Source organism: Lygodium microphyllum, chromosome 8, assembly GCF_053477565.2.
Source record: "Lygodium microphyllum isolate KBCC chromosome 8, Lygodium_microphyllum_v1.1.10, whole genome shotgun sequence".
Taxonomy (NCBI): domain Eukaryota; kingdom Viridiplantae; phylum Streptophyta; class Polypodiopsida; order Schizaeales; family Lygodiaceae; genus Lygodium; species Lygodium microphyllum.
In genome coordinates this window covers 86103567-86175655 of record NC_141142.1, presented here as the reverse complement: position 1 = coordinate 86175655, position 72089 = coordinate 86103567, and the positions used below count along the sequence as shown (strand labels likewise).

The window sequence follows — 72089 nt, the reverse complement described above, 5'->3', positions numbered from 1 at the left end:
GCAATACCACATCTCTGACATACCAAGCCAGATCTTCATCATCTGGAATCAGTAAATCACCCCTCAAATACATATAGGATAGAAGCATCGTATCTGGAGTGATAGAGTCTTCAAAAACTATCCTCACTACTTCTATCAGCAAATCAGATGACCAGGCCCCACTCCATCCATCCTCTGGAATAGGTAAATCCATCGTGGAAAGTTTTATATAGAAGGCCAACTTCTGTTGTTGATAATGGACAAAAAAGGAATGATCTGGTGGAACATATTCTTGATACTACTCAAAAGAAGACCATAACAAATCCATCCAAGATTGAAATCTTTTCACCTTGGCCTGAAATAAGGGACATAATGTAGCCTGTCTCTGAAGAGCTGCCAAGTCTGTAGGGGATAAAAGAGAAATTAGTTGCACAAGACTCTGTGTATTAGACCGAGACTGAGCCAACTGATCTTTGAGTTGCTGGATTTGAGCATTGCTCTGGTCTAAGATAGCTATGGTGGACTTAAACTTCTCTGCTTGGGCAGCTATCACCTCCTTCATCTCTTGACTCTCCTTCTGTAACTTATCCCTCTCCTCTGTTACAGCAACCACTTGAGACCTAGCTTCTGCCAACTCAGCTTTCAACTTAGAGATTGTAGCTTTCTGAGTATCCATGAGCTTACTCTGCTACTCCATTTGCATACAAAGGTCAGAGAATTTCTCCTGAGCAGAGGCTAACTCAATATTGGTATTATTCAGTTCCTCCTTAGACTGCTGAACTTCATCATAAAATGAAGAATATAATTGTTGGATACAGGCAGTCATCGAAAGTTCAATAGAACTCTGGATATCCTTGCACAGGAACGGAATAGCATCTCCTGTTACCAGGTGGTGAACAGAAGGAATAGTAAGTTCTAGCATCCCGTCTCTATGGGCTCTGAAAAGATTTGGCATCTGAAGGAATGCAGGCAAGGTGCTGCAAGACTGGGCAGGAACTGTCACTGGAACTGGAGGAGGAGGAATAGGCACTGACTCAACCACCCTCTTGAGGCATTCTCTGAATGACAAGGGGAGGAGGAGAATCATCATCCTCAATTATCACATCATCATCTTCATTATGAGGCGGAGGAGGAACTTCTGGAGGATCAATTGGAGGTAAAGGAACTTCCCTTGCAGGGGCAACATGTAGCAAGAAGACATAGAGGAAGGACCCAAATGTAACATTAGTCACATTTCCTCGAGTAGCTCGGATAAAGTGGTGATCCATCTTGGAGAGGAGGTAGGTACTCCAATCAATAGTTATGCCTTTCAAAATCATTCGTGAAGCTGTAAACAACTCCTTGGAAAGATAATGAGATGGGGATTTTGCAGGCATGAACCTGTCCTGAAGGAATTGGCATAGCTGTTTCCATAGGGGATTGGAAATCACGGAGACACCGGTAATGACCTTCTTTGGATCAAGAACATCTTGAGTCTGCTTCTGCAACAGCTTCAAAATATCGTCATTGGCGAACAACTGTCTGGCAGCAGGGACAGACTCCCCACGATATGGCAGACCAAGATCTTGCCTAGACTCTTCGGTGTCAGAAGAACAGTAGTGCCACGGACTGGACCAAACCTCTTACTGTAAGAGGTTAAAAACTCGTCACAAATGGTAGGATCATCTGGAACCAGTGGGAAAGAAAGGCTCACGAAGCAACAGTTGGAGTTGCGAGCACAGGAGTCACCAATGGACTCACAGGCAAGGATAACAACCCTTTACCAATCGCGATACCACAGGTTTTTCTAAACAAATTCTATCCAAATTCAATAGAAATAAGATAAGTCTCTTGAGAAATACTGACTTAAGGCCAAGAAACTTGGTTACAAGAACTGGGAAGTTAGAGACCCCAAAATCTAGATGCCCCTGGTTAAATTCCAAGGGGAAGATTTCATTATGTGAAACTCAAGTGTCAATTGCTACTAGAATTAAGCATCACTTGAAAGTTGCATGTCTGAATTAAGAATTGGAAGAGATAAGAATTGAGGAGCCCTATACCTCCCCCAAGGATAGGTGATGAATCCCCATACCAAGAGGGATGTTTTTACCGCCACGGAAGCATGGACCTCCAATGGTAAGAGGTCTCCCATCAGGGATCATATTAAGTAGGAGGTGGATAGGGTGCTAGGGGGGACTCTGGCTAGTAAATTCCTTTGGCACCTAGGAGTTACTTGGTCCCCTTTATGGCCTGAGTTCTACTTGGGACACCTATGAACACTCACTATAGGTGGATTTGATCTTGGTGATGTGTAGATGCACCGGGTGAGGTAGCACGTGAGGTGCAGATGCACCCAATGAGGTAGTATGTGAAATTGTAATTTCTCCTGTATGGGTGGGAGAACACACATTATGGAATATAATCAATGAACTTGTTTTATTTTTATTGTATGTTTGTGAGTAGATTACGTAAACAAACAACTGTGCATAAAGGGATTTTAATTAATGAAGCTATTTTTATATATTTCACGTAATGTGGTAGGTAATTAGATAACTAAGAACTTCCATAAAGGGAAGCGAGTGGATGGACTCCTGACGAATCTAGTGCTATGGCAGGGTGGTCTCTGTTAGCTGAGAGGTTTTCCCAAAAACAAACACTAGGAAGAAACTCTAGGAAGGGTCGATTCGCTAACTTACTTAGGGTTTGGTCTCAAAACCCGAATTGTAAATTATCTTAGGGAAAAGGTATGGTGGCTGTGCTAGAGCAGTGCAAGGGATTTTATAAATCGTTAGCGTGCTACTGGAAAAAAGAATTGTACTCCATGAACCAAGGGTAATGGCAGTTGCTCCTTCCAGACAAGAAGCCTCTCAAAGGACACCTCTGGATGTGAGTTAGTGTTGATAGGTGATTGTTAGGTCAATTAGGAACCTTCAGGTCGGTCCTCTGTGGGTAATGGTGTTGCGCGAGCAGTGATCGAGAGCAAGCCTCACTCACAACCCAATAACGAGACGTTAAGGAGTGCCAATTGGGGTAATTGACTTTGTCAAATGCACAACACAACTTGAAAAATTCAAATATTCGATACTACACCACAAGCCACATATAAAAACAAGACGAAACACAATGCCTCTTGAAGCTCAAAATAACTGAAAACCCAAATGTGGGTAGAGCATCACATAACCACAATACAACAAAAATACCAACAATTCGAAAACAAACCAAGTGAGATATATTTTCATACCTTAACAACCTTGAGCCAATGCTCGGCGCTTTGACACCCAAAAGCTCCAACTTCCAAATTGGCATGATAAGAGCTAACTCTAGCATGCAACCCTCCACTCTCCTCTCTCACAAAATAGAATTGTAATCAAGGGGGAAGGCCCTTAACTCTCCATTCTCATCTCTTTATATAGTTTTCTATCCACACTCACACACATTAGGCTTTTTGCTTTTAGCTTTTGGCTTTTGCTTTTCTACTGCTTTTCACTAATTTCGTTTTCTCTGCTCTATGCTTGTTTGCAACTTGTTTGGATCATAACTTCGTCATTTAAACTCTGAATATAGTTGATTGGAACGCATCTGGTCGACAAGCCAACGTAAGCAGAATTATGAAAATCCATCAAAATTGAGCAAAAATATTGATATTCGTAAATCACATCATTTTTCTCCATCTTTTATCTTAGACGACTTATTCCCTTCCTTGGCCTATTGTTCCTGTAATTGCACACACTTTCAACACACATGTCCTCTTTTTCTTCAAGAAATACTCGCTGACGATGTAAAATGTACGATCTTTTCCTTTGATCCTTGAGTCTTCAAAATAAACATTCTCTGGATATAAACTTGTTTTTTATGTAGTGTGCCCTAGCAGGAATATGGTTTTTTGAAATGAACTCCGTGCCCAATCATTCATGATTTGGAAAAATATGCAATGTTGGATCCACGATATGCAACCAATCAATCGATGCTACACACAAAAATAATGTATGCATTGAAGAAATTGTGCCTAGTCTATCTACATGTAATCGTGCGTCATGCAAAATGCAAACAAAATTTCTTGATTAATTTAAAATTCCTTATCCTCACCTCTCAATTCTCATAAAAAAGATATGATATACTCCACTCCACCCATCCAAAATCTCACAATCACTCTAGAAAATGATGGTCCTCAAGATGTTGACCAAATAAGCACAACCCATCTCACAATTGATGGCGTCCTTCATGACCCTCTAAACTCACCCAACCTCCTTACACACTCAACTAGAGGTTCCTAACTTTGTGATGAGTATCCCAAATATCGTGCATGCAAGAAATGTGCATGCTCAATGATAGGTGCTCTCTCATGTGCACGTGCATCTAAAACTTACTACATATAGCTGCAGCAGACCTCATGCCATGCTAGTGCTCAATGATGGTGCAAAACGTGCATAATCCCAACCCATGGCATGGAAGTATTTGATAAGAACAGGAGACAACCCTCGAGTGTAGTGCATCAACAAGTGCAACGTGAAGTGCTCGTGACCCCATTATCCCCGTGATGTGAAAGAGACTCGACAAGAAAACATACCTAGCTCCTCAATGTTCAGTAGCTATTGACAAACACAAGCTTCATCCTGTCCAAAAAAATACCAAGCTTGACCAAGGCTATCAAGTTTTACACTCAACAAATCAAAGAAAATGACATAAGCAAATCCTAAGCTAAACAAACACAAGAAATCCAACTACGAAATAACAAAACAAATTGTAATGCAAATACAAGCTAGCAAAAATCAAACCTAACTACAGTTTGACTAGGGCTTTTCAGTTTTCACAAAAACACTTGACATATTTAGCCCTCCCCCTAGTCTGCAAACATTCATGTGCAATAGTTGTTTTCATAAAAAGATGCAACATTTATGAGCCAATCAAAAATAAAATCCAACTATCTATCCACGATCTTCTCAACAAACACAAATGGCACATTTCTCTCAAACAACTCCTTTACAGGTGGACAAAACTCATCCATGAAATTCTCATTAAAATCCTTGAGACAATCCTCTCCATCTAAGGAAAATAGATCATCCTCCAAATTCTTCAAATCCCAAATCCAACAACTTCAAACCCCTCAAATCGAAACCACACTCAAAAAATGTTCAAATCCAACATCTTCAAACCCCTCAAATTGCAACCACACTAAAAAATGTTTATATCCCACAAATCCCAACCATAATCCAAAATCTTCATATCCCACCCATCCTCCCTAGGAAAAACCATGCTACTTTTAGAGTATCTAAATAAAGTTTTGACCCTTTCTTTGTTGACAATCTCAAATTTATCCATTGATTCAACTAAAACTTCTCCTAAAGATACTATGTAAGGATCTCCCAACTCAATATCCAAATCAAACACAACATCAAAAGGAGTCAACTTCGGACTCATAACACCACAGGAATCAACATCTACAAATGGGGTCACTTCATCATCAACAATACAAGACTCCATTGAGTCTTTCACACACAAAGAGTGGTAAACACCTTCCATAGTATCCTTACAAGCAACCTCACAAGAAACATCATCATTACAAATAACATCTTCACAATGCAACAACTTCGGGTCAATAACCTCAACCAAAGACTCCTCAACTACCAAATCCTTAACCTCCTCCTCACAAATACCTTCCAACTCTATTTCCTTGGTTTTAAATCTCTCTTCCCTCAAATTTTCAATTGTTTTCAAAGCCTTATTCAAATTCTCTCTTACATCCTCATCAACGTCACTCTCAAGATCCTCAAAACCCCAATTAGAATCATCAAAAATCCTAGGAGAACTCAAAGAAACTGAAAGAATATCAGATGAAGTTTTCTCTTCGATTTTGTTGCCTAAACCAACCAAACAATCATCCACACAACTATCAAAAAACACGAGGTTAGATCTACTCAAAACAACATCATCAACACCACAAACAAAAACCTCTCTAAGGCTACTCAAACCATCACCAACCAACTCACAAGACTCATCAGAGTCAACAACACCAACCCCAAAATCACAACATGAGTCAGAACCTAAAACATCTATACTCTCTTGATCATCAAACTCACAACAAATCTCAACAAACTCATTAGGCAATAAATTCGAATTCTCAACTTCATCTTGAAACCTTTTAGTTTTTAAGCCCTCCCCCTCATGGTCTTCTAATAAACTCAAAAATTCATCTTCTATTCTCTCTTCATCTTATCAGATCCATCTATACTATCACCAAGGAAAACAAGCTCACTCTCTAAATTGTCTTTACTCTTTGCAACACTGCCATGACTATCAAAACTTTCATCACACCTTCCCTCATCAGAAATATCAAAACTTTCTTGACTCATCCTCTCCCAAGGAACATGAGAACTCTTGGTCCTTAAAACAATATGGTCTCTCCTTTTTGTTCCTTACAACTCATATCCATCTGTGGCTCATCTCTATAATCCTCAAGCTCCAAAGTATCATCAGTTGTTGGTCCATCTTCTTTAGTTAGATCACTAATCACTGAACTGGAAGTATCCGTGGTCAATGGGTATGAATTCACACTCCTAGACTCTTCACTCCAATCAATCAAACAAGTATTTTTCTCCTCAACCACCCTAGAGAGTTTCTCCTCACGTACTTCAATTGATTTCTTACAAGTCAACTCATCTCTCCTAAATAGAAAATATAGTATACCTCTCTCAGGATAGGCATAACTAACTCTCTTCTCCTCAAAAACTTTTCTCTCAACTTGCCTTGAACTCAACCTTTCCCTTGGTTCATCAAACCCTAACTCTTTTTTTATTTTGGTCTTCCTCTCTTGATATTGAGCTATCTTCACTGCTTCCTCAAAAGTCTTAGGATTTTTTACCTCTAATTTTACTCTCCAATCTTCTAATTTCAACCCATTTACAAAATACATTATCTTTAACATAACTGGGGCTATCTCACCTTCTAACAATGTTAAACTCCATCGATTCCACAATCTTTCAAACTTCCTAGCAAAGTCCTCAACACACTGATCATCTTTTTGAACACAAGTTTCTATTTTTGCCCAAATCTCACTTTGACTTTCTCTTTTTTTAAACCTAGATAGAAATGCATTTTTAATGGTCTCATGGTCCAAATTTTGTCTTCTAAATTTGAAGCTTCTCTCAAAGTTAAGCAACTAACTTCGTGCTTCTCCCTACAATTGATACCTAAGAACCTGGAGTTTATCCTCAAGATTAGTCAATCTCTCTACCAAACAACACAACTCTATTTTTTCTAAAAATCTTTTGGGATCTTCAGTATGATTACCATGAAAATCAAGAAAATTATCAACCATTTTCAACAATCACAAGAAATCAAAACAAACTCACATTCAAAATAACAACAATGTCAATTTTGGCACTCCTCAGCGGGGGCACCAAAAAAGAGATGTTACAAGAGCGGTGATCGAGAGCAAGCCTCACTCACAATCCGATAACGAGACGTTAAGGAGTGCCGGTTGGGGTAATTGACTTTGTTGAATGCACAACACAACTTGAAAAATTCAAATATTCGATAATACACCACAAGCCACATATATAAACAAGACAAAACACAATGCCTCTTGAAGCTCAAAACAACTAAAAACCCGAATGTGGGTAGAGCATCACACAACCACAATACAACAAAAATACCAACAATTCAAAAACAAACCAAGTGAGATATATTTTCGTACCTTAACAACCTTGAGCCGATGCTCGATGCTTTGACACCCAAAAGCTCCAACTTCCAAAGTGGCATGACAAGAGCTCACTCTAGCATGCGACCCTCCACTCTCCTCTCTCACAGAATACAATTGTAATCAAGGGGGAAGGCCCTTAACTCTCCATTCTCATCTCCTTAAATAGTTTTCTATCCACACTCACACACATTAGGCTTTTTGCTTTTAGCTTTTGGCTTTTGCTTTTCTACTGCTTTTCACTATTTTCATTTTTTCTGCTCTATGCCTATTTGCAACTTGTTTGGATCATAACTTAATCATTTGAACTTTGAATATAGTTTTTTGGATATCTTAAACAATCGAAACACATCTGGTTGACAAGCCAACGTAAGCAAAATTACGAAAATCCATGACACAATGTGAAAAAGTATGGAATGCATCATCATCCGACTTCTTTATTGATCTAGAGAGTCAATGTGATCTGAGCCATTAGTACTAGTGTGAGTTGCATGGATTATCCAAGAATACTAGATTTTTGGATAATTTTAGTCTTTATTATTATTATTTATTGTATTAAAAAAAGCTTCTAGATTAGGATAGCATGCAAAAATCTAGTTGCTTTTTCAGCCAATTAGGGGATTTTCACAAGAAGGACAGATTGACAAAATCGTGCGCGTCACGATCGCTGTAAATAGACTGAAAACTGCAGATTGAACAGAAAGAAGAAGACGGAGTGATCTGGGAGATCCGTGAGTAGGTGTCCTAAGGTTTTACCCCCCTTTTGGAGCCAACGGAGCCATCAGATTTAGGTTCCAAGTAGCAGTGAAGGAGCTATAATTTTTATGCACGTTTTGTTCTACGAAGAAGATCCAGGAGATCTAATGCCTGGAGATTGCTTTTGAGTAGTGCGAAGATTCCAGGTTCTTTCAATACATATTGATTCAATTCATTGCAATTTATCTTTGTAGTGTTTACCACTTTGGTATTCTCTATCTTCTCTTCCACCTCCTACCTCTACTTCCTTCTACTTCTCATCCTCGGTGAATTCGACCTTTCGACAAAAACCCCTCCGACAACGGATATAACCAAGTCCAAATTGCAGAAGAGGACCAATCCAAAAAAACCTTCACCACAGAGTGGGGGACATATACCTATAGAGTGATGCCATTTGGGCTCTGTAATGCTCTTGCCACCTTCCAATGAGTAATGATGGCTACTTTCCAGAATCATTTGCATGATTTCATTGAGGTGTATCTTGATGACGTCTGTGTCTATAGTTTGATCCGTGAATACTGGGGACACCTGGAGCAATGTTTGACAGATGCCAAGAGTATGGGATTTCTCTCAACCCTGAAAAATGTGTCTTTGGCATCTCCTTAGGAGTTATTTTGGGCCATATTGTCTCTGCACAAGGGATTGTAACAGACCCGGCGAAGATTGCCGCTTTAACAGCACCAACAAATCTCAAGCAACTGAGAGGATTTCTTGGCCATGTGGGCTACTACAAAAGATTTATTGCACATTTTGCAACCAAGGCAGCCCCTCTGCACAAGCTCCTAAGGAAAGATGCTGATTTCCTTTGGATTGATGACTATGAAGAAGCATTTAATACCCTAAAACAGTGCCTTATCAAAGGACCTATCTTACAGCCTTGTGAATGGACGAAGGAGTTCCACGTGCACACAAATGCATCAGTTGAAGGGCTAGGTGATGTTGTATGTCAAAAGGGCCCCTCTAAATTAGATCAACCAATATATTATGCAAGTCAGAAGGTCACTGATAGGGAATGGAACTATATAGTGAGATAGAGCTTGAGTGCTTGGCAATGGTGTTTGCACTGGAGAAGTTTCGACACTATCTATTGCCAACACATTTCAAGTTCTATGTGGATCATGAAGCCTTGTCCTTCCTAATGAACAAAGTAGATGTTAAAGGAGGACTGATGAGATGGTTGCTCCTCTTCCAAGAATTCGACTTTGAAGTAGTCACTAAGCCTAGTCATTCCCATGTCCTAACCGATCATCTATCATGGATTCCTTAAAGAGAAGAAGAGGAACAGGATGATCCAGACCTTCCTGATGCTTCCTTGTTTCTAGTTGAAACAGTTACTCCCTGGTATCCAGACATAGCCAACCTCCTGGAAACTCAATAGTATCCTCCTGGCATCTCAAGCCATGAGAAGAAGAAGCTTCTATTAGAATCAATCCCCTACACCTTGCTGCGGTCCACTATACAAGAGAGGCAAAGATGAAGTGCCGTGAATATGTGTTGCAGGGGATGAAATTGGTATAGTGTTGAAAGCATGCCATGACGAACCATGTGGTAGACACTTCGCAGGAGAAGCGACAGCCAGGAAGGCTTTGTTATAGCAAGATACTGGTGGTCGACCCTCCACAAGGATGCATATGACTACTGCAAGAGATGTGATGCTTGTCAGCGAATGGAAAAACCCACCAAAACAAGTGCCATGCCACTGCAACTAATTCTTTTCCTAAAGCCATTCGAGAACTTGGGGATTGATTTTGTGGGTCCCATTGATCCACCTACCAGACGGAAGCAAAACATATACATCTTAGTATGTACAGATTATGTCACAAAGTGGTGTGAAGCTAAAGCTATGAAGCGGGATGATGGTAACATCATAGGCCTGTTCATGTACAAGAATATTATAACCCGTTTTGGCAGTCCCCTTGAGCTGGTAAGTGACAGAGGTACTCATTTCCTTAACAAAATCATGGAGGAGCTGATAGAGCTGTATAAGATCTGCCATCATAAGTCCACTCCCTATTACCCTAGAGCCAATGGCCAAGTTGAAGTCACGAATTGCATCCTCTACTTGATCCTAACAAGAACGATTGCCACACATCATCACGACTGGGAAGATCGACTGACAGAGGCCCTTTGGGCATATAGAACCTCCCATAAGGCAGCTACAGAACAAACCCCTTTCCAGCTAGTGTATGGTACAAAGCCATCTTCCTTGTTGAGCTGAAATTGCCTCTATGTGAGTGGCAGTTAAAGAACACTTGGGAGATGATGAGTCACTGCAATGCCACCTCTTGCACTTGGAATGTTTGGATGAGATACGGCGAATGGCCCTACAGTGTATGGAAAGTACTCAAGCATGAGACAAGGCCTATCATGACAGTTTCATCAAGCACAAGGAGTTCAAAGAAGGTGATCTTGTCCTAGCCTATGATTCGAGATTTGGAAAGTTTCCTTGCAAGCTTCAACAATGGTGGATGGGTCCATACAAGGTACTTGCTATCAATCCTCATGGCTCTGTTCAGGTGTAGACCATTGATGCCTCTGATGATCCTTTCCTGATCAATGACTATCATTTGAAGAAGTACTTCCCTCCCCGGGGATTTTGACAATCACAGTGGACCTACCCTCTCCCTTTTGGGCATCACACTGTCCTTCTCGTCATACTTCTGATAGCCCTTATGATTCTCCTCATGAGGCAGTCTCATTCTACTAGCCCCTCAGAGATACATCTCAACCCGACTTTGTTGTCTTCTTGTTTGATCCAACAACGGTGGCGAGGTTGGTCCTGACACATGGTATATTCTCTTTCTTAACGAAAAAAAAAAACATACAAAACTATTATGGGAGAAAAGGAGGAAATTTCCTGTCATAACCGGCCTCATTCTAAGAAAAGGTGGAAACACCCTTGGGCAGGAAGTTGACTATGGAAAAGGTGGTAACACCCCGCAGTTCAGGATATCTAACTCACCACCAGTGAACCTTTTTAGCAAGTAATTTGAAACCACCTCCCTTGGTGTGATGTCTCTGCAATATCAATCCGTCTGTCCTTCCTAATAGATGACCTTTCTTACAAATCATTGAAATATGAGATTTGTAGGCTACCTCCTTGGGTACACCTCGTCTTCAAGATCCTGATGACAATAGCCGACATGATATTCATCACCAACCCCCTGAGTAATGTGAGCTTTCATCCTAATAGGATAGAGACGTGAGTATGGGCTGCCCTCTATATCTTTTAACAGAGAGTGAGATAGAGGGTGGGGTGAGTGACTAGTTTTTCCCTTTAAATCAAATTAGAGGTGAGATATGTGAACAAAGTATTGCACGCATGGGATGGGCCCCTCAATGCACAATGCACGATCTATTCCTGTGCCCTGCACCATAAGGCTCCCTAACCTTTCTTCTTGCACTGTATGCCAGCATACAGCGGGATGCACATTTGCACCATCAAAAATGCACAAGGCATACAACCTCTGCACAAGTGATAGTGAAGATTACATCAATTGGTTTCAGGAATGGGCTGCCCTTTGTATCTTTCAACAGAGCGTGAGACAGAGGGTGGGCCGAGTGTGACTGGTGTTTCTTCAATCAATTATCGAGAGGTGAGGATTGAGGGACGTTATGACCATTGAAGTTAGGTATGTTCTTGTTTCCCTTTGCACCCATGGGATGGGTCTCTACCATCAGCACAGGATACGTCACTCTGTTCTATGCACTGCACTACAAGGCTCCCTGGCCTTTCTCCTTGCACCTATGCGAGCCGGGTTGGATGCACTAATGCACCATTAATTGTGAACCGTGGCATACTTTCTCTGCACCATTCCTTTGTTGGTTCCTAAACTGAGTGTGAGCTCTAGGTTTCCATCATTATTTCTTCGAGTGATGTTAGTAATGGGGCGAGTGACCGCTCTTTCATTCCATTTGAGTGATCAACTCAAGTCCCCCTAAAATAACATTGATTCGTATCTAGGATGACACACTAGGATAGTTGACATGTACTCACCGCAAAGGCTTAAGGATGGATTCTTCATCTCCTCTTCATGATGGTCCCTATTTTTCCTTCATGCACTTCCTTCTTTTCTTCACAAATGGCGGCAACAGTGGTGGTGACAAGCTCTCCTTCTCTCTCTTTCTCTCACTCTCTCTCAAGCTCTTTGTGGAAAAATGCCACGCTCCGCTTTTTTTTCCTCAAAGTACTGTATCATTGCTACTAATTAATGTCTCAAAGGCCTGTTGATATACCCCTTTACCCTTGTAATGATTTCTCCATCCCATCCCTACCTCTATCTATCTCTTGCCACCCCTCTCTCTCTACACCAGTGAATGTTCCAAGCTTTGGAATTTTTATATATTTGTCTTAGGATTTCAAAATTGACTTTTCATAATTAAAAAACATAGTTCGAAATTGAATTTGAAAAACATAGTGACAAACCTTTGAAATTTTAAACAAAATTTGTAAGACATCTCATGTTAAAGGTAGGAGTATTGATGTGTCATATCCTTAGTACGTGTGCTCTCTCATGGACTCAAAATGCATCAAAATTATTGTCTTTATCTAGGTCTCCATTTCTTGCCATCTTTCTCTTGGGTTGCCAACCATTTTGTGTGGTGTTGTCTAGCTATGCTATTTTCATATCCTACACATACAACAATGTCAATGATTTCATAGGGCATTAGAAGTCTACTATCTAAGCTACCTCCCCATCAAATCTTATGCCATATAATCACCTTAGTGAGTTGCAATAAGTAAATTACTAGTCACCTGTCAAAACCCTAAAGAGGGCAACCATAGCCATTAATCTCCAAGCTCATATTTTACTTTATTTTCTCATTTCCTTTGGCTCAGTGATGTCACTAACTCTCTAATCTACTACAAAACTTAGTTCTCAGCGAAGCTACCACTTCCAAGAAGAATATTGAACATCAAGATCAACATCAAGTACATAGTATCTCTTGATATACTAATTAGTGTTGGTTACCACTAATCTTATTATGTCCTTTGACACACTCAAATTCAACTCTTTTGCTGGTCCATTCTCAATTATTTGCTACTTCTCCTACCAACAAAATGGGCAAATATTCACCTTCATGCCAATTCAACAGTGTCAGGTTCCACACATGGGAAATTGATCCTGATGAAGAAAGTCTTGTGGTCAATCACAAGTGGTCAAGAGAAGAAACCAAGGGAAGCTACACTCTCAGTCATATGGGATAAAAATGATGATAAGGCTCAAGCTATTATCAAGCCAGAACTTGATGACAACTATATTCATCATGTTGATGATTGTGAAACCTCTCAAGCAACATGGCATTGATTAGAAACCTTGTTTGGAGCTCACTCAAAATCCTCCAAATATGGCTTACTAATTGAATTTCTTAGGCTTGACATGAAAGGTAGTACCTCACTTGCAACTCATTTGAATGATATGGAAAGCTTGTTGACACAACTTGTAGAAATCAACTTGAAGATGGATGAATACATTTGCATTGGAGTACTTCTCAAAAGTCTTCCACCTAAGTATGATAATGTGTCTACCACATTAATCAACATGCCAAAGTCAAAGCTTGTGGATATCAAAGTCTCTTTCCTTGAAGAGGAAAAGAAGATCAACCGTAAAGGAGAAACAAGCATCCCAAGAGGAGACCAACAACTGATGCCAGGAGGCATATTCCACGGTGGATTCCGTGCCACGGTGGATTCCGTGAGGTTTTACGGTGGATTCCGTAAACTTAGATGACCGGGGTTCATACACAAAGAGGATTCTTCGTGCGAGAAGTTGATGGGGACACCTGTCCTTTTCGGGTGTTTCATTAATTTAGTGTGTACGTGGGTGATTCCATAGCGGGTCATTCCACAAAATGCATATTAAATTAATAAACGTTTATGAGTTTAGAGTACGCACTCGTAATAAATTAAGGTTAGGATTTATTTCTAACCAGTTGATTTATTTATGTAGCTGAAGACTGCTAGGTATTCACTTTTGTCGATTTAAATTGTATTATTTTACTAACGATTGTGAATGCTTCAGTTGATGTGTAGAGATAGCAGCAGTGGCAGAGGAAAGCATTGGAGTTTAGCGAGTATTCGACCTTTGGATTATATTTTGATAGGCGCCACGCCTATATTTTGTTATGTCTATTGAGACATCGATTATTGATTATTATTTTATATGCACCTATACGCACAGATATGTTATTTCTATTTTGGACATTGAGATTGGGCGTGCCAGATTCTATGGGCACCGTCCATTAGCTTTATTTTCTTATTTTTGTAGAAAGCAAACTCAAAAGCTAAAAGCTTGTCATATTTTTGTAAATTGGGCTATTATTGAGCATGAAGATGGCAATATACATAAAATACATGCTTTGTGAAGCACTCACACAAGGCATGGGGGGAGATTGAACCCAATTGGTCTCTTGCTTCTTGTCGTTCATGCTTTTACATTGTTTTTTGTGCAAAAAGGTAGAGTTCATTGTTCTTGGGGACCTTCTGGGATTCACTACGTGAGCATTCTGCGTCCGATCTGCGCACCAGTGGTATCAAAGCGGAGCAGAGATCAAGAGCTTCCAATCGCTACTAATCTCAAGCGAAGGCGGAGCTCCAGGAACGATCGGGCTCTACAGTCAATCTCATCGCGAACCGTCGATACAGGCAGACTTCTGGCAATAAAAAACCCCTGTTTCTACTGTCAGATCGCGAAGGACCAGGCTCTGCAGGCGGAGGACCACGCATTCATCTCCTTCATCAAGTCGTTGAAAACCAGAGATAAGCTTCATTATTTTTATCATTACTTCTTTTAAAAAGCTTAAGAGAAAGCTTAAGAAGCTTAATAAGCTTCAAAAATTCACATCGAGGTCTAAGAAGACCCTTCCGATTTTTCTGCGCGGAGAAAAAACCGGCCCCCCCCATGAAAATCAGACGACGACTGTTGATTAAGCTTATTAAGCTTAATCTCCTTAAGCAAGCTAAGCTATTCAAGTCACACAGAACAAGCAAGTCAATAAACTCCAGGTCCTGCGCACCAGAAGTCAAGTTCAGCAAGTCAAGTGGAATCAAGTCCTGCAAGTTCATCAAGTCGGCCTAAGTTCTGCAAGTCTGTAACTCTGCAAGTCAGCTAAGTCTGCAACTCTGCAAATCAGACTAGTCAACTGGAGTCAGAACTGACTAGTGCTTAAAACTCCTAGAAGACTTGTTCCTATGCAAAAACTCTGAACTGGAAAGTTGTTCGTGGCAAGGTGTTCTACCTATCTACAAGTTTGTTGAAATACTTTCAACAAACGAAGACGGAAATATTGCAGATTTTCTGAAAGTTGAGAAAGAAATAACAAAAAATACATAGCCTTGTAACCCCGAATTTGAGCTACGCTCATCCCACTAACCTGATTTTGAGTGAGAAAGGTTTATTGAGTTTTACAGGATGACGACCCCACATATGGATGATCCTATGGCTGAAGACGACTTACCTGAGCCTACCATGGAACAAAAGCTGGATCTAATCATGCTGCAATTGGAAGAAGAGCGAAGGGCTAGGCAAGCATTGCAAGCGCAATTGACAAAATTACAAAGAGCGTCCACCGACAAAGAAGAACCTCAAGCTGAAGATTTGATTCGACGTACCATCGACGCCACTCTTGAAGCACAAACCATTCGCAAGGAATCCAAGATAAGTAAATGAAGTTTCAAATTTCGCACTTTCAATGGCATACGAGAAGGAAAGACTGTTTTATCATTCATTAGCTAGTTTGATGACTATTTCCATGAGGAAACTTATCCTGAAAAAGATAAAATCAAGTGTGTTACTAATCATCTGATAGACAGAGCATCACTTTGGTGGACTGTAGTACGCAAGAGCATAGAATGTCCTGCTACTTGGGAAGATTTCAAGAAGAAGTTCATGCATAATTTCCTTCCACCGCAATTTCATGAGAAGGCTATCAAGCAATGGGATTTACTTCAACAACGGGATCGTGAGCCTATTCCACAATATACAGAGCGTTTTTGGAATGCACTCCTACAGCTACGCATGCTTGAAGACATACCAGAGACAACACATAAGCGGAAGTATATGTCTGGACTTCTTGGACATTACTACGCTGAAGTGAACATGTTCAAGCCTGCTACCCTTGAAGACGCCATCTCCTTAGCTCACGACACTGAAGATAAGTTACGCGAAAGAGACAGACAACCACAGCAATTCCAAGGCAACGGTAATTATGGATCTAAACAATTCAATTCTAATTTTAGAAGGTTTAATCCAGGTCGTTTCTCATCACCATCTTTCCGTAAGAATTGGCCTAAACCACCTGCATTACCCTCCAATGTCAATCCAAATCCTAAGCCTATTCCACAAGCAAATCCAAATGTACCCAGACTTCCAGCCATTGCAAATAATGTAACCAAAGCCAAGCCAATAGTATGCTATAAGTGTCACCAGGCAGGGCATCTCGCAGCAAATTGTCATTCAAAGAAGCCACCAGCACATATCAACTATCTTGGAGCCATGGACGAAGATGAGCATGAGGATATGCCAGATTTTACTGAAGATGAGGATGATCCTACTACTACTTTGGACACTTTACCAGGTATACCTACTCCACATTTATTGTTGACTATGAAATGTATGGTGCATGGAAAGGAAAGAACTATCTTGCATGATGACGGTAGTACTCATGACTTTATTTCAGTAAAATTGGTAAAGGAATTGAAATTACATACAGTACCTACACATTATCGCATAAAAGCTGCATTTTTAGGCAATAGGTACAATGGCACACAAGAAGTACAAGATTTAGAGATTCAAATTGGTTCATATATTGAAAGAAGAAATTTCTTAGTTGTCCCATTACAGTCAAGCGACATTATTTTAGGAATGCCCTGGAGACACCAGCATAATCCAAATATAGATTATTCCACACACACAATGAATATTAATTTTCAAGGAAAATCCATTACATTATATGGTATGCATGCATCTAATATTTTTCCATTGCTTTCGCATACTCAAGCAAAACGTGCACTACGCAAGAGTACTAAATCATATCTCATTTGGGTGAATGAATTGCACGCAAAGGAAAATCATATGCACCCTAGGCATAAGGAATTTCTTGCATATTTTAAGGACTGTTTTGCACAAGACCTACCACCAGGTTTACCACCTTCACGTCCAGAAGACCATAAGATTGATTTAATTCCTGGCACACAACCACCTTGCAAAGCACCATATAGGCACAATCAAATAGAGCCAAAAGAAATCCAAAGTCAAGTTGAAGAATTACTAAATAGAGGCTTAATTCGACCTAGCAGTTCTCCATTCGGTGCACCTGTACTCTTAGTCAAGAAAAAGAATAATACCTATCGTATGTGTATTGACTACCGAGCATTAAATAAGATCACTGTAAAGAATATGTATCCTATACCTAGAGTTGATGACCTTATGGACAAACTGCAAGGATCTTCTATATTTAGTAAAATTGACCTTAAGTTTGGATATCATCAGGTGAGGCTAGATAAATCTGACATATTTAAGACTGCATTCAGAACACAGTTTGGCCATTACGAATTCTTAGTCATGCCATTCAGATTGACTAATGCACCTACTACTTTCAGTAGAATGATGAACCATATCTTTCTGAAATATCAGTATTGTGTGATTGTTTTCTTTGATGATATTTTGGTGTTTAGTCAAAGTGAAAAAGAGCATTATGAGCATTTATCATTAGTTTTTCAATTACTGAAAGAAAATCAATTGTTTGCAAATCCTAAAAAGAGTGAATTCTTTAAGACAGAAATAGAATATTTAGGTCATATTGTATCAAAAGAAGGAATTAAAGTTGATCCTAAGAAAATTGATGCAATATTGCATTGGCCTGTTCCTAAAAATGTGCATGAATTACGCTCATTCCTTGGTCTTGCTAGTTTCTATAGGAAGTTTGTACGTAATTTTTCATTACTTGCTTTACCACTAACCAAACTTCTTAAGAAAGGAATTGTTTATCAATGGACTGAAACTCAACAGAAATCCTTTGACTTACTGAAACGTGCATTAACTAATGCCCCTGTTCTACAATTGCCTGACTTTAACAGACTATTCTTTCTAGTTGTGACCGATGCTAGTGGATTAGGAATAGGAGCCGTACTAATGCAAGACAATCATCCAATAGCATATTCTAGTTCTAAGCTGAAACCCTTTGAGCTGAAATATTCCACTTATGACAAAGAACTATTAGCAGTTGTACAAGCATTAAAACAGTGGAAGCATTATTTAATGGGTTCAGAATTCATGATAAAGACCGATCAGCAAAGCATTAGACATCTACTTAGCCAACCCCAAATTTCTGACCGTCATATCAAATGGGCTTCCTTCATTCAAAGTTTTCATCCTATCATTCAATATCAACCTGGAAAAGAAAATGTAGTTGCTGATGCATTGAGTAGAAGACCTGCAATTCATAATATTTCTATCATATCTTTTGATTCTTTGATTGCTATGAAAGATACATATCACCAGGATATTACTTTTCATTCTGATTGGCAAAAATTAGTTCAAAATAATTTCATTCCTGTTGATTCATTGTCCTATAATGATGGATTTATGTTTTTGAAAAAAGACTGTGTGTTACTATTCCATTCTGATCTTTTGTTTTGAATGAAATTCATTGTCCCCCATATCAAGGTCATAGAGGTATCATATCTACATTACGCATGTTAACTGAAGATTTTTATTGGCCGCATATGGATGCAGATGTATCTAATTTCGTTTCTGAATGTTTGATTTGCCAAAGAATAAAGAGACATCATGGTAAACAGTATGGATTACTAATGCCTTTGTCTATTCCATCTAAACCTTGGGAACATATTTCTATGGATTTCATTACTAGTTTACCAAATACTAAATCTAACCATGATATGATTTGGACAATTGTAGATAGATTTAGTAAGCAAGCATATTTCATTGCATGTAAGAAAACTTTAACAGCATCACAAGCAGCACAGTTATTTTTTAAAACTGTTTTTACTAACCATGGATTCCCAAAAGTGATTATTTCAGATCGTGATTTCAGATTTTGTAATAATTTTTGGATTACACTGTTTGCAAATCTAGGCACAAAGATTGATTTCTCATCTGCATTTCATCCAGAAACAAATGGACAAACAGAATCCACAAATAGCACCATTCTAGATCTTTTACGTGCATATACTATCTCTAAACCTCAGACATGGGACACTCATTCGCATTTATTACAGTTTGCATATAACAATACACCACACACATCTACAAAGAAAGCACCTTTTGAAGTCATTTATGGATATAGATTATCTACACATGTTGCATCTTTGTCTAATAGAATCCAGAGTGCTGATGATATTGCTAGTATGCACAACAGTATTTTTGATGAGGTTAAGGATATGATTTCTAAAGCCCAACAATCATATACCAAACAAGCCAACAAGAAAAGACAAGCTATGAATTTCAAAGTTGATGATTATGTTTGGCTTAGAATAGAAAAGCGTAGACTGCAAAGTGTAGATAGACATCCAGTTGTTAAATTAGCTCCTAGATTTTATGGACCATTTAGAATCATTCATAAGATTAATGATAATGCATTCAAGTTAGAATTGCCATCTCATTGGAAAATTCATAATACATTTCATATTAGTTTATTGAGACCATTTAGAGGCCAATTACCTATCCACCCTGTTTATGAAAACCCACCTTTATTAGAAGAAGAGACTGAAATACTTGAACCAGAAGCCATCATAGACACTGACTACATGACCACTAGAACTGGCCGAAGATATTCTAGATATTTAGTAAAATTTAAGAACCATCCTGTACAGGAAGCACAATGGATGCATGCTAGAGACTTAAATGGTTTCCCCACTCTATTAGCTCCACATTGAGCTAATAGCAATTGAGGTCAATTGCTATCCCACCCCGGGGGTATGATGCCAAGAGGCATATTCCACGGTGGATTCCGTGCCACGGTGGATTCCGTGCCACGGTGGATTTCGTGAGGTTTTACGGTGGATTCCGTAAACTTAGATGACCGGGGCTCATACACAAAGAGGATTCCTTGTGCGAGAAGTTGATGGGGACGCCTGTCCTTTTCGGGCGTTTCATTAATTTAGTGTGTACGTGGGTGATTCCATAGCGGGTGATTCCGCAAAATGCATATTAAATTAATAAACGTTTATGAGTTTAGAGTGCGCACTCGTAATAAATTAAGGTTAGGATTTATTTCTAACCAGTTGATTTATTTATGTAGCTGAAGACTGCTAGGTATTCACTTTTGTCGATTTAAATTGTATTATTTTACTAACGATTGTGAATGCTTCAGTTGATGTGTAGAGATAGCAGCAGTGGCAGAGGAAAGCATTGGAGTTTAGCGAGTATTCGACCTTTGGATTATATTTTGATAGGCGCCACGCCTATATTTTGTTATGTCTATTGAGATATCGATTATTGATTATTATTTTGTATGCGCCTATGCGCACGGATATGTTATTTCTATTTTGGACATTGAGATTGGGCGTGCCAGACTCTATGGGCACCATCCATTAGCTTTATTTTCTTATTTTTGTAGAAAGCAAACTCAAAAGCTAAAAGCTTGTCATATTTTTGTAAATTGGGCTATTATTGAGCATGAAGATGGAAATATACATAAAATACATGCTTTGTGAAGCGCTCACACAAGGCATGGGGGAAGATTGAACCCAATTGGTCTCTTGCTTCTTGTCATTCATTATTTTACATTGTTTTTTGTGCAAAAAGGTAGAGTTCATTGTTCTTGGGGACCTTCCGGGATTCACTACGTGAGCATTCTGCGTCCGATCTGCGCACCAACAACTCCTCTATGTAAAGGACAAAGGGAAGAAGAGCAGTATGTTTGTGATTTTTGTAAGAAAACTAGGTATATTGATAATTTTTGTCATGCTAGGAAAATATCTCAAAGAGAATAACTTGCAACATTCAAAGAAGATGAAGACAACAATGGAGAAGAAGAAGAAGAAGACACCCAAGAACGAAAGGATAGGACTCACCACCAGTCCCTCCTTTGTAACTCATTTTTTGATAGAGTTTTTTAGGTTTTAAATGTCTACTTGCCGAATGTTCTTACCATAAGCTCTTGTACTTCTCATGTAACCCTTGCACACTACAGCCTCTACACACTTGGTGAGGCCTTGTGACAACCTCTAACTTCATATGGTTTTTTCTTTCCATGTCTACACTTAGCAAGGTTCTACTAATGATAGCCTCATTGTAAGGAACATGTATAATCAATGTCTTTCTTGGTTGTGATTGAGGAGGGGTGTTGAGAAATGTGCAATCACATCCACTATAGCCTCTTTGTAAGGAACATCAAGGCAAAGAATCACATTGCAAATAAAGCCTTAGACTAGGTCATGTATGCATGGTTTATTAAAACCAGAATTGATGAATAACATGATCCCTTTCCACCTTTTTCCACCTACCAATACCACCTACTATAAGCCTATAAAAGGCATCCATCCCCACACTCATATCATCTATCATTCTCATTCAGTTGTACTTGCATTATGCTTGGATAATATTAGTTAATCTTCTTTGTCATTACTATGCCTCATTATGATTGTCTATTTTCTCATCACTAATCCACCTTAGCATGCATCCTCCATATTTTAACAACCTCTTGGCTGCTCATGTTTTGACTCTTATGATAATTGTTTATATAGCAAACTAACTAACGAGTTACATAAAAATTATAGTTCTATGTGCATGGGTGATCTGTTAACTCTTGTGCATTTAGATGTTTTGGTTCCATGCTCTATTAGTCAAGTCTAGATCATACAAATTATTTTGTCACGTTTATTGATGATTATTCACATAGGATCTAGGATAAAGTAGAAGTTAGATGTCTTAGCTATGTTTCAATATTTTCTAGCTATTTTCCATAATCAATCTAGGTATAGAGTGAGATTTCTATGATCAGAAAATGGGAGTGAATATATCTTTAAGACATTTGAGTAGTTCTTTGATAAGAGGTGTATTAGATGTCAGTTGACTGCCCCATATACCCTACCTTAGAATTGTATTGTGGAGTGCATACATATAATAATTTAGAAAAGAGTCTTTATGCTTAGTCAAGCAGTCTTAACATAGTATTTTTGGGCTAGGGTAGTTATTGCTGCCATTCATTTGATTAGTAGACCCCCATACATTGCTCTTGGTGGTAGAATTGTAGAGGAGGTATAGTTTGGTAAACCTCCCTCATATGCACACTTGCCTGTGTTTGGATGTGCAACTTTATTCCATATTGTCATCCCAAAGAAAAATGTAACAAGCTAGATCTAGAGTCCATGAAATGTATTTTTTGACGGTTGTGCATGATCATGATGCTGGATGGTGAGGATAGGTTGTATAGATTGCACTATGCTCCATTAGAATCTCATTTCCGCCTAATCATTTTCAACCATATATGCATTATGTCATGGTGAGATTCTGGTGAGCCCCTCACTTATGATGAGGAGGCTATGTGTACAGGTGATAGTCAATCTTAGGAAAGGGTTATATAGTCAAAATATGATTCATTAGATAAAAAATATACATGGGATTTTCCTCCCTTTTCTAATGAAAAACATGCATTTCCATGCAAGTGGATGTACAAGTTGAAGAGTATCTCTAGTTTCCCTAATCTAGCATATAGAGCAAGATTGGTTGCTAAGGATTTTAAGCAAAAGAAGGGAGTTGATTTTGATGAGATACTCTCTCTTGTGGCAAGATGCCTACCCTACACTTGGTATCAAATGCCTTGGTTTTTTTTATGGATTTGGACTTATACCAAAATATGGATGTTAAGATGGATTTCTTACATGCACACTTGCTTGAGGATATCTAAATGTAGTGGCCCAAGGGCTATGAGGAAAATGATAGAGCAGTAATATGAAAGTTGACAAAGATTCTTTATGGACTCAAGCAAGAACCAAATGAATGGTATCATAAGTTTGATACCTTTATGCATTAGAGAGGAAGGGAAACTAGGAAAGGAAGGCAAGAAAAAACATTGTTGACATAAAGGACTACAAGGAGATAACAAAATAATCCAACCTGTATGTAGGAGAGGATCATCCTTGAGCCATCAAGCCATCATCTTAGGCAATGTGGAAAGTGTGTTTGAAGGTGTTGTGATTAGTGTAGAGGTCCACGAGGAGCACTATTGTCTGCAATAACATTGAGTTTACAAATCATGAGATTTCTTCATGGAAAAGAGATCTATGAAACTATTTATGGAAGATGAAGTGGACACAAGTAGAGTTGTGTGGTTTTGAAAGAAGAGATAGTGATTGAGAAGGATGCTTCTACCTAGGCACATGAGCTTCAATATTGCTTTCTTTTGACCTTCATGTAAACTAAACACCATCTCGGTTACCACAAAGTAAGGGAGGATTCTTCCTATTCTTAAGAGTCCCCCACATCACTTGGTATTGACCCTCAACTATACTTGAACATGGTTTGGGTCACCACCAAGCAAAGGAGGCCCCTCCCTAGGCATAAGATTTCCCACATCACTTGCATTTGACCCTTGTATGCACTCTATAGAAATTAAAAGGCACAATGCACAAAATTTGAGCAAGGAGTAGAGAACACACAGAAGATATGAGAAGAAAATAAAACTACTTTAATTTCAAACGAACTAATATAAAGATGGCTCTGTCCACCCGTGTGCTTCCACTGTGAAGCCTAGATGGCAATCCAAATAGATGATAAGCTAAGACCTTAAGGATAGCTCGAAGAAATATGACTGGGTAAAATATAGATTTATGATGGATTTAGAGAGATTCTCCTCATGTGTATTGAATGCCATATGGATCATAAAAAAAGAGTGATGGAGGCCCCTCCCTAGGCTTAAGAGCTATCACATCACTTGGCGTTGACCCTTGTATAAAGTGAATACCATATGGGTCACATGGATCACCCATAAGAAAAGGAGTCTTCTTTCTATAATTGAGAGGTCCCACATTTCTTGGTTTTGACCCTCATGTGCACTCAATGCCATATAAGTCACCAACAAGCAAGGGAGATCCCTCACTGGGATGATGAGCAAAGAGCATCGCTTGGTGTTGACTCATATGTACACTCAAATGCACTAAGGGTCACTACTAAGTGAAGAAGGTTTCTCCCAAGGCTAAAGAGCTCCCATATTGCTTGTTTTTTATATCATGTCCACTTCAAAGCAGCATGGGTCACCATCGAGTGAGGGAGGCCTCTCAATAGGGTAGTGTGTAAAGAGCATCTCTTGTTGTTGACCCTCATGTGCACTCAAATGCAATATGGTAATTAACAAGAAAAGGAGGATTTTTTCTATGCTTAAGATCTCCCACATTAGTTGGTTTTACCCTCATGTGCACTAAACGCCATATGGGTAGTTATAGAGTGAGGGAGGTTCTCCCTAGGCTTAAAGGTCTCCACATCATTTGGTGTTGACCCTCATATGTACTTGAATGCAATATGGGTCACCACCAAGCAAAGGAGATCCCTCCCTCGACATAAGAGCTCTCATATCACTTGGTTTGGACCCTCGTATACACCAAATGCTATATGGGTCACTAGTAAGAAAAGGAGGCTTCTCTATGGGCTTAAGAGCTTCCACATAACTTAGTTTTGATCCTTTGTATATGAAATGCCATATGGGTTACCATAGAATGAACAAAGCCTCTTTCTAGGGCAACAGGAAAAGAGCATCATTTGATGTTGACCCTTATATATACTCAAATGCAATATGGGTCACCACCAAGCAAAGGAGGCTTTTTCTTAGGCTTAAGAGCTCCAACATTGCTTGTTTTTTAACCTCGTACAAATTGAATGCCATATGGGTCACCACAAAGCAAGGAAGGCTTCTTCCTAGGCTTGAGGGTCTCCACATTTCTTATTGTTAACTCTCATGTGTACTTGAACATAGTATGGGTAACTACCAAGCAAATGAGGCACCTCCTTAGGCTTAAGATCTCCCACATTGCTTGATTTTGACCCTCGTGTGCACTGAATGCCATATGGGTCACATGCATCTCTACCAAGAAAAGGAGGCTTTTGCTTGGACTTAATAGCCCCAAGATCACTTGGTTTTGACCCTTGTATGCACTAAACACTGTATTGGTTATATCACCAAGTGACAAAGGCCCCTCACTAGGACAGTGGACAAAGAATGTTTCTTGGTGTTGATCATAGTATGGGTTACCAGCAAGGGAAGGAGGCTTTTTCCTAGGCATAATAGCTCTTACATTGCTTCGTTTTGACATCATGTCAACTTGAAAAAATCATGGGTCACCACGGAGCAAGGAAGGCTTCTCAATGGGGCAATAGGCAAAGAGAATTGCTTGGTGTTGACTCTCATATACACTTGAATGCAACATGGGTCACCTTCAAGCAAAGGAGACTTCTCCCTAGTCTTAAAATCTCTCATATTGCTTGGTTTTGACTCTCTTGTATATTAAATACCATATCGGCCACAAACCAAGGGAGACTTCTCCGTAAGCTTAAGAGCCCTACTTGGGATTGACCCTCATATGAACTTTACCATAGTATGGGTCACCACCAAGCACAAAAGACTCCTCCCTAGACTTAAGAGCTCCCACTAATTAATTTTGACCCTTCTATACACTAAATGTCATATGGATCATATGGGTCACCACCAAGAAAAAGAGGCTTTTTCTTAGGCTTAAGAGCTCCTACCTTGCTTAGTTGCCATATGGGTCACCATTGAGCAATGAAGGCTCCTCAATAGGGTAGCAAGCAAAGAGTGTCACTTGGTATTGATTCTTATGCATACTTGAGTGCTTTGACACTCGTGTACATTGAATGCCATATGGGACATATAGGTCACTACCAAGCAAAGGAGGCTTCTCCCTTAGATTAAGAGCTCCCACGTCACTTGATCTAGACCCTCATATGGAGCACTTAATGCTATATGGTCAATCACTAAGTGATGGAGGTCCCTCACTAAAATGCTAGACAAAGAGTATCACTTGGTGTTGCCTTCATGTATACTCAAAAATATTATGGGTCAACACTAAGTGAAGGAGGTTTTTCCTTATGCCAAGGACCTCCCACATTGCTTGGTTTTGACATCATGTCCACTTGAATGCAGCATGGGTCACCATCAAGCAAGGGAAGCTTAGTGTTGACCCTCATGCGTACTCAAATGCGATATGGGTCACTATCAAGTAAAGGGGGACTTTTCCCTAGGCTATATAGCACCTACATCACTTTGTTTTGATGCTCTGGTACACTCAACACCATATGGGTCACCATAAAGCAAGGAAGGCTTATCCCTAGGCTTAAAGGTCTTCACATCACTTAGTGTTGACTCTCAAGTGCAGTTGAATGTAGTATGGAACACACCAAGTGAAGGAGGCTTCGCCCTCGGCTTAAATACTCCCACTTTGCTTGGTGTTGACCCTTGTGTACACTTGAACTTAGTATGGGTTTCCACCAATAGAAGGAGGCTTGTTCCTAGGCTTAAGAGCTCCCATATCACTTGGTTTTGACTCTTCTGTACATTGAATGAAGTATGTGATACCACCAAGTGAGGGAGGCCCCTCATTGGATCAATGAGTAAAGAGCATCACTTGTTGGTGTTGACCTTCATGTGCACTTGAATGCACTATGATTCACCACCAAGTGATGGAGGCTTGTTTTAAAGTGATTTGTTTGGCTTGGAAATCAATCATTTTTAGTTGTTAGATTTTTCGTTGCGCACAAAAAAGGGAGATTGAAGTGGTATTGGAGGATAATGTGGACGAGATCCGAAAGAAAAAGCTATATTTATTCCTCTACAATGCTTGTGCTCACTCCTCTACTTCTAAGTTATCATGCATGTTCAAGTCACCACTTCCTATCGAGAAAGTATTGGGATCCTTTGAAAACATGTTGGCTCGGCAAATGGAGGAATATGTTTACCTGAAGGACTTCACCAGCAAACAAAGTTGCCAAGAGAAAGCCAAGGTACTAAATAAATTACCTATGAGTGTACATAGGGGCACAAAGGACTGCCCCGTAAACTCAAAGAGGTTTCATCTACTACATTCTTCCTTTTCTCTTTTCATCTCCTATTGGGTGGAAATAACTTGCAAGGACTTCATAGCAAGTAGCATTGCACTCTAGTGACAAGATACAATCTAGTAATTGAGAGGTTGAAGAGGTAGAGGAGATTGTAGCCTTTGATGCAGAGGAGGAGAGAGTGGAAGTTTCTTAGTAAAGGCAAATTTTTTGCACACTTCTAATTACTATCCATGTCAACCTACAGGATGTGCTACCACTTGATTCATATGGTGAGGAAGGAGGTATACCTTTGCCTACATTTACAATGTCAGATGACCAAGACTATGTGTTGATGTCTGGCATTATGAGTTCACTAGACCTCCATGAGGATTACAGTCTCACTGCCTTAGCCCATTTTAGTGAGGCTGACTCAAGGTGGACAATGGATGACATAGATGTACATACTGTAGTCAAATATGTGAATTGGACATTGGGTGAGGAGATTCTTGAAAGTCTTGAAGCTGAGGCCAAGGCCTATGAGCAATAGTAGTGGCCTATTGAAGAGGAAAGATGGGCAATAATGCAAAGGCTCCAAATAGCAAACACAGTACCTTTGTGGATGTTGTGTTTGCTTGAAAGAAATGAAATACAATGGGTATTTAGTTTGTCTACTCTTCTTATTCATGGTCTACAATGGTTCTTGGATTAGTTTCTACGAAGAATCCATACTTGCAAGTGGGTGCTACTTGATAGTGATGAATTTCTTATGAAAAATTGTAGATCAAGGATATTGAGTGCTAGTAGCTCCAAGACTATAGGAAACAAAAAAGATGCAGCTCTCTCACAATATATTGGCAAATCGGTTCATACAAAGGTACATACGTACAAAAACACTTTCAAGCAATGTATTACAGAGAATGATTGTGTATTGATATGAATATATGACCTTGTTATTATAGGTTATAGTTTTTCATAGTGAATATTCTATGGACAATGCAAGGCTCCCCATTTTTGTGCTCAAGGTATTGACCAAGTTTTGTGGAGGATATGCCCTTTTGATAAACGCAAAGAAAATAGTTATGATTGAGAAGCGATATGCATTGTGGATATTTGGCACTAAATATGGATGCCAATCTTGAAGGTGGCATTACTACATACCATATGCCACTCATGCCATTGCAGTGGGGTCTAAGAACTAGGCAAATTACATCCTTATAAAAAATAAGAATTATTGTGGTGGACGAAGTGCAAGGTACCTCTACAACATGCCTCTCTAGGAATGTAGCTATAGAGTCACTTCCTCCAAGGGGGCCAACACTACTTATACAATTTCCAACCTTGGGAGATGAGTTTGATGAGAACGAGAAAATGCCAACAAAGAAGATGAAACATCCCCTTTGACCCCATGTAGGATGAATGAATGTCTGCTTATCTACTCCTTGAGTCCCACCTCTAGCCTTGTCTCTCCTTAAAGGCCAGCCATTTGTAAAATTTTGTCATTTTCACATGAGTTATTATATGCTTATTATCTCTTTTGTTTCAATCTTTTTAATCCAAGAGTAATATTTGAGTCTTGGCATGTTCTTTTTGCTTCTTCTAATTTGTGCCAAATTAATCTGTAAAATTAGTGAAAATTTTCTTGGAGAATGTTTACTTTTATTGTACCACCACCGTGTCTTATATGCCAAAAGTATATGGTCCTTGCTTACTACTGGGATGTTAGGACCAAAAATGGGCCCACACTAGATCTAAGGCTCTAGTTGGTGGGCTTCTACACACGTTGAACAACCCCCATGGCCTCACAGTCCAAGAGCGTCTGGATGCTACAAAATAATTTACCTAAGGAATTTGTTTGTGAACATGAGTTTCAAACTATATTCCAACATACTACCCATCTTGACTCCAAGAAGATGGAGTATCCCATACATATAGTTGACTAACACCTCGTTATGCACAAAAAAAGAGAATCCTCTAGCTAATTGTTGTGGCTCCTATGGCTCTCCTACACCCCAAGGATTAGCCCCAAGATGCACTATCTTAATACATAAAGAACAACAAAACATAATCCACTCATTCCTTACTAATATCCCTTATGACATAAGTATCTTGACAATGGCTTAGATGTATCTTATACACTCGATCAATAGAATACAATTGCAGTGCAATGGTATATGCAAGAGTGCGCTTGTATGTAAAATGTGAATGAATGTGCATAAACATATTTAATGAGACAACAAAGTGTGAATATGTAACAATCATTCCTTTATACCTTTCATGATTTTTCTACTTATTGTGGCATTGTTAAACACACCCCAAAGGCAGCGAGTCCTCCCAACTAATGCTATCTTTGGGAGAATTAATAACACATGTCCATCTTATTCATGAAGTGTAGCAAAAAAACATTATATTCAATAATTGTTCTCTCAGTTTTTACACTTGGATTCCTTTATACATCGTGAGAAACGGAAGCGAAACCACTCCTATACTATACCGAAATGCCTTATTTAGATTTAAAAAATACTTATTTTCATGATTTATGAATTTATATATGAAATATAATTATATATTATAATTCTCTAATTCATTCTCGATATCTCACTATTTATTGATATTTTTCTCTATTTTATGTATTTTTTAAATTAATTCATTCAATAGAAATTTAAAAAAATAGCAAACAAAAAATGTGAATTATTAAAATTAAGTATTTATATACCCTTTTTAGTCTCTAAAATAGTTGTTTAATTTCATTTCATTTACTATAAAAGTTACTAAATTTACTCGAAAACCACGTATATATAGTGTCGGAGCGTTTGGGATCAAAAGTCTATCGCATGGATAAGAGACAACAGGGTGAAGAGAGATTCAAGGAGGAGAGGAGTAAACAAAAGAGAAGGAGTTGGAAGAAATAGGAGATGTAGAAGAATACTCATAGAAAGAAATAGAAGATGTAGAAGAATACTCACAGAGGTGAAGCCTATGAATTTATTTCTGCATTGTGAGAAGATAAATCTCTTGTAGAATTAAATGTGCATAAAATGATGCCTTCCTCTATGATTCTTAGATTGCCTATTTGATGCTTCCGTTAGCTTCAAAAGGGGTAAAATACCAGCACACTTGACCAGAATTCTGCGAGATCACTCCTTCATCTCCCACTAATTTGGAGTGATGTTCACTGCTTGAAAACTGTGATTGTGTGTCGTGCGATTTCACCAATCCTTCTTTTTACATAGAATCCTCGCAAAATGGCTGAAAGCTAGATGCTTTCTTTTACATGTCATCCTACTCTAGAAGTTGTCTATAATTTTTGGATTTTTACAAGAGATACCATCTAAAATATCAAAAATTGACTAAACCAGTCCAAAAATCTAGTAGATTTGGACCATCCACACTACAAACACTAATGTTAATGGCATTCGCTCTCTAGACCAATAATAAAGCCACACTCTAAGTTTTTCACAGTGTAACCGCATAGCGGCACGATAATGGTGATATGAATGAGGTGCTAGTGTGGATTCCAAGGCCATTGACACTTGAGATAGCCACTAACATACATAGTGGTACATCACATTGCTCCAGAAACATGCCACAAATTGTATCTTTTACATAGCTCTCACCTCTCATTCTCTTTCACCCATCCCCCTTCTCTCATAAGAATAACCATTATACAAGAGGAAAGGAAGGAGAGAGAAAGACTATCTTGAGAGAGAAAAATAAAGATTGAAAAACCAACATTCTTTATTCTTCATATCAGTCCATAAATTTTACATTATCACGTAAAAGATAGCGGGAGGACTTCATTTCATCCATCATATGCAAGAAATGAAAAGGATATCACGTGCAATAATCATCAAATGCCCAACACGATGGCATTTTTTATTTTTCACTCACTTCTTCTCCTTCTTTCTCTCCTCCAAAAAAAACACCCCTTTGAGACCTACTATAATGTCCCTTCAAATTGGGTATGCCTACATGGTTTTGGAGCCATTTTTGGCCTCCTTGCCTACCCAATCCGCATTCCCACATAAATTTTGGTCTTACAGCGTTAAATTCCACGCCAAGTACATGCAATTAATGCCCAAGCGATGTCTAGTTTCTTCTTCATTATTTGTAGACTCAACTTGGTACTTCACTGTGTCTCGAACTTCAAAATGCTTTGTCTCTTGCAACTTGATGATTGCTTTGACCCTATAATCTTTATTTTCACCCACAAATCCCTTGTAGATCCATCTGAAATTGTCCAAATCCTTAAAAAGTATGCCTTTAAATCTGTGTCTCATTGGAGACCACTGGATAGGGCGACCCAAACCATCAAACCCATGAGCTTATCTACAAACACAAAATCAAGGCATGAATTCCACAAAGGATAGGCCAAGCATAATCTAAAAGCTAGCTTTAAATCAATTGTTCCAACATAGACCGGCTAAAAGAATGATCAAATAAGACATCCAAAGTGGTGGTCTAACTTGCCTGCCTTACCTAAGGTAATTGGACCAAGAACTCCTACTAGGCAAGTACTCATATAAGATGTCTCAATTATGTTTTTTTATTTTTGGCTCAATATCTATTCTTCATTAATTTAAACATGGATGTGTAAAAGGGAGGGACCTAAACATATTGTGACCCAAGGAGAACATGGCATCAATTTAAGGTCCCTAGTCTCGATACCCAAGAATCTACCAGGCTCTCGCAAGGTGACGCAATGTTCCTTTTTATTCACACTCACTTTTATTTTCACTCTGGCCATCCTCATTTCCTTTTCAGCAAAGTTCCATCTCCAAAAAGATAAGGCATCGGCCCTGCCCTCGAGTGTGGACTCATCCCTAAGAATCTACTAGGCCTTTGCAAGGTGATAAATACCAACTCTTTGATATTTCTCTTTCTTTTAATTTTCCTTTTTTAGGGATTAGAATTCCTTTTTACACACCTTTATATTATATATATTTAATATATTTTTATTATTTTTCTCTTTTATTTGGTAGGCTCCTCTAACTACCTCACAAGTAATAAGGATTCATAGTACCATCTCTCTAGTGTGCTAGAAGGACATGGTCACTAGGACTACCCTCTAAAACAACTCTTTAAATGCCCATCAATATCTTCACAGGAGGTGGACAACTACTCAAAGCTCCTCAAATATACCTCACCTAATCCTAGGACTTCATGCCTTGATTTTCGATCTCCAATAAGAGAAACAAATGCCCAAATTGCACATAATACATTCTGCTTAAGGGAAAAGAACTTGGAAAGGAAAGGTATCACCTAGATTGGCTACAAAAAGTTTCCATGCAGCAATTGGATCCCTCCAGGTTCTCCTTCAAACCTACCTAATGCAACACTAAAAGAAAGAACTACTAAATATACGTGCACCAAACAGACACATGGCTCTCTTAGCCTAAAGAGAATAGGTTAGTTTGATATATCAAATGCGCGGCCTTCTTGGCATACACATCACATCTTATCAAACTAACCAACATAAATAAAAATTGATATAAGATATGAGGGCTAGTCTCATGCTATAAATACAACTTAGCTTACTACAATCTAATCATTGAAGTTTAATCTTGGGCTTCTATATATCCACAAGTCCAATCCTTTGCACCACTGATATAACATCAATATGGGCTATTCCTTCTTGGATGCTATTAGCTAAATGAATGATCTCATTGGGCTCATGTGTCCAACCTTGATTGTCATTCAAACGTATGATCATCCCAGGTTCCCAAAGACCCCTCCTATAGAAAGAATCATAGATTTATGCTCATTTAGACCTTTCCTATTTGAATTACTGCACATCTCATTGTTACAATTCAAACTAGGTAGAGTTTAAATCCTAGGCCCATCGCATAGATGCATCCCTAAGTGGTGCATACTATTAAATTTATCATTATGGCCTCTAGTCTCATCCATTCCACTTGGGAATTAGCCATGGTATGTCCACCTAGAATTCTTGGCCTTTCATCTAACACACTAGTCATACTTTTAGAGATTTTTGGCCTCCAAACCCATCACATATTACTCTTTATATTCTTGCATTGCCATAATTTTCCACATTGGTCTAATGGACTCAATGTGGACTTGTTGCTATGACTGAATTGCCTCACATACTTATGAATTCCATCCAACACAAGTGGACCTTTGGCATTCTACATATTCTTCACAAAAGATGCCTTTACTTGCCTCTATCCACATTGCAACTTCTCACTCGTAGGCATCATGCTCTTACTAAGAGGAATAACATCTACCCAAAAGCATGATTCACTGATAGATAGAAAAGATCTCTCAAGAGCCTTTTGAGGAGAAAAATGAGAACCACATATAGGACACTCATCCACATTTGTAGTCCTAATGATTCTATCAAATTTTTCTTCACAGTCACCTCTCATGGAAGTGTTACAAGCCCTACTTGGACTTGCTTGGCTCGGAACCTTTCCACGAAGAGGAATACTATCACTCCACATAGAATTCATATTGCATACTTGGAGATTTTGACTACCAAGATCCCCCACACAGGTTGGCTTGGTGTATTAGCAAGTGAATTATCTCCTTGAAAAAAGGTTGAATAATTGGATGCACTTGTATTGGGTGGGAAAAACTTCAAAAAATTTCCCAACATTTGTGAATATACTACTCATAGTCAACTGCTTGCATCTTAACCTTACTTAATGACTTAGGATCTCGCATCCTCACTTGGATTTGTGTATTAGTAACTAAGCCACTCATAAAGAGCTCACATAGCACATCATTTGGAAATACATTGGCTCTTCTTGGACAAAGCCTAAGAATGTCATCAAAGGCTATAGCATATTCTTTGATGTAAATTTATGACTATTGCTGAATCTGTGCAAGTTGTCCCAAGACTAAAGTCACGGGAATATTCTTCTCATACTCATCTAGGAATTATATAATTACTCAAAGGTTCTAATTGCCTCTTTTGGGAGACTCCAATACTATTTCTTGGCCTCTCCCTCTAAAGTACTTGAAAACACAAGCATCATATGTATATCATCAAAACCACTTGCAAGGCAAGTTAGATCGTATTCCTTCAAATGCAACATCGGATCCTCATCTAGCAGTCCCCATAAAAACAATGGGATATCCCTACAATGAGAATGGCATTTATTCCTCTTCTTTAGGATCAACACTAGATCATCTAGATCTTCATATTCATCATAGCATGATCCCAACATCTCAGGGTCCTTAATGTCTTTGGTTTACACCTTTAGTGGTATAGGAAGTTTAATATTTCCATTTATATCCCTTTTTGCCAACTCACGGAGTGGTCTAGGAAGTCCTATAATTTTCAACATATCATTCTAATCCTTTCTTAGAGGATCGTCTATTCCTTGGCCATCCAAAGGCAATTCCATAATATATTTACACAGGAGCCTTTTCTCCTTACCTAAAGTAAATATTCCAACATTACTTAGAGCTTGGGGGTCATGCCTTTGGAGCAACGGTTTTCCCTTAACAACTAAGGCTTCCAACATCCTTGCTTGAAGATTTTGGTCTCTTCTTGGTCCTGAGGGTTCATTCTTCAAGCTAGCCCAAGATTTGGCCATCAAGAAGCATGGGAAGAAGATTAGAAGTAAGATTTGAAGACATGCATTTGTGGGAAGCCATGGCTATGGAAGTAGAGCTTCAACTTCATCAAGAGCTCTTCATGGGAAGGTCATGAGCCATCCTATCTCCAAGCTATAGCCACATTGAAGCTCATTCTCAAGATTTGAAGGCTTCTTAGAAGCAAGAAGGCATTATGGAGTGCTCATTTGGAAGGAATCCTTCTCTTGATCACTCTATGCAAGCAATGCCCTTCCCCCATTGAAAAATCCTTCTTCCCCGAGCTTGAATTCATCTCTTCTTGACGGAGCACAACCATTTTGGAGCTATGGAGCATGCGTGATCAAATTGGAGCTCTCATGAAGGGCTAAAGTGGCATTAATGGCTGCAATCTTCATCAAACAACACAAGGTAACCAATTCTTGGCTCTCATTCTCTCCCATTAAGCCTCTTGTTGAATCCTATCCACTTGTTTAAAAGGATGCTTGAGTCCAAGTAGGTAATAGGAGTCCCAAACATTGTATGCATGCTGAATATTAATCTCAGTCGTTCTCATTGGATCCTATGGCATTGGAATGGATTTTATTCATACTGAAGCTTCATTGAGATTATACTTTTGCATACCCATAACCCATTTGGCTTCTTGTGAATTGGTTGAGCCAAGAATTGATTAATAAATCCATTGTATAAGGGTGAGTTGGCAGTGAGTCACTGCCGGTAAGCTCTCTATCCCTATTCCCAATTTAATTCCATGCACTTCATGAAAAGTCAAAATTTCCATTCTTAAAATGCATCTCATGTTGGGTGTTTAATTAATAAATGTCTGCCATGTATATTTCGGGTGAGGAAAAGCCCGATGCCAGGTGAGGTGGCAAGACAAAAGAGGGGTGACCCCCCCTTGCCATCAAAGACCCTGAAGGGGTGCACAACTCGGTGCGGGGGGAACTTTATCCACCTCCTAGCAATCCGGAGCCCAAAAATCATTTGCAGGTGCATGTATTTCTTGGGAGATTGAGAAATTGACCTGGCATGATGAAAAATTTGATGACTATGGCATGACACACTCTTGTGTGCATGGGATGTATGATCGTACTTCAGCAAATGTATCAGCAAATCTATCTTTTGATACACATGTAGCTATGTATGCAGTGATTTATGGGAATGTATTGCTTCACTTGGATTGAAGATGGATATATGTATCATGGGATACACCTATGCAATCATATATGTAGTAAGGGCAGTGGTTATGCATGTATGAGAACCTATCTTGTTGGATATGGTCATGGGAAAGCTTACTCTTATGCTCAGTAATGCTAAAGTGATGCCAAATATGCTAAGGGATGCTAAAGTGATGTATGATGCCAAGAAAATAGTGAATCCTATAGTGCAATAGAAGGGGAACCCAATTTCAGCCCTCTTGTGACTGTTTCAGGGTGCTGTAGAGAAATTGCTTGCATTTGCAGAAGTGTTGCCACTCCCAAGAATTGAGGTGCTAACATTTGAGGGTACCCTCACGCCTTGCCAAGAACCTTGCTCACTTTTTGGATACCCACTTGGATCATACCAAATACCTACAGCCAAAAATAGGCCTTTCCTAGGTGTAGAAAGGGTGTTGGACTGCACAGAACAGTTCCACATTTCTGATTACAAAATTTTCTTTATAAAACCTGGGAATGCATGCCTATGCTCATCTTGAAGAGGGCATCGTTTCCTCCATTTTGAACAAAAAATTATATTAATCGCAGTTGTCTAGCTCTAGTTATAGCCAAAACAGTGACAAGTGGTCTCACGAGACTGCACCTAGACATGGCCGGAAACAGGGGAAAAAACAAAGCAAATGAGGATGTTCAGCAACAGATAAGGGATGCACGCACCCCCCAGAGATGACACCAACTTTGAGGTTGAAGAGGAAGACCTCTCTCACTCCATGGGAAGTCTTAGTGCACTCAATCATACCCTTAGTTCACATGAGACTAGACATGCGGAGAGATATAGGGAAGTAATGGAAGGTCAAGCTCAAATGGTGACGGAGATGCGCCAAACGACCTCTATCATGGAAGCACTTGCAAGCAAGTTCTCAATGTGGATGGATTCCCAAATGAAAGTCAAGGAAAAAGAGGATAGACTGATGCCAGGAGGCATATTCCACGGTGGATTCCGTGAGGTTTTATAGTGGATTCCGTAAAATTTTATTACCGGGGCTCATACACAAGGTGGATTCTTTGTGCGAAAAGTTCGATGGGGACGCCTATCCTTTTCGGACGTCTTGTTAATTTAATGTGTAAGTGGGTGATTCCATAGTGGGTGATTCCGCAAAATACATATTTAAATTAATAAACATTTATGAGTTTAGAGTGCGCACTCGTAATAAATTAAGGTTAGGATTGAGTTCTAACCAATTTATTTATTTTGTAGCTGAAGACTGCTAGGTATTCACTTTTGTCAGTTTAATTGTATTATTTTTCTAACAATTGTGAATGCTTCAGTTGATGTGTAGAGCAAGCAACGATGGCATTGGGAAGCATTGGAGGATAGCGTGTATTCAGATTATTATCAATTTTTGATGGGTGTGCATCTTAGGCATGGCTCCAATATTTTGATGCGCTTATTTATTAAAGCGCTTGATATTTATTTATTACTTTTGTATGCACATGGGCACACGATTTAAATATTTGTATTGGACATTGTATTTGGGTACCGCCTGACTCCTTGGGCGCCCAATAGCTTTAATTCTTTAGTGGCACAAAAGCAAACACAAAAGCTAAAGCGTGCTAATTGTAAATTGGGCTATTTTTTGAGCTTGAAGATAAATAATATATAAAATACATGCTTTGTGGAGTGCTCACACAAGGCATGGGGGGAAATTGTATCCAATTAGTCTCTTGCTTCATGTCATGCAAGCTTTCTTCCTTGTTTTTTGTGCAAAAGTAGAGTTCTTTTGTTCTTGGGGACCTTCCGACGCTCACTACGCGCACATACGGCGTCCGATCTGTGCAGGAGTGGTATCAGAGTGAAGCTGAGATCGAGAGCTTCCAATCGCTTATTACATCTCGTGCGAAGGCGGAGCTCCTAGAACGATCGAGCTCTACAGTCAGTCTCGTGGCAAACGATCGATACCAGTGTGTTCCTGGCTGTTAAGAACCCCTGCTATACACTCAGATCGCGAGGAACCAGCCTCTGCAAGCAGAGGACCACACGGAAAGATCCTACATCAAGTCGTTGGTTTCTTCTCAACAGATAAGAAAATTTCCACCATAGCTATTAAAGCTTCAAAGTCAAGCTTAGAAGGCTTAAAGAGAAGCTTTAAAAAAGCTTCAAATCTTGTTTTTTATCCATCGGCAGCGGCACTATGTAGTGCATGTCACCAAAACGGACGTCAACATACTCTTGTCCTCAAAGTCACAATTAATTTAAAAAAAACTAAAGGCTATAAGCCCCAAAGGTCCTAAAGATCCTAAGCTCCAATCTTAATCAACTACCATAGAGGCAGTTCCTATTCGACAATACACAAACCTGCTTACAAACTCTCTGGAAGCCCCTGTTCACACCTGTGAATTCATAGAATCAGATTCCAGCGAACAATCAGCAACATGCAGTCTATACACAAAATTATTTTCTTGGAAGATGACTGTGATATCAAATTTCACAATCGTAAAGGAGGAATACTACAAAAGCCAAACTATATATATATATATATATAAGCCTTGTAAACCTACCTTTGAGCTACGCTCATCCTGCTAACAAGGTTTCGAGTGTGTGAGGTCTTTTGGAATTTTGCAGGATGACTAATCAAACCATGGAAGATTTTATGGCTGAAGGTGATCTAGCCGAATCAATAATGGAGAAAAAATTGGATTTGATTATGATGTAGCTTCAAGAGGAACGAAGAGCACGACAAACTTTGCAAGCTCAATTGGCCAATCTGCAATGATCTACCGTCGACCAAGATGGATCGCAACCTGAAGATCTTATACGACGTATGATCGATATAACACTTGAAGCTCAATCTATTCGGAAAGAAACAAAGATAAGTTAAAGAAACTTCAAATTTCGTACTTTCAATGGATCACACGATGGAAAGACTGTACTTACTTTTATCAATCAATTTGATGATTATTTCCATGAAGAATCATATTCTGAGAAAGACAAAATTAAATGTGTCACTAACCATCTAGTTGACCGAGCATGCTTATGGTGGACTGTTGTCCGCAAAAGCATTTATTGTTCCACTACTTGGGATACTTTCCAAAAGAAAATTTTGTAGAATTTCCTTCCACCCCAATTCCACGAAAAAGCAATCAAACAATGAGATCTTCTACAACAAAGGGATCGCGAACCTATTTCACAATATACTGAGCATTTTTGGAATGCTTTATTGCGACTACAAATGCTCGAAGATGTACCTAAAGCAACTCATAAATGCAAGTTTATGTCTGGCTTACTTGGACATTTTTATACGGAGATCAATATGTTCAAGCCAATAACCCTTGAAGAAGCAATTTCCTTGGCCCATGACACTGAAGACAAAATTCGCGGACGAGATAAGCAACCACAACAATTTCAAACTAATGGTAACTTTGGTTCTAAACAGTTCAATTCAAATTTTTGAAGATTCTATCAAAGTCGTTTACTTCCATCTTCATTCCGTAAATCTTGGACACAACCACCTGCCTTGCCATCAAACACAAATCCAAACCCTAAGCCATCTCTTCAATCAAATCCCAACATTCCTAAACTTCCTGCCATTACCAATAATCTATCCAAAGCAAAACCCATAGTTTGTTACAAATGTCATCAACCTAGACATCTAGCAGCGAATTGTCAATCTAAAAAGCCATTTGTTCATATCAAGTATCTGGGAGCAATAGAAGATGAAGAACGTGAAGAGATACCGGATTTTATGGAAGATGATGACGACATTAGTACTACTTCTGATACTTTGCCAGGTATACCAACTCCCCATTCCTTATTAACAATGAAATATTTTGTGCATGGTAAAGAAAAGACTATTTTACACGATGATGGGAGCATACACGACTTTATTTTTGCAAAATTGGTTAAAGAATTGAATTTACATACTGTTTCTACACATTATCGCATCAAGGCTAAATTCCTAGGTACGAGATATAATGGAACACAAGAGGTGCATAATTTAGAAATTAAAATTGGTGATTATATGGAACGAAGAAATTTCTTAGTTGTACCTTTGCAGTCTAGTGACATTATCTTAGGAATGCCTTGGCGACATCAATACAATCTTGATATAGATTATTCTATGCATTCAATAAAAATCCATTCTCAAGGAAAACAAATCACACTGAATGGTATGCACACTTCCAATAATTCTCCATTGCTTACTCATACTCAGGCTAAACGTGCATTACGTAAAAGTATCAAATCCTATTTAATATGGGTGAATGAAATTAAAGCTAAAGAAAATCAGATGCATCCTAGGCATGCACAATTTCTTTCCCAATTCCAAGATTGTTTTGCTGCTGATTTACCACCTGGATTACCACCTGTACGTATGGAAGATCATAAGATAGATTTAATTCCTAGATCACAACCACTATGTAAAGCACCATATAGACATAACCAAATTGAACGGAAAGAAATTCAAAACGAAATAGACGAATTGCTAAACAGAGGACTAATTAGACCTAGTAGTTCTCCATTTGGTGCACCTGTCTTATTAGTGAAGAAGAAAAACAATACCTATCGTATGTGCATTGATTATCTTGCCCTAAATAAAATTACTGTTAAGAATAGATATCCAATTCCTAGGGTAGATGATCTTATGGACAAGCTACAAGGATCTGCCATATTCAACAAGATAGATCTTAAATCTGGATATCATCAAGTAAGATAGGACAAATCTGATATATTCAAAACTATATTTAGAATACAATTTAGACACTATGAATTCCTGGTTATGCCTTTCGATTTAACTAATGCACTAGCCACATTCAGTCGTATGATGAATCGCATATTTTTGAAACATCAGCATTGTGTCATTGTTTTCTTTGATGACATATTAGTTTTCAGTAATAATGAGAATGAGCATTATGAACATTTGTCTTTAGTTTTTAAATTATTAAAAGACAATCAATTATATACTAATCTAAAAAAGAGTGAATTTTTCCAAACAAAAATTGAATAGTTAGGACATATTATTTCATCTGAAGGTATTAAAGTCGACCCTAAAAAAATAGAAGCAATTTTAAATTGGCCGATACCCAAAAATGTGCATGAATTACGTTCTTTCCTAGGTCTTGCTAGCTTTTACAGAAAATTTGTGAGAAATTTCTCATTACTTGCATTACCTTTGACAAAACTATTAAAGAAAGGTATCGTGTATAATTGGTTAGACACTCAACAAAAGTCCTTTGATTTGCTAAAACATGCTTTAGCTCATGCTCCTGTATTACAATTACCTAACTTCAATAGACCATTTTTCTTAGTAGTTATTGACGCTAGTGGATCTGGAATAGGAGCAGTCCTTATGCAAGATTCTCATCCCATAGCCTACTCTAGCTGCAAACTCAAACCAACTGAACTTAAGTATTCTACCTATGACAAGGAATTGCTAGCCATAGTACAAGCCTTACGTCAATGAAAACATTATTTAATGGGATCTGAATTCATGATCAAAACTGACCAACAAAGCATTAGACGCCTCCTTAGTCAACCACAAATATCTGACCGACACATTAAATGGGCTGCTTTTATTCAAAGTTTTCATCCCCTTATACAATATCAACCTGGAAAAGGGAATGTTGTTGCTGATGCTTTGAGTAGAAGACCGACAATTCACAATATTTCTGTGATATCATTTGATTCCCTTATCCCAATGAAAGATACTTATCACCAAGATCCTACTTTTCAAGCTGATTGGAATAAACTAGTTGGAAATATATGGATTCCTATTGATTCATTGTCTTACACTAATGGATTTATGTTTTATGAAAAAAGATTATGTGTGACTGTTCCATTTCGATCATTTGTTTTGCATGAAACTCATTGTCCCCCATACCAAGGTCATAGAGGAATCATATCTACTTTGCGTACACTGATTGAAGATTTTTATTGGCCACACATGGACATTGATGTATCTAATTTTGTATCTAAATGCCTAATTTTTCAAAGAGTTAAAAGACACCATGGTAAACAATATGGTTTACTAATGCCCTTATCCATTCCATCACGACCATGGGAACAGATTTCAATGGATTTTATCACTGGTTTACCTAATAATAAAGCTAATCATGATATGATTTGGACTATTGTAGATAGGTTTAGCAAACAAGCATATTTTATTCCATGTAAGAAAACCTTAACTGCACCTCAAGCTGCTCAATTGTTCTTGAAAACTGTTTTCACTAGCCATGGTTTACCAAAAGTTATTATTTCTAATCGTGATTCTAGATTCTGCAATAGTTTTTGGATTACTTTGTTTGCTAACTTAGAAACAAAGATTGGTTTTTCATCTGCATTTCATCCTGAAACAAATGGTCAAACAAAAGCTACTAACAGTATCATTTTAGATCTTTTGCATGCCTACACAATTTCAAAACTACACACATGGGATACATATCTATATTTACTTCAGTTTGCATATAATAATACACGACATACAGCTACAAAGAAAGCACCATTTGAAATTATTTATAGATATCGATTGCCTACACCTGTTACATCATTGTCAAACAGAATTCAAACTGTTGATGATATTGCTAACATGGATGCTACTATTTTTTATGAAGTTAAAGATATGATTACCAAAGCCCAGCAATCATACACAAAACAAGCAAACAAGAAAAGAAAAGCTATGAGTTTTAAAGTTGATGATTATGTTTGGTTAGGAATTGAAAAGCGAAGATTACAAAGTGTAGATAAACACCCCGTTGTAAAATTAAAACCTAGATTTTATGGACCATTCAAGATCATACACAAAATCAATGACAATGCATTTAAACTAGAATTACCAAAACATTGAAAAATCCACAACACCTTCCATATCAGTTTATTATGACTTTTTAGAGGACAACTACCTATACACCCTGTCTATGAAAACCCTCCTTTGCTAGACGAAGAAACTGAAATTCTTGAGCCTGAAACTATTATAGATACTGACTTTATGACCACTAGAACTAGCCGTAGATATTCTAGATATTTGGTTAAGTTTAAAAATCATCCTGTTGAAGAGGCCCAATGGATGCATGCTAGAGACCTAAGTGCTTTTCCCACATTGTTAGCTCCACATTGAGCTAATAGCAATTGAGGACAACTGCTATCGCACCCCGGGGGTATGATGCAAGGAGGCATATTCCACGGTGGATTCCATGAGGTTTTGCAGTGGATTCCGTAAAATTTTATTACCGAGGCTCATACACAAGGTGGATTCTTTGTGCAAAAATCTCGATGATGGGGACGCCTATCCTTTTCGGGTGTCTTGTTAATTTAATGTGTAAGTGGGTGATTCCATAGTGGGTGATTTCACAAAATACATATTTAAATTAATAAACATTTATGAGTTTAGAGTGTGCACTCGTAAAAAATTAAGGTTGGGATTAAGTCCTAACCAATTTATTTATTTTGTAGTTGAAGACTGCTAGGTATTCACTTTTGTCGGTTTAATTGTATTATTTTTCTAATAATTATGAATGCTTCATTGATGTGTAGAGCAAGCAGCGGTGGCATTGGGAAGCATTCGAGGATAGCGTGTATTCAAATTATTATCAATTTTTTATGGGCACGCATCTTAGGCATGGCACCAATATTTTGACAAGCTTATTTATTAAAGCTCTTGATATTTATTTATTACTTTTGTATGTGCATGGACGCACGATTTAAATATTTGTATTGGACATTGTATTTGGGTACCACCTGACTCCTTAGGCGCCCAATAGCTTTAATTCTTTAGTGGCACAAAAGCAAACACAAAAGCTAAAGCGTGCTAATTGTAAATTGGGCTATTTTTTGAGCTTGAAGATGAATAATATATAAAATACATGCTTTGTGGAGTGCTCACACAAGGCATGGGGGAAAATTGTACCCAATTAGTCTCTTGCTTCATGTCGTACAAGCTTTCTTCCTTGTTTTTTGTGCAAAAGTAGAGTTCTTTTGTTCTTGGGGACCTTCCAACGCTCACTACGTATGCATACGGCGTCCGATCTATGCACCATAGACCAAGCATGCAAGCTGAAAGAGTGACCATCCCATACGTGAATGCAGCCTATGGAAATACCCAAGGTATTTTGGGAAGAACGGGCATCCCAACATCAGCTTTGAGCAAGGAGAGCCCTCACAAAGGCATGAGGAGCCCACAAAAAATGGAATAAGGAGTAACTCTCAGCCACCACCCATGCCCATGCCACCTATGTGTGCTCAAGCCATCTTTTGGAAGGAATCACTCAATGGGTCATTTCTTGGCAGCCCAATGGATCAGCCCCACTTTGGGTATATGGGACAGCCCCCCAACCATGAAAGGGAGTTGAGAGACAAAATCATTTTCTCAAAGTTCAATGGCCAGTCGTCCTCCCCAGTTGAATTAGAAGAATGGCTCTCGAAGCTTAAGGACTACTTTGACATAATGCCAAGAAATGACGATCAAAAGATACACTTTGCCATGATACACTTAGAGGGCTTTGCCCACACGTGGTGGCGGTACATAAAGAGGGAAAATCATCAGCTTGTTAAGACTTGGGATGCATTCAAAGCTCTTAAGATTCAAGTCTTTGTATCTCCGATTGAGAAGGAGAAGCTCGCAAGGCAATAGTATGGCTTAGAGCAACGTGGGATGATGGTGTGTGACTACACAAACCAATTCCTCAATCTTACAATGTATGTTGAGTCCATTAGTGATGATGCAAAGCTTCACAAGTACATTTATGGTTTGGATCCCCAACTCTCGGCTGATGTTTCAGCCCAAAGTCCATCAGATTTTTTCAAATCTATTGAGCTAGTTGAGAGGTACTCTCGTAAGTACCGCCGAGATGCTTCATTTCAGCATGGACAATAAAGAGGGGCGTCTCAGCCAGTGTTTGGGTAGCAAAGAGGACCTATTTAGTCAAATTTTGGGAAGCAAATAAGTGTTGTAAGGCCCGGGTAGTTTGGGGCAGGTTATGAGGGTGGAAATATGCCATTCAGCACCCCGAAGATCCCCACATACCCCACCGTTAATGCCTGTAGGAAAAATAGTAATTTTAGGACTGCAAATCAAGGAAGAGCTAAAAATAGACAAGGGGACATCATGGGTAAAAATGCTTTAGCTTTTGGTGGTCAACGCTTTATCCCAATGGACCTCTACAAAGAAAGGAAAGAAAAAGGACTTTGCTTTAAATGCGGGGAAAAGTATACAGTCGAGCATACATCTAAATGAGCTTATAGGAATGCAAAAGTAAGGATACATAGCATGTTAGTCTTTAACGAATTTGATGAGGATCATGAGGATGCAAGTGCCTTTGCAATCATTGTCGAAAATGATGAGGTTGAAGAGGAATGTGGGCAAGAAGAATTCTTTGACCCGGCTGACACCTTTCAATTTGACCCCGGTGGTCATGTAGATATAAATATGGGTGATAAGAATGGTTCACTTGCTGCTGCCACTGTTTGTACTATCTCCCTAGATGCTTGGATAGGATCTAAGAGCCCCAACACTCTTCGTCTTCAAGGCAAGATTCATGGGAAAGATGTATTTGTCTTGGTAGATAGTGGTAATACACACAATTTCATAAATAGAGCAGTCATGGACAGGATGAAATGTTTTGTCTCTAATTCACAGCAACCAATGAGGGTGCAAGTGGCCAATGGAAGTGAGGAAATTAGTACTCATGTATGCCCACATGTACCTATTAAGCTTGCTGAAAATTATGAGCAGAAAGTGGATTTGATTGCACTCAATATGGGATTGATAGACATTGTGTTGGACTAGGATTGGCTAAAAACTTTGGGCACCATTTCCATGGATTTTTCATTACTGTACATGCAATTTTTTAGGGCTGAGCAGCTCGTTCACCTGTAAGGAATTAAAAACAACACTGAATTTCAGCTTATTACATCCAAACAGCTCAAGAGAGAGATCAAGAAATGCTCCCAGATTTTTGTGCTACAATTAAACAAGGAAAATGCAGATCAGTCCCAAAAAATGCATGATAATTCAACCCTTAAGGCTCTACTTGCGGAGTATGGTGACTTGTTTCAGTTACCTAGAACATTACCTCCCAAGAGAGCGGTTGATCATCCCATTGATTTTGAACCCCACTCCAAGCCAGTCAATAAACCCCCTTACAAGTTGTCCCAATGTGAAAGAGAAGAAGTGGCCAAGAAGGTCAAGGATTTAGTAGATATGGGATTCATTGACCCTAGCCCATCCCCTTTTGCATCACCTATTTTGCTTGTCAAAAAGAAAGATGGAACTTTCAAGATGTGCATAGATTACAGAGATCTAAATAAGATCACTATCAAGAATAGATATCCTATTCCTAGGGTGAACGACCTGTTAGATGAGTTGAAGGGAGCTAAGTATTTCACAAAGATTGATTTGAGATCCGGCTACCATCAGATATGCATGCGTAAAGGGGATGAGATAAAGACTGCATTCAAGACTGATCGTGGGCTCTATCACTTCTTGGTCATGCCCTTTGGCTTGACTAATGCACCAGCCACATTTCAGAGCCTCATGAACAAAATACTATAGCCTTACTTATTCAAATTTGTATTGGTATTGTTTGATGACATCCTCATTTATAGTCGCTCAAAGGAAGCTCACTTTATGCATATGAAGCAGATATTTGATGTACTTAGACAGCATAGACTCTTTGCTAAGGAGACAAAGTGTTCGTTCATGTAAACTCAGGTTGAGTACTTGGGACACATTGTCACTAAGGCATGCATTAGAGCTGACCCAAAGAAAGTGCAGTGTGTCAGAGATTGGTCCACACCTGCAAATACTACCTCTTTGAGAGGATTCTTGCGTTTCTCCTCATTTTACCACAGATTCATTCGACACTAGGCCACTATTGCAGCCCCTCTCACTGATAGGCTGAAGAAAGAAGCATTTTTCTGGGATTCATTGGTAGATAGAAGCTTTAATCAGCTGAAAGATTTGCTTACTTCAGCGCTATCTTGGTATGCCCTGATTTTTCTAGGGAATTCACCATTCATTGTGATGCTAGTGGGAGAGGAATTGGTGCAGTCTTGCTGCAAGAACATGGGGTTATAGCTTTTGAGAGCCAAAAGCTGGCTGAAAATGAGAGGGTTATGAATGTCTATGATCAGGAAATGCTGGCCATCCTTCATGCCATCAAGAAATGGAATCATTATTTGTATGGCAACTAGTTTAGAGTGAAAAGTGACCATAGAGTACTCAAGTACTTCTTGTCTCAGTCAAATCTAACTCCGAAGCACAGGAGATGGGTAGCCACCTTACAGAACTATGACTTTGACATCACCCACACTCGTGGGAAGGACAATATAATGACTGATTCCTTGTCTAGGATGTGGGCATGTAAAGTCTCTGCTATCATGGAGTTACACAGTGATTGGATACATGAGCTTCAGGAGGCTTACCTATTAGACACTGATTTCAACAATGTATTTCAGAAATTACAGCAAGGACATGGTGCGCAGATCAGTCGCAGATAGCTCATGTAGTGAATCCCTGAATGTCCCCAAGAACAATGAACTCTACCTTTTTACACAAAAAACCATGTAAAAGCATGCACGACAAGAGGCAAGAGACAAATTGGGTTCAATCTCCCCCATGCCTTGTATGAGCGCGTCACAAAGCATGTATTTTATGTATATTTCCAATCTTCATGCTCAATAATAGCCCAATTACAAAAATATGACAAGCTTTTAGCTTTTGAGTTTGCTTTCTACAAAAATAGAAAAATAAAGCTAATGGACGGTGCCCATAGAGTCTGGCACGCCCAATCTCAATGTCCAAATAGAAATAACATATCCGGGCGCATAGGCGCATACAAAATAATAATCAATAATCGATGTCTCTATAGACATAACAAAATATAGGCGTGGCGCCTATCAAAATATAGTCCAAAGGTCGAATACTCGCTAGACTCCAATGCTTTCCTCCGCCACACTGCTGCTATCTCTACACATCAACTGAAGCATTCACAATCGTTAATAAAATAATACAATTAAACAGACAAAAGTGAATACCTAGCAGTCTTCAGCTACATAAATAAATCAACTGGTTAGAAATAAATCCTAACCTTAATTTATTACGAGTGCACACTCTAAACTCATAAACGTTTATTAATTTAATATGCATTTTGCGGAATCACCCGCTATGGAATCACCCATGTACACACTAAATTAATGAAACACCCGAAAAGGACAGGCGTCCCCATCAACTTCTCGCACTAAGAATCCTCTTTGTGTATGAGCCTCGGTCATCTAAGTTTACGGAATCCACCGTAAAACCTCACGGAATCCACCGTGGCACGGAATCCACCGTGGAATATGCCTCCTGGCATCAGGACAATGTGTGGAAAACTCTTCGTATCAGCTGAAAAATGGGCTTTTATGGTATAATGGCCGAATTGCCATCCCTCATGCTTCCCCATTCAAGCAGAAAATCATGCAGGAGATGCATTCAGCCCCTATAGCTGGTCATTTGGGAGTCTTTAAGACTTATGACAAAATTGCTAAAAGCTTTTACTGGAAGGGCTTTTGGAGAGATATGAAAGACTTTGTCTTGGGCTGCATGCCTTGTCAGCAAAACAAGGACAACACCTTAAAACCAACTGGTTTACTTCAGCCATTGCCTATGTCTCAAGGCAAGTGGACACACATCACTATGGACTTCATTATCAGCCTACCGTTGACCAAGAAAGGTTGGGACAACATCTATGTAGTTGTGGACAGACTCACAAAGGTAGCCCATTTCATCCCCACAAAGACTCAGTATAATGCTTCTCAAGTAGCCAGCCAATTCATGGAATATGTTTTCAAATTACATGGCTTACCATAGGTCATTGTGCATGACCGAGATGCTAAGTTTATGAGTAACTTTTGGCGAGCAGTTTTCAGCTCTATGGGCACTCAGTTAGCCCCTTCCACTGCTTACCATCCACAGACAGATGGTTAGACAGAAAGGGTTAACATATGGCTGGAAACTTACGACAGGCATTTCTATCATGATGTGCAGCATGCTTGGGACTCATGGTTGCATTTGGCTAAGTTTGCCTATAATAACTTCACACATGCTAGCATTGGAGTTTTACCTTTTGAGGCCCTGTATGGCTACAAGGTGCTCCTTCCTATGGTTATCTTCAATGATAAAATAAATCTACAAAGCAGTGTAAAGCTAAATTGAAGAGAACTCAAGATCAAATGAAGCTTTATGCTGATGACAAAAGATAGGAAGTGGAGTTCCAAGAAGGGGATTTGGTGCTCTTGAAAGTGCCTAAGTCTAGATATGCCTCCCTTAAAGACGGGTCCAACAATAAGTAGGCACACAGGTTCTATGGACCATACTAGATTATCAAGAGAGTGGGAGACTTGGCATATTGATTGGAATTACCCCCATCTACGAAGATCCATAATGTCTTCCATGTGAGTCAGTTGAAGCCCTTCATTGGCTCAGCAGTGGACTATGTTGAGGAACTCACACAGATAGATGAAGAAGGCATCATTCAATACATACCCGAAAAAGTCATAGGACAAAGGAAAAAGAGGCTTCGCTCTCGCTCAATCATGGAATACTTGATTAAGTGGCAAGGTTTACCACTCAAAGAAGCTTCTTGGAGGCCAACTTCAATTTTGGAAGAGTTTCCATAACTTTTAGAAGCAGATTTGACTGAAATCTAGCTAGTAGACAACACTCTATTTTAAAGTAGATTCTATTATATACTACAGACAACAATGCACACCATATATGGGCTGAAAGTACTTCTCGAGAGCTTCGTTTTGATGTGTAGCACACCCCATTTAGAGCCTCCCATAGAAAGTTATGATAAATTTACTATAGCAGGGTCCTATAGTAAACAGCTTGCTGTCCACTATCTGTACTCCGCATTTACTCTACATATTTGGGTCAAAACTCATGTTTATAACTCCTCAATAGAGTCCATGTATCGTACATACCCCATGACCCATCATACACAATAATACCTATTCATTCATCAGTATACCCTTGTAATAATGCAGCAGAGTAGTACTCTGATCGGCCTCTCCCAGTTACCACACGTGCCCAAATTGTTTTTGAGGGCAAAAACCTTCGGGTGGGGATGGAATGTAAGAGAGGGGGACTTAATAATGGGAAAATACTAGCTACACTGGTGGCTGGTATATAAGGTGAAATAGACTTAATTTTTCATTATCAGATAATTAATACAAGTCTTCTTTCTCCTTCACCTTGCTCTCCAAGCTTCCATGTCTTCTCTCTCTCTCTTCTTGTCTTTCTCTCTCCATTTCTAATATTTCTCTCTCCTCGTACCTATCTTTCTCTCTCTTCTGCTCTTCTTCTTCTTCTTTGCAGTCTTCTCTCTCTTCTTTCTCTCTCCCAATCCCTCTCCTTGACACATATAGTTGGTAGCTTGTGTATTCACCCTTTTCATGCCATATAAAAGGGGATGTCCCAGTGTGTGGCAAAAAAGTCAAACCCCAATAGCCCAAGTCTAATATAGAAATAAAATTTGAAATGTCATCGTCACCATACCTGCAAATCGCAAAGTAGGTGGAGCTTGCACATGATAATACACAACTATTGCTAGTTAGACTTTAATGTAAAATAGCAATCATATAATTCATGAGAGCATCCTTCAATGACATAAAAGATTGGGTGACTATCGATTGAATGAGTAAAAGCATTTTAATGAGTTAAGTAGCAATAAGAACTTCTCACCATTCAATCCAGACAATGTTTTTCATTGCGTGTGCCTATTCTACATGATGCTTGACATACATTTACTCTAAAATTCATATCATGGATTTCGAAAATGTGATGTCAATATCTCAAACCTTTTCTATCAAATGATATGACTTTGAGTTGGCAACTTCTATCAAGAAACATAGCATTTAAGTAGACAATGGATATGTGAACTACATTTTCAAATGAGCTTTAGAACAATTGGCATCACGTGTAACTCGCACAAGAACTATGAAATTGTGTTAACCATGACTAGAGAAAAAAGATTCTACAAACAAAAATAATTTGATGCTTGGAAGGACTCTTTGTCAATGTCAAACTTCCATGGAGCACAACCTTTGTTTTGGGTCTTTGTCACAATGATAGGACATCTATAGCCAAAGTCATCTAGGCTAATAAAGGCAAAGTGTCGATTAGTGATTGAACCAAAATCTCAACTTTTCTATTTAATGTGCCAACAACTAGTAGATGATATTGGACTTAGCATATCAAGAGAGATGATGTTAGCTTTGCAACCAACTAGTGTTTGAATTGTATGGTTAAATGAAATTTTCTTTTCAATCATTAGATTGTGTGGTTACAAGTACTTTTGGTTTTCATATGTTGTGTGCACATGTAGAGAACTTGCCTATTTAATGCTCTTACACCTACACATCGTTTCCTTTTCATGTAAAGCACTCCCATATTTATCTAAGCCTTTTGAGTAATCATACTTCTTAAACTCATAATAAGAACTTATTTTTACATTGGGGAGGAGCATAGCTCTTATTCACTGGCTCTCATTCTCTTTATTCAGTGTAGAGCAATAGCTAATTTTTAGGTCATATTATAATTTAAAACTCTTTTGAGTTGGGATCAAACGTATGTTGTGCGGTAAGGCACCACACTCAAAGCCATGCGTCTTAAATTATGATGATTTGAGCAGAAGTTAAAGTTACTATATGTATATCCTCTACATCGAGTGCATTCAAAGCCTATTTATAAATATCATTATCTATGAATTTTTCCTGGATAAAGCATAACCCCATGTGATGCACACATATATTCATGAGTAACTTACTCGAAGAATGAAGCTTTTCATGATCGATGGCAAAGTTTAGTGCGATTGTGGAAAAGCCGGCCTCTTCAATCAAAGAGTGAGAACTCATTAGAGAGAAATTTCACGGGTTGGTTGTAGCATTAAAGAGAGGAAGACACACACGAAAGAAATTTCTGATGGAGTAGCCGTGTGTAGTGCTTATTTCATGTTGGAAGCTCGCGCGATATTGCACTGGGCATTGACTTGTGCAGTAGGTGTTACAAACACACACGCACGCACACACGACATATAACCGTGCCACGTTTCTAATAATCGGTGGATCTTACACTCTCTCGGTATTCAATAGCATCCGCAAAGCAGAACAGATCATCATCGCTAACTCCAGTCTCACGAATCGTCCATCCAGCTACTGCCGCCGCCCCTCCGTCGCCATTATTATCCTCCTCATCCATGTCGCCCTGGTGAGCTCATGAGATGACATTATAGCGCTAATTTGCTGCTTTTGCTCGCTCCATGACGACGATCAAAGTTAGTCCCAGATCATGTGCTTCTGTCGTAGTTTTCGCTCCTGAGAATTCCCGCCACTTGAACATGCAAATCGCTAGTTCGGTCACCGATGGAATATTATTCACCATGCGATAGTGAATCATTCAACTAATCGCGTGGTAGGAGTGCGTGTGCCCTATGGATTATTGACCTTGCGATAGTGAATCATTCAACTTGCGTGGTAGGAGTGGCCTGTGGAATAAGGTTGCATCTAGCATAGGAGACACAGGTCCCCTATTTGCAAGGGATATAAGTAATCTATCACATAAGCCCCAAGCCTTAAGGTTGAGTCTAGCTATAGCTAGCTAGCTCTCAAAAGATATCAACAATCCAAATCCTAAATAATCCAAGTTAACGATCCCAAGTCCCATGACCCCTTTATAAAGCAAGACCCCATAAGCTAGCCTCAGTGCCATGACCTAATCTACTAAAAAGTCCCTGAGCCTAAAATCTATTGAGTACATCATCATAGTTGGGAGAGCCATTCAATATCAATCCTAATGGCCCATCTTCTTCAAGGATGCAACCTTGTATGTGTTAATACTACAATGTATACCAATATCAATATAACGTACAAGGTAATCGCACATCAACCTTTTGAGAAGTCAAGAGCAAGCTTTGAAAGACACACAATTAAGATGCATGATAAATGTAGGCATGCCACATCCTAAGGGCCACGAACTACTCCCATTAATTGGGATGAAACTCCCTAACTAAGATGGATCTATGGGTCCACTTTATTTTCCTCAGGCCCACTTTGTTTGGCATTGCTTCTCATCCCCTATTATAGACTTTTGCGAAATTCTTACTCTTAATCCTGTGAAGATTATTTAGTGGTGCATCAAGCCTGATAAGTGTAGCTATAATTGATCAATAATTTAAAGTTGACCACCTTTTAACCTAGTTTTATATTTATAAAAACTAGGAACTAATTGTATTGTGCCATTTGTACAACTTCTTCCATATCCTTCTAATGCATGGACACTGTTAAAAGAGATAAGAAGAATCCTCTATTTCAACCTTGCATAAAGAGCAAGGTCCTAAAATAAGCATCAACATTCTATGCCTACCACTATGGGAAACTTCAGCATAACTAGACTCTAAAGAAGCATATTGAACTTACAAAAATATATGGCATTCTAAGTTTCTAAGGTTTATAATTTTGTAGTTGTTGCTTACATAGATAAGTTTCTTGTGCTTATCCAAATCATGTAAGAGTTTATGGACACATTGCCCACCTTGCCTAGGATTGAGCTTAATGTTCAATTCAATATCTTTGTTTACCATTTCATTAGCCAATAGGGATCTACTTGGGTAAGAATATAGTACCACTATATTATGGCATCATGTGAATTATTTCAAATAATTTATTGAAATAAAATTTCATATCTAGAAACTTTTTCTCAACATAAGAAAAAAAAAACATATATAGGAAAATATTACCTAGCTAGAAACTTATTCTCATAGGAAAAAATAGCCTATATAGGAAAATATTACTTATTTAGAAAAAAATTCTACACATGAGGAGAAAAAGCCTATATAGTGAATTTTTAAAACCCTAATCTATATGGGAAGAGAGCGCCCTTTTCGCTAGGTCCAAAAATCCCAAAATGTGTGTAATTTTGTTTAGTAAATTAGGTAGGAAAACTGTTTTTCTCTTATCTAGACACATTAGTCAAAAGCTCCTAGTGATTGATTAGTACAAGATAAGAACTAGCTTATACTCTAGTTATAATTATGATAAACCACACCAACAAGTTAGGGGTGAATGTGCATACTAATGAGACATGTTGTATCTAAGTTTGATGAGATGTGTGCATTTCTTCATAGGTTCTTATGACATGATGTAACCATCACCTTCCTCTTAAATTGAATTATAGCAAAAACTTCACATATTCCAAACATGTAGCATTGAATGTAAGGTGATTATGATTAGCTTATCTTCACAACTAGAATTTACATAGATACTTTGCATGCAACTAGTTTCTCATGTTTAGCCCTTGTATTTATGATTCTGAAAATAGGTACAAGTTGGTTTATCTCAAGATGGAGGAACAAGTAACCATTTTGTACTCATCCATGGTTTAAGCCACGGGGCATGGTGTTGGTACAAAATCATAACAATTTTACAAAGCAAGGGAAACAATGTGACTGCTTTAGATCTCACATCAAATGGCATCAACAAAGCAGTAGCAGACCAAGTGACTTCTGTAGCTCAATATGTGAAGCCTTTGACAGACTTTTTACAGAACAACATTACAAATGTTGATGAGAAGGTTTGATTTGGTTGTCAATTTCCCAGTCACTTTATTTTGCTAGAGCCCATACATTACCTTTTGAATATACAACCACTTCTAATTTATTTAAATTCTAATATGTTAGGTTATTCTTGTTGGACATAGCTTGGGAGGAGGTGCCATCTCTTATGCAATGGAAAATTTTCCAAATAAAATAGATAAAGCAATATTCCTTTCTGCATTTATGCCAAGGAATGGGGAAAGCTACATACCCATACAAGATTTCGAGGTACTAGACATAAGACCTATGCTTTCTACAATGTGATAATTTATTTCATGTTTTATTGCATTTTATGACACTCATTTCATACATCAAGAACATCATGATTATCATAGCAATGCCTATGGTAATAAATTTAGATGTGCTTATGTTGCAAATATGTAGGCATGTCATGATGGAGTAGCCATGACTAATGAAAGAGTGATAGAAATTGTGAAGAAAATTAAAAAAAACTAAAAACATAATTACAATTTTTTTTGATGATGATCATGGCCCTAATTCTTGTGGTGGAAATTATTGTGGTGATAATTAGAATCAAGCATAATCATTGTGTCATATTTTATTACCATTATTTTATTGTGTGCTCACTTGATGTTTCTCTTGGAACTTCTTGAATTTTCTAGGCTTCACAAGAATTAATCCAAAATAGAGTTTTCCTATTCAATTTCGCAAATGGTTCTTCATCCGAGCGGACATAAGTTTATATTAATCTTGCAAAAGCTGCACAATATTTTTATAATAAAAGCCCAATCGAGGTAAGAATTTACTATTTGGTGCTCTAGCAAAATCTTAGTGCATGCATAACTTGGTTAATCAAATAATTTAAATACAAATCTAAGTCAAGGTCATTATTCCTCTCATACCCCTTCTTTTTGCAACGTACATTACAAGTAAATGTAAAACAAGCAATGCATGTTTTTTGTTCCATTTTGTAATAACTACCAACATCTATGTTGCCATGTAGATACATAATTAGATTTACCTACCATATAGTTTGTATGAAAAATCTTATCATGTAGATTATAAAAAAATGCAATGATTGTCTATAGTTGTGTTCCATGGTACGAAACTAAGTGGACTCGTTGTTCATTAATGTAGTCTGGATGCTCATTTGTGAATGTGTGCAAAAGCATGCAACCTTCCATATGCACATTGAGACACCCATAAAAATGCAAGATTTACTAACAAATTATCCATATCTCCAACCTTTTAAAGAGGAACAAAAAGGTAAAGTTAAATAAATTACGAAACATAATATAGTTATAGAGCATGGGTATATAGTAAAAAAATTCAACCACAAATTTGAATGTTTAGTCCCTCATATTTAAAGTCAATAGATCTTACTCTTAGGAAATTTGTGTAGTTAGAAAAAACAAAAATCTAACAAATACCCTATATTCTTGGTATTGAAAATCACTTTTGAGTAAAAGTAACTTACTAAGAACTTATTAATAACTTTTGTATTTTCTCAAGGAAATTCTTTTAGGGTCTACATGACCTAGTCTCTAACAATGTTATGCAAAGAGTGGGAATTTTATTTATGAACAACATTCAAACTAGTCTTTTATTTTGACAAATGCATATTAACCTCATCACCAAAAACTAGTTTATCTAAAAATAGAGTAACAATATAAATTATTGGTGTTTTTTGCAGGATATAAATCATGCATTCACATTACTGAATCCCTCACCTTATGGACCACTCTTTGAGAACCTTACATTAACTCAGACTCGATATGGTCGTATTAAGCGATACTACATAAAGACAACCATGGACCATGTAATTCCACCATCTCTACAAGCACAAATAGTGCAAGATAATCCCCCAAATAAAGTGTTCACTATTGAAGGTAGTGACCACTCATCCTTTTTTTCTTATCCAGAAGTCCTTTCTAATATTCTCAATTCCATTGCCAAAAACCAAACCTTTAAAAAATAGTATAGTCATGCAAAATGTAAGAACCAAAATTTCAAAGCTCCTTAATAGTTATGTTATCTAGGTTATAGATGATCGTTGCCCTTGAAAGAAGTCAAAACACTATTCTAATAAGCATAGAGGTTTCCATGACTACTCTTATGTAAGGGTCTCTATGCCTTGATGTGTTAATAATAATGGAGGTTAAATACATATCCAGCTTAAAATTGCAATAATTCCATGTTGTATTGGATTGCATCAACCTCTCTTATGAATAGAAGGAACCTTGCAAAGGATGATGAAGGACACACAAAGAGAAGCCATCAAAAGTGAAAAGTTATACATGGAAAATATGTGTACCATAGGGAGTACGGAAGAGATGCATGCGTATATAAGAAACCCACAGGTTTACTACAATAGAAGAATTCAAACAGATGGATGTTAAGATAAAAACTAAGAAACCCTTGTGACTTTTAGTTTGTAAATATGTGGATAAATGTTTTGTTGATCAAAGGTGGAGATTTAGAAATTTGAGAAAATTTTTGGGTGAATTTTAGAAAAAATAACATAAATGTTTGTCTATGTGGGCTATTTTCTGAGTTTTAAAGCCCATAAATTTAGGATTGTGACCTTGAAAACCTCTAGAAAAAGTCATTTGCCTAAAAATAGCCTCTAATTTTAACTTGGTGCAAAAATGAAAAATTTAACATCCTCCCTTATGCAAAGTTACATCAACACAATCCTCAAATCAGATATATCTCATTGTCGGGACCTACAATGGGCCCAACATTGGCTCTAAGGCAGAAGCCAGGCCTTTACTACTCACTTGAAACCACCCCACATGGCCGCAGGACTGGGAGCATCTAAGAACTTTGGGTTTGTTCAAGTTTTAAGTCGAATGAATGCTTCTTTTCGCACTCCTCAAAAGGAGTTCTTGAACATCTTGGTGTTGTATACCATGTAGAACACACATATGGAGCACCCCTTAGTTGATTGTTGCGGCTCCACTACAACTCTCCTACACCTTGGAGATTTGCCCCAAGATGTGTCATAAACACAAAACATACCTGAAAAAAGGTCCACTCTTTTGATTAAATAATCAAGGAGATGATAGATAAACCTCACCAAATAACTCCGAAGGAATCGAATATCTAGACTTATGGCTTGGGATACCTCACACTCTCAGCATCGGGTCATCACTCATACAAACACGTGCTATGCATCTAGGATATAATACCATGTGGTGCATCAATGCAAGTGTGAATATGATCATTGTACTCAAACAAATATTCATTGAAAATCAGCAACGTGAAAGTGCGAAGACAATTCTTTTCATGATTTACTTTTTTCTATAATAGTGCTTTGTTGCTTAGGGCTAGCATCGGGCTTCCTCGTACTACTAGTCCCTTTAATTTTAAACAACCACAAATTTCTATATAAAATGCAGTATAAAACATCAAAATTTAACATAATTTATCACTCAACAACCCCTACTCCCTACCGTTTAAAATTTTTTCTTGCGTTGATAGGTGTATGCATGGTTTTTTATGTAGTTTTCTTTATTAAAAGCTATAAAACCTCACTCCAACGAAGAGATAGGGCTGAACGAAGCCTCATGCTTCAACTTCATCATATGTCCACACACATTAATATTCTTTTTTCTTATTTTTATGATGTGAAAATATTATTTTTTTCTATTTATTTATTAAAAAATGTAAATAATTACTGATTCAAGTGTAGAGTGATTACTCTTACACAAAATGATTTTCTTAGTATGTTTCATTCCATAGAACGATGGATGCACACCAAAAACCCAAAAACTGCATATTCCCCTTAAACCATCTAGTCTCGGGTTTTGCATGTTTTGCATAAAATTATTATACGCGTGATTTTTTATGATTATTTCAATATGACTAATCAAAGAGAGGATTGGCAATTAAATCCGAGCATTACTAACCATTTCAACAAGAATCCATCATAAAACGATAAAATCTATCTTTTTCTCATAAAACTACTCATTATGATGTGCATTTTTCGATGTTGGAGGCCCTCTCATGCTCTTCCATAGTTGTTGATGATCCATCCAAATCCGATTCACTTCTCTGTCCACTTGTGCATAATCGTTTGACCAAAAACATGTATATGAGTCCATCCCCCTCTCTTTTATATTGATCCATGAGAATAAACCATAAGAGGAGAGAGGAGAGGGGAGAGAGAAATACTAAAATCCGATGCTCTTGTATAATGCATCATTTCGAGCACTCTTTGTCATGATGTAGAGCGAGGAATTGGAGCATCCTGCTACCTTGAGGATTCTTTCTTATGCTGATCATTAAAAAATGGCATTATTTTAAGCGTTAAAAAAAACGCCCCCCCCAAATGTTTTCTTTAGTTGTGTCTTTTCTTTTCACAAGCTTAAACTAACTTAAAGCTTTTGGTTTAAAAAACTGGTTCACTACTTTCTGTTCACACTCTAGTCCAAGTGGTTTTTTCGCTTTCGGAGGAGCAAACATGTTCGAAATCGAGATCCATCTGGACAAATGGCTTCATGATGTCGAAATCTATAAACTGGGCCACTATGATGCACTTTTTGGCTCTCGGATCACATAGCTGCTTCATAACACGAAACCTTGAGGGGATGAAATGGGAGGTCAAGTAGACTCCAATCGATAAACTGAGACTTACCTTGGGTTCTTGGCATCGATCTCCATCGAAGAAAACTCTAGCTCATCTAACTGCAATCATTTTATTTTGCATGAACATTTGGTCTTTTACAGCCTTCCCAAGCTCTTTTTTGCTTTAAGAATAGCCTTTAAAATCCACTCTCATTGGAAACCATGGGATAGAGAGACTCAGCCCATTGAATCCCACAAACTAATCTACACAAATAACAACCAAAGAAAGCATCAAGCTACCACAAAAAATATACACAACAAAGCATAAGAATAGCTCTTACCCTACCCCCAACAAAACCAAGGCATGAAAATCCTGAAGGGATAGGCCCATCATAAACTGATAGAAAGACAGAGTGAGCCGCTAAACCAACTGCTCCAACACAGATGGGCTAAAAGAACTATCAAAGAGGTTAAGAACTAAGCAAGAACTCCTAGGTGAGAACTCCTATAGCTTAGTCATCATAAATTTTCTTTTAACACACTTGCTTTCAAAGTTTCCATACTCAGGTGTGTAAAAAGGAGGGAGTTGAGCTTAGAGTGATCCAAGAAGAATAGGGCATCGGCCTCAAGGCGGCCTAACTCGGGACCCAAAAACCTACCAAGCTCTCATGAGGCGATGCGTAATCCTTTTCTTTGTTCGGCTCAAGGAGAACAGGGCATCGGCCTCAAGGTGACCTGACTCGGGACCCGATAACCTACCAAGCTCTCATGAGGTGATACTTAATACTTTTCTTTGTTTGGCTCACTTTTATTTTTGCTCCATCCTTCCTTATGTCTTTATTTTAGCTACTACCACTAGGGTGACAAGGCATCCCCAGGTCTGACTCGTCCCCAAGAACCTACTTGGCCTCTACAAGGCGATATTCAACTGTTTTAAGGAATTTTCTTTCTTTTCTTTTCTCTTCTAGGTGAGGGGTTAGAACACCTTTTAACACACCTCTGTAATTCTATATTTTTTCAAGCATATTCATATTTTCCTCTTCTTTATACTTTGGGGCAGGCTTCTCTAACTGCCTAACAACACTAGTAGCAAGGACTCCTAGAATAACTACCTAGCAGGCTAGTAGAATAGGGTCACTAGGACTTCCTTATAAAACATGCCTTTAATACCTGAGAATGTCTTGACAGGAGGCAGTAGACAACTACTTGAACCTCCCTCCAATACACCTAACCAAACCCTAGGACTTCATGACTTGATTTCCAGACCCCACAAACGAAAAGAAAATAACCCCCACAACACCACCTACAATGGCCACAAGAAGTTCTCCCACAGCACAGGCTCCCTCTAAGCACACTTCATCAAACCCGTCTAATGGAATCACTTAGATAGAAAACTATTAAATGTACCTGCACCAAATAGACACATGACCCTCTTAACCTGACATAAATCATTTTGCTCTACTTGGCATGTAAATTGTTTCTTATCAGATTAACCAAGCTAAACCAAAGTCACATAAGGTATGAGGGTAATTCCATTATTGAGTTTTAATCTTGGACATTTTGTATATCCACAAGTCCAAGCCTTCCTACTAATATAACATCAATATGGGCTATTCGTTTTTGTCTGCTATTATCTGAGAAAATGACCTCCTTAGGCTCAAATATCTTACCTTTCAAATAGACTGGTTGTTCTAGCTTCCCAAAGGGCTCTTCTATAGAGAGATTCGTGGATTTTGGCTCATTTGACCCTTCCTTGTTTGGATTTTGAATGTGTCATTGTTACTACCCAAACTAGGTAGGGATTCAATCCTAGGCCCATCACAACGATGCATCCTAGAGTGGTGCACATTGCTAGATGTATTATTATGTCCTCTAGTCTCATCCACTTTGGGAATTCACCATGGTATATTCACTTGGAACTCTTTTCCTTTCATCTAGCATGACAACCACACTTTTAGAGATTTTAAGCCTCCAAACCCATCTTCTTTTTATCTTTTCATGGCTTGATTGGTTGCCACGACTCCTTCTATTTTTATGTTCTTTCATGTGGACCAATCTATCTCGGCTCATTTACTCAATATCATTTCCCCAAAACTAGATCCTTTTACTAGATTGTGTCTTCACCATTGTAAACCCTAGGTTTCCTCTCACCTTGGCTCTTAATTATTGTAACGTGTCCACCTATCCACTTGTAGGACATGTCTTAGCAGGCCATCGGGAAGAGAGTCGAGAAAGCGTTGCCCGGAACTCCCACGGAATGTCACGGGGTTTGCAATCTAGGACTTCCCGAGTCTACCACGAAGCAGAAGCATTCCGTCCGTTCCCACTTAGGATCGACCTAAATCAGGGTTTTGCTAATGGTCAAGTTCCTCGGAGGTAACTAGCTTCGAGCCCCCACATGAACTACTTTACGCAAAAACATCACGGACGAAGTAGATTTATATTGCACTTGGTTCAAGGAGAATGTGAAACGAGAGAGATGCAAAGCTCGACCTCTCTACCCGTGAGACATAGTCCCATTCCGTTCCCCTAAAACAGTATAAATCGGGACTCTAGCTTTCTAGATTCTAGGTCATTGTTACCTTGTTGTCAATTCCTTTGAGAAAAGCTCCCGGTCAACTGGGACAACCCTTTCATAGGATGGACCCATGGTCACATCCACCGCACTTTCCTCAAGTTGCTTTAATTATCTAATTACCTACCACATTTAGTTTGACAAGCAAAAACAGCTTCTTTAATTAGCCAACTATTCACTTGTTCCTTCACGTAACTTAAGCACTGACATAGAAAAACAATGTCAAGAAAGTTTCCAACATTTGATCTTTATTTATTAGTATTTGGAATACATCATATAATCCTGCCCGAAGACAATTCCATAATCCGCCCGAAGGCAATTCCAGAAATCCTCAAGAATTGCTATTCCAAGTTTCCGCCCGTTGACTAGTATGTGGGCCTCGAGATCCCATCTCGAGTCATGTCGGCCTCTTGTGCAGGACTCGGAGGCAAGGGATTTACAGCCAGAGTTCCCCCTGGCACCTAAGTGTTCTCCTGCTCCAAGTAGCACCCACGGATCAGAGACCTCTCGCGGTGGGTTCGGTCCACGTACCCGGCACGACTAACAACCCCCTTGGATAGGGTCAGGCAGATAGTCGAGGGTAACTGATGCTGCCTCTCCCCCCAGGCCTTCAACGTAAAGCATTAATTATTTTTTCAGCATTAGTTCCTTGATCAAAGAAGTACAAACCGTGCTCCTAAGTGTACAAACACAAGCACTCCAGTGGTCGTTTATATGGCCAACTGCTAAGGTGTGAATCCTTCCTTCTGAATACATCCAGTATTTGATCGGGGATCAATCGCGACTTGGCAAGATCCCCAAGGGTTTCATTGCTTGTTTACCCCTTTTCCTTGTGTTAGGTTTTATACCTTGTTAACCCAAATTGTCAATACCTTAGATATCCTTATATTAATGTTAATAGATCCTGGGCAATCTCGTCTCCCTAACTTGGTTGGTCAATTGCTTGCTAGGAAATTCATAATTTTCCTAACTTGGAAAATTATCCCCAAGGAAGGGTGATGTAGCAGGATAACTACTCATCCTCTAGAAAATTAGACTTGTACTTAGAACTTGCCAACCTTGTTTTAAGGAGTGGCAATACTATTTTGTGATTTACACACAAAATCATGCGATGTTGCAAATTGTTGCACGAGATAGGTGTCAGCATCTAACTTGTGGGATTATTTCTCCCATCACACGGTATTCCTTGGTCAAGAATACCTTTGGTCAAGATGTAGGGTTTGGGATGTCCTCTTGACCCAATCCAACCCTAACCCTACTAGGCCGATAACGCTTTGGCCCTAGGGTTCCTAATTTCCTTGCAGAAATCTAGCATTTGGTCACTTAATCCTTAGGGTGAGAACCCTAGATTGTTCTTGCATAGGCATTTAGCCAACCCTAACATTCCATGAATGTGGTAGGACCTTTAGGATCAAAAGTCTCAAATCGGCATCCCAAGTGCGATACTAGGCAGAATTTTAACGTAACTTAACCCTACCTAGAACTTGAGGTGATCGTCATATGCAATCTAATCACACCTTTATGATTTTCATGCGAGCGACTCAACTATACACGAATTACTTAGTTGATTTAACTAACCCACAATTAGAGACGATCATCCCTTTTAAAGATGGAAATACTTCCTTCTAAATTAGCAAGTACTTTTTCCTAAAAGATTTAAGGAACTACAAGATGTATGCGATGTATCATTTCATGCAAATTTGCAATTTCAAGACTATAAACCTTTCCCTTCTATGCAACTATAAGATTTACAATGATCATTTCTTTTCCTTGCCCTAAACTATAATGATGCAACAAAATCAAGCTTTAATATTTTTAATGAAGATGCATTCAAACTTTGATAAAAGGACTCCATGCATGAGCGAATACCATGAGTCCAACATTAAATTAATTCTTCCTTTAGCACTTAACTTGACCCAAAATGATTTGTCATCGCATGCACTTTTCAAAGTTCATAATTTCCTTTCCATGCATTGCGATTATTTTGGACAACATTCAATGGGCGTCTAAGATTATCTCATGCACGAGTTGTGAAATTATTACCTAAGTGTATTATGTGTTATATGCGCTGTTCTTTTTGTGAGGCAACAAGGATGCATTTAGACAAATCCACCTTTTAACTTATGCAATATGCATTTAAGAATGCAACTACCAGGACCATGTATCAAATTGTTAGGCCAATGGAACGACGGATGGACGATCATGGCTATGCGTCAAGTGCATGGAATGCCCTTGGTAATGTCAAAGTGAAGCACTACACAAACATGATTTCCAAACAATATAGAAAAATATCCATTGATGTTAATTTCCTTAAAAAACAATCGAGTCTGATAGGAAGTAGACACCTTGAAAAGGGTCCACCCTCAAGGTTTAGTTGTAAATGGTGTGGCAGCTAGCACTACCCTAGAAATTGCGCAAACGTCAAATGTGATATTTGTGGGAAGTCCGACCATTTAGCTGCCACATGTTGGAGTAAGATTAGCTCTCCAACAAGGTAGTAGATAGCTAGGTCTTGTTAACCATCGTGGGCAAAGGGAAAAATCTTCATCAGGATGGTGGACCGAAACAAATACTTCAAAGATGTAAGGCTAATGTAGAGGAGCTGCTGATTGGCAGTGGATTTAGCCTCATTGAGGTTGTACAGGTTAATGGCACTGAAGCTTCTAATCTACAGGGCATTACAAGAGGTCAAAAGGGTAGAGAAGGAGACAAAGGTAATGTGAAGCCTATTGATGGAAACCCTAAATAGGATGACAAAGGGATGCAAGTCCTTGAACCTAACATGGAAGGGGGACCGTTAAAACCCGTAGAGAGTAAAGATAATTCCAAGAATGATAAAGAATTATCAAGGAGAAAGGAAAAAAATAAGAAGGAAGCACCAAAGCTAGTTCAAAGACCAAAAGAGAGAATGGTCTAGCGAGAGAAGAGAGCTCTAGTGAATTATCATGAATTTGATTTGGCAATCTCTCTTTGTGACATTAAACTAGGCGTGAATCTCTTACAGCTAATTAAGCTATCTCCAGGGGTGTGCAAGGAATTTAAAAAGATCATGCATACTTGGTATATAGTGGAATCTTTGGGTATAGCGGGAGTAGGAGATGATTGGTGGGAGCATGCTGAAAAGCATTGCCCAAGGGTTGCAGCCTACATTGATGGAATACTAGTAGATCATGCTATCATAGATACCTGATCATCTGTTAACATCATGAGTTCAGAATTGATGGAGAGGCTGGGTTTCACAATTGAAAAAGACACTTTCACAATTCTACGAATGGGTGATGACAGTTTAAGACAACCTGAAGGTTGTATTACCAAAGTCCTTGTGACTATTGCAAGTGTGGATTGCACTATGGACTTCAGGGCTCTTAGGTTCCTAGGATGGGCAATCTATCAAGTATTGTTAGGAAGGCCATGGATCTTGCGATCTGATTGTCAAGTGGATATACCTACTGGTCGATTAATATTTAGTAGAGGTGCCAATCGTATGGTAGTAAATGCATTCCTTGAGTCTCCTCAAAGTGAGAGAGATCCTCTATCCTCTACAAAATTAGAAACAGTAGAAGATGTATCTACTAGTGAAATGTCATCGAGTGATGAATCTAAATAAGGGTCCACTATAGAGGACATATATCAAATAACTTTGAATGAGCCAATAGATCAATAGGGTATTATCAAAGGTCCATAAATGCCATGTCAGAAAGAACGTTGCCACTAATGAATCTATTATCCTTTATCTATTATTTGAATGGAGTGACCCTCTTGTAAGGTAGCTTTTCATGATGTGAAACAGGAGCTAGTGAAAGCACCAGTTTTAAAAGCACCTAAAAGGGGTGAAGTATTCTTCATATTTTCAATAGCCACCATGCATAGTATCAGCTACTATTTATCCCAAATTTTGGGAGGAAAAATGGTATCATTTGATTGCCTTTTCTAGTCAAAAGTTGGGCATATCAGAAATCAACTATATATACATGGAGAAGTTGTGCCTTGCAATGGTGTTTGCGACTAAAAAACTCATGCACTACATTCTCTATGAGAAGGTAGTTTTCTATATGAAGGCGAAGGGGCTTAGATTGCTTATGAACAAGCTACATCTGCTTGTTTGTTTAGCAAAGTAGTTAATCACTTTGTAGAAGTTTGATTATGATATTAGAAGTAAGCCACCTAAGCTGTAGGGTATTGTGAAATGCCTTGTGGATTTTGGGGAGCCGAAAGAGACTTTAGTTGAAGGAAGCGATATTGAGAAAATGTTTAAAATTGATATGATATACATTCCATCTTTGTATACTGCTATCACGCATTACTTATCAACAAGGGAGGCTGGAGCCACTTTATCAAAGTCTGAAAAGAGGAAAATTAGATAGTAGGCTTTCAATTTTTCTTTGATCATAGGAACATCATATCAACATGGGGTTGATGATATCTATCGTCGATATCTGTTGCATGACGAGGTTCCATTCATTTTGGAAGAGTGCCATGACTTCACTTGTGGAGGGCATTTTGGGAGACGGCTGATTGCCCAAAATGCTTTAAGAGCCAGATATTGGTGGACGTTCATTTTCCAAGATGCATTCAAGTATGTTAAGAGATGCGATACTTGTCAATGACATGACAATAGGGAGAAAAAGAAGTGACCACTTACTCTGATTATGGCTATACTTCCATTTTGAGAAGTAAGGCATCGACTTTGTGGATCCTATACCACACCTCATTCAAGTTATTTTATGGAGAGTGCCCCTGAAGATTGAGTTTTCGACCATAAGATTTGCAATCAATCATTATTTGGGTGACGAGGATGCACACTTTGAGTGCTTTACGACTATGGCCCACTTGGATGAGCTCAAATTGTAGAGTTTGTTGCACCACGAAGTGGCTAAGAGTCGAATGAAGAAATTACATGATTTAAAAGTAAAGAAATATACCTTTAAGAAGGGACAGTTAGTTCTATATTATGATGCACGTAGAGAACTATTTCTAGGAAAACTTTAGCCCAAATGGGACAGTCACTACAAGATCGTAAGAATAGGGAAGAATAAGTCGACGACATTACTGGATGATCTTGAGGGAATGAATTTTAAAAATAAGGTTAATCTTAAAAAGATTAAACCTTATTATCTCTAAATGCACTAATGGAATAAATACCTTGGCAAGTCAATGCCACGGGCTAATCAGAAACCTATAAGAGAAAATATTGATTGATGGGGCGGCTGATTCCCTATTTGGAACACCCATACTTGGACAGCGATAACATCAAGGAAAGCTTATCTAGTGGAGTAAAGGATATCAAGTGATTGAGCAAGAGGACGGATCATTTGTATGTGAAATCAAAGTCTTTTGTCATCACTGTTTACGAATTTTGACAAGCATCCCTGTTATATTCAATGAACATGGTTGGATGGAGCCTATCGTTTATCCTCTAAATATGCTAAATTTTGACTATCATAATTACGAGTTGAGGTGACAATGGCTAGCTATGTTAACCCATTGTGGACGTACACATTGTATTTTGATGGAGCGTCCAGGGGTCCTAAGAAGAAAGTGAGTATAGGGGTGGTTATTAAAGACCCCCGATGTAGAGTCATGATGAGATTAGCTATTTATCTCGGGGTTGGATTTACCAATAACATGGTTGAATAAAAAGCTTTAATCATGGGCCTGAATATTGCTAAGAAGGGTGATATCCGTCAGTTGTTAGTAAAGGGGGATTCCCAATTGGTATTGAACCAACTAAATGGGACTTACACAGTATGAAATCCCATTCTTTCTATGTACTATCGTACGACTATGACCCTACTCGATGGGTTTGAGAGAGTGTCTCTTCGACTGATTCCAAAGTATTGGAATCAATTTGTGGATTTGCTAGTAAACTTTGCTTATGAAGAAGACCTCTTCATCAACTATGGTCCTAGTTTGGACATCTCTATTAATGATGAGATGGACTCGGTCAATTATGGGGGATTTTATCATAGAATGGCCTATATGGTAGACGATGGTTAGTATGTGTGACGTAAAGAGTGTTAAGACTTCAACCTCGATCTACTATCTTTGTTATGACCATACTCGACACTTAAGTTATCCAGATGTACCACACTATGCAGACATTAAATAAGTCGGTGCTTAGGACTTAACTGCTTTGGTGTGAATGGTCCTTTGTGACCTTAGGTTGTACATTCACTAAGCAGTGTGTGGAATGATAATAAATGTGAGAGAGCACTCTGCTCTGACTGTTGCTTCTTCACTCTTGTCTCTGTCTCTGATTGTTAACATGGTATCAGAGCACCCATGACTTGGCTTTGTGGAGTGCATATGGGAAGAAGACCTGAAGATTGAACTGTCATGGTTGAAGAGAACAAAGGACTGACTGTCATTTTCCTATGCTACAAGGTAGGCATTGTCATTGCTTGAAGGAGGACATGTGACTTGTTTGGAGCCTTGTAAAGGCTTGGTTGATCATCATTGAGTGGATATACATCAAAGTGACCATCAGTGCAAAGAAGGAGAAGCCCAGATCTGTCCACGCAAACTGTGCCAGGTTGCTGATCTACATATGCTGCCTAGATAAGCATATTGGAAGGAAATGGAGCACTTAAATACTTGCTAAATCATCATTGGAAGATGGATTATTATCCTGGAATGCTAACCCTTGATGTAGAGCTCATCTATGAGCTGTGACAGTTATTCCATACTTTTTCACAGTGTGTCCTCATAACATGACGACATCCACCCGCTCTAAACCTGCACATCCTCGAGTATGTGCCAAAATCCTAGTTATCACCGGATTCTAAGTCCTCCTCATCCTCTGTAACCATATCCTTTACTTCTTCATCTTCCATATCTTCCTAGCTAGCCCCTGTATCATGACCACTATTTTCTTCCAATTCTGGCAACTCATAGGTAGTAGATTCCCGCCTTTTGAATAATTTGATTCTTTTCCCTGCTACCGAAAGTTTGATGGATGTCCCATCGAGCTCATTTAATGCATAAGTAGCATTAACAAACACCTATCTTACCACATAGGGTCCAAACCATCTTTTGGAAACTTTATGCATGGCACTATGCTGGTTATCTAAATTGCTATCATAAACCAATACCCAATCCCCATCTTGTATGGTTCTTGGTATCAGTCTATGTCTTTTGTCAAACTGTTTCTTGTTCTGTATCCTTGCTGCCCTAAACTTTGCAGTTGTTGTCCCTATGTCTTCTGACTTTCTTTCCAACTGTCTAATGCGTAAGGCCAAAAACTCCTCTCGATTCAACTCCTCCTCCCAAGGTAATAAACTCCATGTGACTGTCATCTCTTCTATCGGCATGATAGGTTTTTGACCATACATCAATTCTGTAGGCATATATCCTGTAACAGCACTATGAGTTGTTCTGTCGGCCCACAAAGCATAAGGGAGAAATCGTGGCCACTCTTTTACCTTCTCTCCACATGCTTTTGCCAATGCCTTCACAATAGGTGGATGACCTCTTTCACTTTTGCCATTTCCTTCAGGGTTATAGGCTAAAGTTAAAGCAAGTTTTATCCCCATGAGCTTCATCTGCATCCAACTCACCCCTATCTGCTGTAATTTTTCCTACACAGCCATACCCACAAAAGATCTCTTCTAAGATAAAAGTACATATGGAATATGTCATCCTAGTACATAGAGCTCTCCCTTCCACTTGATTAGTCAAGTCTTGACGAGCAAGCACAGGATACCTCATTTGCCAAAGACCTGTAGGCATTGTGACCAAATTCACCACCCACTTAAAATGAAGAGAAAATGGATATGTGGATTGCAATCCATCCCGATGTCTCACAGTTGAATACATTTGACATGTCGTACATGTTTCCACAAAGTGAGCAATATCCTTATACATACCCTGCCACCAATATCTTTCTTTGATCTTTGTAAAAGTACCCCAAACACCTCTATGACCAGCCCATAAGCTTTCATGAAATTCTTACATAACAGTTACTTGTGAAGATCTATCACCCAAAACTCGCAATGGTATACCCTATTTCTTTTTAGCATGTTTCCATAAGTATCCATCTTTTAAGAAAAATCCATAGGCTTTTCTCTTGATCTTCTTAAACTCCTCATGTGACCATTCATCTCTCTTTGTTAATGTACTGAGATAATGACCAATTCTCAGCCACTCTCCTGCATATTTGTCTTCTAAAAACACTTCTACACAAGATACAAAACATCTAAAGTGTCTTATCTTTGTTGTCCAAGCTTCTATTAATGCTGTAGCAACACCTTGCATTGCTAAATTTACTCTTACAACATGTTTGCCACTAGGTTATCTCTTCCTGCAATATGCTGAAATTCAGGGTTTAAAGATTTTATGTATGCAATCCACTGGAGCATAACAATGTCCGGAGTAGCATAACTAGTAATCCCGGAAAACAATCGGTCTCAATGACTACATGAGCACCCATAAAATACTCGTTATCACATTTAAGAACTGTCACAATTCCCCATAAATCTCTTTTAACCTGTGGATATCTTCATTGTCCGTCAGTCAATACTTTAGCACTAAAGCGAATTGCATATCTTTGTCCTTCCCCATCATGTTGCCCAATTTCCCATCCAATCCTGATTGGGCTTGTATCAATAGTAATAATGATAGGCTTTCCATGTGAATAGTCAGCCTTTCTCAATGTAGGAGCAGATTTTAAGAGCTGCTTCAATTTCTTCATTGCTTTCTGATGCTTCCTTTCCCAATGAAATTTCTGACCTTTCCTCAGAAGGTGATATAGAGCATCAGCTACATGTGCAAAGGGAGGAATCCATATCAAATAGAACACACATGCACCCAAGAATCTACGCACCTTTGATACATTCGTGCATACATCTTGCATTCTATCAATCCCATCTATTTTCACTAGCGATATTCTACGCCCATAGGGCCCACACATATGCCCAACAATCAAAACCTCTTGCATCCATGAGCATCCATATCTTCATTCTTTTCATCCAGTGCAAACCCTTTGATTGGAACATCATCCAAGAAGGGCATTGTCAATTGTGGTATAAAACCCCTCAGTACCCTATTCATAGCATTTGTCATGTGTGCCACTGAATTTGTTGTACCCTACGGGAGAGTACACATCCGTACTACATTCCAAAGCTTTGTATGAATGTAAATGTGAACATTGACTCCCAACAGCTGGATGTCCTATATTTTCATACCCTATGTCTACCTAGCAGATACTTTGTTTTGCTAGAAAGGATGTGCTGCTGTAGTTCTTTCAAAATCCTCCAAAGAAATTTGTAGATGAGTCCTTCTCCATGGATCGTTTTCGAAACCACCAAGCCTTCAAAAGGGATCATATTCATTGATGTCTTTGCAATGTATCTTGGATGATTCTTAATGATTTATATATCTCTTCTTGGAGGTGTCATTCAGATGGTTGTGTTAGTGTTTGTGTGTGTGTTGTAATAATTGTATGTGATGAGTTCGTGTTGATTGAGAATAATTTGTTCGAGAGCTCTTTTCAAACTATTGATGGTGGATGGAAAGCCTATGGTGCAAAGCTGAAGAGAACCTCTTATATCCTTTACAAATTTGTTATGGATTTTAAATGATTATCAAATGAGTTAATGAATAACGAATTTTTCCTTTAGTAAATTTTTCTATCAAATACAGGTGATAAGTTGGGGTCGTGCTTTGAAGAGATTATTCAAGATCTTATGGAAGATAAAATTGAGCTCTTTAATGAACTTATATTCTTCTTTTCCTTAGGTCGCAAGGACACCTCCTTTCTAAGTGTGGGGATATGTTGAGAGTGGAAAAAGACTGAATTTTTTATTGATTTTTATTATTTTTGAGGTCTAAATGATTGATTTTTGATGGATTTAGAATGATGTATGGTTATTAATGGAAGTATTTGAGAGTGTTTTGGATGATATTGATTATGTTTTGGAAGTTTATGATGATTTTAAGTGGAGATATGAGGCTCTATGGTGTTCTGTTTGTTAGCTATATATAGTCTATCTATATATAGCGCCCCAGGTCCCCTCTATATATTCCTATCATGTGTGCTCAGTTGACACACTTTTAGGGTTCCTTTTTCCGTGTCTCATATCTCTCTTCTCTCCTCTCTTCCTCTTGTCTCTCATCTTCCTCGCAGTTTCGAACACTTTTGAGGTTCTGATTGGTTATGTATACCTTCTGTATAGCTTTTGTTTTGTTCTGATTGTCTTCTTATGAAGCATGGATTGATGATTGATGAAGAT

General features: G+C 38.6%; 1 pseudogene across 1 annotated transcript; it reads left to right on the top strand.

Moving 5' to 3' along the window:
* The first annotated feature begins 27306 nt into the window (after nt 1–27306).
* LOC148032539 (methyl jasmonate esterase 1-like) lies at nt 27307–56812 on the top strand (annotated as a pseudogene). Its single transcript, XR_015691723.1, has 6 exons — nt 27307–27384; nt 52166–52372; nt 54482–54733; nt 54840–54983; nt 55379–55510; nt 56410–56812. The product of XR_015691723.1 is annotated as a methyl jasmonate esterase 1-like (transcript).
* The last annotated feature ends 15277 nt before the right edge of the window (nt 56813–72089 follow it).